The 71,930-nt window shown below is 48.8% G+C and overlaps 3 protein-coding genes and 1 pseudogene across 3 annotated transcripts in view; 2 read left to right on the top strand and 2 right to left on the bottom strand.

The window, feature by feature from the left end:
- LOC123444764 (protein PSK SIMULATOR 1) overlaps window positions 1-818 on the bottom strand; it is an 11,134-nt gene extending 10,316 nt beyond the window's left edge. The window contains exons 1-2 of the mRNA XM_045121600.1: window positions 613-818; window positions 1-516 (exon numbers count right to left, since the gene is read on the bottom strand). The exon at window positions 1-516 is cut by the window's left edge and continues 80 nt beyond it. Of these exons, the coding sequence (XP_044977535.1) occupies window positions 1-310 (310 nt within the window). The 5' untranslated portion in view covers window positions 311-516; window positions 613-818. The remainder of the gene's footprint in view (window positions 517-612) is intronic.
- A 5,711-nt stretch (window positions 819-6,529) lies between these two features.
- Window positions 6,530-8,189, top strand: LOC123441988 (annotated as a pseudogene).
- Window positions 8,190-25,824: 17,635 nt separating this feature from the next.
- LOC123444763 lies at window positions 25,825-31,609 on the bottom strand. The gene is made up of 5 exons (XM_045121599.1): window positions 30,969-31,609; window positions 28,075-28,533; window positions 27,598-27,975; window positions 27,448-27,515; window positions 25,825-26,512 (listed from the first exon to the last, which is right to left on the bottom strand). Exons 1-5 carry the CDS (start codon window positions 31,422-31,424, stop codon window positions 26,299-26,301), a joined length of 1,575 nt encoding a protein of 524 aa, XP_044977534.1. The 5' UTR covers window positions 31,425-31,609; the 3' UTR covers window positions 25,825-26,298.
- Window positions 31,610-47,192: 15,583 nt separating this feature from the next.
- On the top strand, window positions 47,193-48,424 carry LOC123440451 (myb-related protein 308-like). Its single transcript, XM_045117014.1, has 2 exons — window positions 47,193-47,593; window positions 47,724-48,424. The coding sequence occupies exons 1-2, from the start codon at window positions 47,331-47,333 to the stop codon at window positions 48,271-48,273; spliced, it is 813 nt and encodes a 270-aa protein (XP_044972949.1). The 5' UTR covers window positions 47,193-47,330; the 3' UTR covers window positions 48,274-48,424.
- Window positions 48,425-71,930: the final 23,506 nt, after the last annotated feature.

The following is a 71,930-nucleotide window of genomic DNA, read 5'->3' as shown; positions in this document are numbered from 1 at the left end:
CCGAGCCAGCGCCCACGCTGGCACCAGAAGCGGCAGTTTCCGGGACAGAGATAAGCTGTTGTTGCTGCTGCTGCTGCTGTTGTGGTGGTGGTTGTGGTTGTTGATGCTGTGGTGGTTGTTGATGTTGGGGAGGTTGCTGTGGCGGCTGCTGCTGCTCGTGCGTCCTCTTGGCAGCAGCCTCCTCCACCACCGTCTTCCTCTCCTCCTTCACCGCGCCACGCTCGTGGTGGTGGATCACGCGGTCGGGGCCAAGCGTGGTGTCGCTGGGCGACTTGTCCACCGCCGATCCCTTGGAGCAGAAGCTCCCCATTCCCTCCGCCCCTCCGGAGCAAACGAACCCCTAGTCCCCCCAACCAGCGGCCTCACCGCTCACACCAGTCACCACCTCCCACGCGCAGAGGCGGTACAGCCTCCGGTCGATCTCCGCGCCGCCTCCCGATCCACGCGGGGGGGCGAATCGGCCGGGAACCGCGCTGCGGCACGATCCCGGGCGGCCGGCTCCAACGGACGAGCCGCCTGCAGACGCCAGAGCAGCAGCGGCAGGTCAGGAGAGAGAAATCACGCGAAAAAAAAAAAAACACTCCCCTCTCCGCCTGGAAACCCGGGCCTTACCGGAATCCCAGCGGATAACGCGCCTTCGGCGGGTGGATCGGCGGGCCGGGGTGGCCTCGGAGGGGAATTGGCGGATTTCGGCGGGGGGGGGGCGGAGGGGAAATGGGGGCGGAAGCTGGGTAGGCTTCAGCTTGGAGGAGGAGTAGAACGCCAGAACGGGACGGGACGGCACGGGGGGGGAGTAGCCGAGGGAGCGAGCGAGCGAGCGTCCACTCGAGCAGCGGCACGGCAGGAGGGGTAGGGGGTGGGGGTGGGGGGGGGGGGGGACTGGAGACTGGTGGAGGGTCCGGGGCTGCTGGCTGGCCAACTGCTTGCTGCTACTGCTACTGCCACACGCGCACGCAGCCCATCATAACGCGGGGTGGGTCGCACCGCGCAGCGCCCGTGTCGCCGTCCGGGCCGTGTGCGCGCAGTTAATAGGAGGAGGCGAGGGCGCAGCTGTAGCCGCATACAGTACGTCCGTGGCATTCATTCTTCTCCCTAAACAAACCCGTGTCATTCACTTTGCGAGGCCGGATATCATTTTTGCTGTGCATTTTTACTGTATGGAAACCTATAATCCAGCGTTCTATTATACTCCCTCCGTTCCTAAATATAAGACCTTTTAGAGATTGCACTATAAACTACATACGGATGTACTTAGACATATTTTAGAGTGTAGATTCATTCATTTTGCTCCGTATGTAGTCTTCTAGTGAAATATCTAAAAGGTCTTATATTTTGAAACGGAGGGAGTATTATATTAGCGAGGGACCGACGCCGAATCGACGTCGGGGGAGGCGGGATCTTGGAGGAGAAGTAACGCTTGAGAGAGGGGAGGCGGATCAAGGAGGAGAAGTAACGCCGGTAAACCGTGCGAAGGGGGTGTGGGAGGAGGAGTAACGCAAGCGAGGTTGGGCACCAATGGCAACCGACGGCCATCGTCGACGCGGGTTCACCATGCCACACGGTTGACACTGGAGTCCGTCGACCTAAATGAGTGCATGTTGTAGGACATAGAGAACATGTCTAGGCATCACTAGCAGTAGATGGTTATGGACGGATCGAATGAGGCGTCAACGCAAAACTTCTTTTTTACCATGTCGTTAACTCGCTCGATCGCCACTTCATCCTTGTGTGTGTTGATCGTGTTGCATCCTCATCTCCATGTGATGGCAGGCCATGGAGCGAGGCAACACTGCAAACGTCAATTCAATGTCGGATAAACAACATTTTGCATTCGATGAGGGTACTGCTATGATAGTGCAAGGCAATGGTAGTGCTACTATTTGAAGGTGAAACAACATTTTGCATTCGATGAGGGTACATGAGCGATATGAAGGGGTATTGAAATCTTTGTATCCAAAAGTGGCAGAACAAGAGATGTGGTATGGAATTGGATGGGAAGAAGATGGTGTGTTGACGATTAATGCACCAACGATCTTAAGGTCCACTAAAGGTCGAAGACAATAGAGGGGGCTCATGAAGGGATCTCAATAATGAAAAAGACGGTGTGGTGATTTTATCCAGGGTTCAGGCCCTCAAATGGCTAAAAGATAGATATCATGCTTGTTGTATTGTATTGATCAATGAGAAGATTACAATTGTATAGATCTAATCTACATAGAGCAAGGTTGCGAGCTTCTTGCTCCCAGAGTCAAATGATCCTCAACGGAGGGTCGGTTGCACTTATATGAGTTGATGTGTGGTGGTAATTAGGTAGCTACCTTTGGAGGGGGTGTGATGCCATTGGGTGATCCCACTATTACATGAATGTATCTCCCGTAACAGTTGAATCCAAAATTTAGCACACATGCTCTTATCCAGAGTGAGTGCCTACTCGACTACAACAAGGTGCATGACTTAGGAGCACATAGACACTCCTTAGTTGATTCGGTCGATATACTACCATATAGCATCTTCCTCTAACTAGGTATCTCACCTAAATGCTGCCACAGGAAGATGAGGGGAGACACATGAACACTTAAAAACTGGGACGAGTGGCTCGGTGTTATCAACATAATGCTAGTGAAAAATTTGATCCCTTATACAACCATTGACGCGTAAGACGAATAGGTACCTCGTCATTTAGATTATATAGTACATACTTTTGACATCATAGAAAACTACTTAGCATCCATAGGACTCACCACATAGTGTCAAGCTTGTGAAAATACCAACAAATAGATACACGCAATTTGGATTCTTTTCTACCCATTTCATCCAATTTCACCCTCGACTTACACCATCTGCTTTGTACTAACGTTGTGTAGTAGGGTTTGGAGAGGCTCTCGCCCTTGGAGCTCAGACAGAAGAATTATTATTCCAGTTCTTTCTTGCTTTATTTCTTGCATGAGTTCCTCATTATATAAGGATCTAAATCAGATAATAAATTGTAGCTCTTTATTCTAATTACATAAGAACTAAGTTAAAAGGTACCTTCCTAATTTGAATGATAGAATACCTAACATGGAGATTGGAGATCTCATCTCATATTTGAGAAATTTGAAGGTAGGGCCATGCCCGCACGATAACATCACACTCCTCCTTAGCACACAACTTGTCTTCGAGCTGCTAGGGGTGCCAATGATTGTAGCCCAAGGAAAACCCAAATTCCATACATGGCACGACATCACTGCACCTCATGGTCCAGAGCAGCTCATTGGCCTTGTGTCCAAAGTGGTGTCCCTCCTAGATTAGGGAAAAGGCAACGTCTTGATCCATTCAAGCACCAACAAACACATCGCTACCGCATGTTTGAGTATTGGTGCTATCATTAAAGGGTGTGGTGTCATCGCCCCTAGAAAACAGAAGGCCACTACTGCACCATCTCCCGAGCTGAAGCTAGCCTCAACACCTCACACCCTATGTACCTTGATGTGCAACTCATCTTCAAACTAAGTTGGTGAAGGTCATTGCAGGTTGCGGGAGTAAAGGCAACAAGGTCACATGGCTCCATTGTAAGTCGCATAAGCACCCTAGTGACCTGCAACTACTATGTCACGGTTGGCCTTGGTGGTATCACTCATATAGATGGCAACGATAAGAACCATGATGGGGTCGATGTTGTCAATGCACTAACTAATGGCACCACCTTTAGCCACAACGGAATTTCATAAGATGACGACAACGAGTCTAGTGCCACCCATGGTGCTGTTTGCACACACTACAGGGGGGGGTCACAGTTGATGCCAATGGCAACACTCACAGTCTCATAGAAATGGTGCCATTGAGGCCAACCGTGTCATTGGGTTTGATGGCTCGGGAAAAAGCGACATGGCAGTTAGCTCCGTATTGCAAGCATGAAATATAAAGAGGAGGTGACCCACACATTGCTTAAAGTATGTGTAGTGATATGGGCATTGGATCTACGAGTTGTCACATGGTGAAAATTGTGACAAAATATGGTCAGATATGACAAAAAAACAATTGTGTTCTAAGTTTGGGACATGACTCTCTTCCCTAAAGCAAGATACAAGATTCAAACCCGAGTACCCCTTTGTCTCACGTTTCTAGGCGAGAAGGATATTACGTTTCTCTGTCTCTCGTCGGCGCCGCCGGTCTACCTAGTCTCTGGAGTCCTTAGGGCCATGAAGTCACGGTGAACCCTTTTCGATGGGAGGGCTCCAGCTTCGTTTCTAGCTACATTTTCACTTGAGTTAGGGTGCATTTACTGCTCGGGGAGACGAGGTGCCAGTGGTTCCCTAGTGATGGAATAAGAACCTTCCTACCCAAACTTCGGTCCAAGTGGTTCATCTAGCGTCACGAGAGGGCGTGTGGAGGTCTGTCTGTGACTGAACTTATGGGATTCAAATAGTGATGGTCATCTGTGGACCTGTTTGGGTCGAATCATCATTCATGTAGTGTCATGTTGGACCGTTCCGATCTAAGCTTATCTTCATTGGTGATATTTTTTTCTGGTGCGGTGGTGCTTTGGGACCTTAGCATGACGATTTTTCGATTGTTTACTACAACAAGGTTTACCCGACTTTGATGAGGGAGGGGCGATAGCGACAGCAAGCCTTCCACTCGTTCAAGTACTTGTAATCATCGCTAAGTGGTCTATGGATCTCGTTGTAATTGTTGTTACTTCTGGTGTTCTTTGTACTACCATGACAGATGGTTGAATAGACAGAAAGTTTTTCCCACAAAAAAGAAAAAGAAAAATAAAGCAAGATAGACCAATTATTGTGTAAACTCTTGTCGGGGTCCTTATTATGTATAGGCCTAACAATCCAGTCTAAGTAAACAATCATGGATCTTATTTCCAACTGCCTAAGAACCTAGCTTAAAGATGAACTTATATTTTAAAGGGTGGAGTTCCAAAGCAAACACTCGGGTTCACATCCCATAACTGCGAGATGCCATGATGGAGCCATTTACTTGTGCTTGAAATAAATATTAGATCACATCTCGTGGTCATAAGCAAAATATCCAACATTACTGTTTTTGCTGTTTTAGGGCGAATATGTGAGTTTCTTATTCATACACTGACTTTTAATCGTTGTTGGAATGTTTAACACTGGACATATATATAAGTTATGTAGTTTGTGATAATCCGTAGGTATCATTGTTTGCTGTCGCAAGAAGCGATTCCCTGTATGACCCCTTTATTTCATTATATGTTGGTCTTTGCTGAACTTTTTCAGTAGTGGGATATAATCATTTAAACAGCCCAAAGCAGTAGCAGTATATATAGTAGTATCACTACTAAATTGCATGTGGTATTTAATTCCTCATAAAGCATGTGGGATGATAATGATTTAGATTGCCCCTCATTGATGTGCTTGACTAGGTAACCATTGTCTTAAAATAGAGCTGCCTACGTAACCATGTGACTCCACCACAAGCATGTCTGCATTTCTAGTCTAGGATTCATTGCAATCTTTTTCAATTCCAGTGAGATTATCTTACAGTATCCAGCACATCTACTTGCATGGCTTGCCGATTATTGAAGGGAGCGTACGTGACCTGCTAACCTAAACGCCTAGCGCAGTTTAAGGTTCAACGAACCAAAGTTTCATCGCTAATTTAAGAGGAGGAACCCGTACAGGTAGGGGGGAACCGGTCAAAACCTAAACCGAAAACGAACTCGTGGACGAAGATCAGGACAGGCAAAACTCCAAGCGAGTCTTGTGTGGATCATGGGCAGCCAAAAGGATACCAGGAGCCCGATCTATGGCTCAGCTCAAACCATGCAAGATTTTAAGGCAAGCTAGCTAGGTAGCTAGTAGCTAGTAGTATGAATTTCCCCTGGTACTGGCAAGTTAATTTATATTTTGGCTGTCCTTTTCTTGCACCAGGTCAACTTCCACGTCGCCTCATTTGTCCCTGTAGGAACAGGAGATGAGAGAGGAAGCGAGAGCGTCTCGACTGTTTGCATCCTCTTGTCCACTTACGCTACTTGACAGCCGTAGGATTGCGCTTGCCGCACAGCACAAAATGGTTAAACTTTCTGTTAAGTTCCGGTCGTTGCTACGAAGATCCGGCCGCGGGAAGGGCTTTTCCACGCGACGCAGACGTGTTACTTTCGTGATTCTAATCTTAGACCCCGTTTGCAGCCAGGACTGAAGATTTCTTGCAACTTTATGTAGTATCACTCTGCCAAATCAACTGTTGCATGTGAGCATATCTAACCCTTTCCGGCACGGTGATCCGGAGGTAGACTCATCTGCCTGCTTAGTCTATGCCATGCCCGCTTAGTCCATGGCATGCATGCCATATATACCGGTGCTACTTTGGATAGACAAGGGAAGAAAAATGGAAAAAGGTTTATTAAAGAATGCTCTCCTTGTGAAGAAGACTGACGAAAATTACAGTGATCTGAACGCTCGATCACACGGTCAGTGATTCCAAGCTTTAGGCCGAAGCCTCTTCCCCGCGATGTCCCGGCAACGAGAGTGATGGATACTGACCGACGCGAGCAACAAAGTCCCAAATGGCAGGGCCGTCTTTCCGCCAAACCGCCGGTGGCCACTCGACGGCCGGTAAAAGCCTCAGGCCGGCCGGTAAAAAGCTTAAAGTTCACATCGATCAGCACCTAATTTCTATCACCAGAGTGAGTAAATTGCCAAAATCTACCACATTTTGCGCAACCGTGTCCAGTAGCTACCACTTTATGATTTTATGCGGAAAACTATCAAAATTTTCCTAATTTGTGGCAAAAAACTACCAAACTTCATAATTGCCCGATTTAGCTCTTTTAACCGTTTTTCTGTCAAGGCTGACCCACACGTCAGGTGCCAGCACGGTCCCGTGCATTTCATTGAACAGCTTCAGCGCTCACCGCGTTGGCGCTCACCGCGCTGCTCGCGGACGCGGCCGGCGGCGGAGCCGTAGTACTCCCTCTCCGGCAGAGCCAAACCAGCCGACACCTCGTCCGGGGGTGCTGTGCCCGTGCCCGTGCACGTGCCCATGAGCACAAGCATGAGCACCACGCCCGTCCCCGTTGCCGTCGTGGGCCTCCCGAGCAAGCCGGTGTGCTACGAGTCGGGCCGGCGGTCGGACATGTGCGAGGCCGCTGGCGACGTGCGCGTGCACGGCCGCAACCAGACCATTCAGGTCCGCCCACTGGACCGGGAATGGAAGGTGGTCGTACTGCCGGAAGCACGACGCCTACGCGTTGTCGCACATCAAGGAGTGGACCCTCCGACCGCTCTCCAGCGGCGCGGTGCCACATTGCACGGTCAACAGCTCCGCGACGGCCTTCGTGCTCTCCAACGGCGGGTTCACGAGCAACCTGTTCCACGACTACACGGACGTGTTCGTCCCGGCATTCATCACGGCGCGCCGGTTCGGCGGCGAGGTCCAGTTCCTGGTGAGCAGCTTCAAGTCGTGGTGGACCAACCGGTACCTGGAGATCTTCCAGCAGCTGAGCAAGTATGAGGTGATCGACATCGACAACGACGACGAGGTCCGGTGCTACCCGAGCGTGGTGGTCGGGCCGACGTTCCACAAGGAGTTGGGCGTGGACGCGTTCAACACGAATAATGCTACATCTACGGGCTGGTTTTTACGGAATTGTTTTACGGATAGACGTGGAGCAAGGTGAAGCAATTTTTGCCCTGAAATCACGGGAGGTGGAAAGATTTGCACCAGTCCGCAACTAACATGGCGTTCCGTAAGGCTTATCCGTAAGAAACATCCCGTAAGTGTAGCATTATTCGTCCAACACGCCCGCAGGATACTCGATGGTGGACTTCCGCACGATGCTGCGGGGCGCGTTCGGGCTGTCACGCGCGGCGGCCGAGCCCAGCGGCGACCGGTGGGACATCCGGCGCCGGCCGCGGCTCCTCCTCATCTCCCGCAAGAACTCGCGCGCCTTCCTCAACGAGCGCGCCATGGCAGACATGGCCATGAGCCTCGGGTACGACGTGCGCGTGGGCGAGCCGGACAGCAACACGGGCGTGTCCAAGTTCGCCCGGCTGGTGAACTCGGCGGACGTTATGGTGGGCGTGCACGGCGCGGGGCTGACCAACATGCTCTTCCTGCCCGCCGACGCCGTGTTGATCCAGGTCGTGCCCTACGGCGGGCTGGAGTGGCTCGCCCGCGGCACCTCCATCTTGGCGAACCCATCGATGCCGTTGTCGTGGGTATAAGTCTGACAGTAGATGTGTAGGGTACGAATGAGATGGGCAGAGTCCTAGCTACGACGAGGTTGTATGAGTTCAGGCCCCTCTGCGGGGGAGGTAACAGCCCTACGTCTCAGTGCTCTCGGTGCTTGTTGCCGAGTGTAATATGGAATACAATGATTTGCTAACCCTTCTACCAGTGGGGGAGGGCGGCTTATATAGAGTGCGCTGCCCTCCACAATGGTTCCGGTATAAGGGCGGAGTAGTGGGGATTGAATGCATACGTTACAGATAACGTATGCTCTAAATGCTAATAAATGCACCCGGAAACGTACGACCGTTTCCCTCCAGGGAGGTTACGATGTACCGAGTTTATCCAGTCGGTTAGCTTGGTATTCTCCGAATGCTAGTATCCGATTGGATGATATAGGACCTGTTGCCGACTGGATAATGGGGATTCCTTAATTCAGTCGGGGTAGACTTAGGGTCTTGTCCTTTGTGTGGGGTAGTCCTTGGGTAGGACCTGTATGGCAGGCCTATGACCCTACCCTAGGACTATGACCCCATCATTAGTCCCCGAATGGATTGGGGTTGAAACGACGAAGCGGTGCTTGAAGTTCGGATCCGACCGGATTAGATTCGGCTTGGGCGTTGCTTGCCTCTATCCATTTTACCTTTTCTGACCAACGATCCGAGTGGAAGTGCTTGCGAAACCGACAGTCGGGAGCCGAGTGTTTCTGCGACATCTTTTGACGCGACCGGTCAACTGACAGCGGCGGATTTTCCAGGATCTCAAATTTCGGGTTCCGCGCGCTCAGCGGGGACGATGTCAGCGCACTCGAGTAGCGCCTGACGCCTCGATTCTCGCGCCTTCAAGTCCTCCACTGATATCGCCGCGGCCGGTCGGGCGGATAAGGTTTCGGGGCCACCCGCCAGTGACCCAGTCGGAACCCTATTTAAATCTGGGCGGCGAGGCTTCTTCGTTACGCTCGCCGAATCTTTCGCTCTCGCCTGCTCCGTCTTCCTCGCCACCTCCAGCGCTCCAACACTCCCTCCTTCTCCTTCCTCCCGAGAGTTCGCCGTCGCCTCCATGACCAAGGGTCAGACCAGCAAGATGGAGGCGAGGAAGAAGAAGGGCAAGGCGGCGGCGCCTGCTCAGCGGCGGCAGCGGGCGCTGCCGGCGGGGTGGATCCAAGGAGACTTCCTACCCTCCACGGTGACGGAGGGAGATCTGCTGCAGCTGGTGGAGCATGGAGTGCTCGTGCACAAGTCCTGGAGACTGCCGGCGGAGGACGAGGTCGAGCCAGTGCCCCGGGAGGGGGAGCGCGTCCTGCTCCTCAGCCATGTCCACCGAGGTTTTTCTTTGCCCCCGCATCCTTTCTTCAAGGGCATCATGAATCACTTCGGTGCCCAACTTCACCATTTCCCTCCGAATGCCATCGCGCACCTTTCTGCCTTCATAGTCTTATGTGAGTGTTTTATCGGCTGCCCTCCCCATTGGGGTTTGTTCAAACACATCTTCTCCGCCCGATCCCAAACCATCAAACGACTTAGCCAGTCGGATGATAAGACGCACCTCCTCCAGCTCTGTGGGGGTTTAGGATTCCAGAAGAAGAGTCGGAGTAGCTATCCTGCTCTCCAGTTAAGTGAGTCGGTTAGGAACTGGCAGTCGACGTGGTTCTACTGCCAGGATATCGCCTGTCCGAATGCGTCGACTGGTCTGCCTCCTTTTAGTCTAGACCGGCCCGCCCCGCCTAAGCAGCTCGCGCTCTCGAAGGCGGAGAAGAACGACGTCCAACCCTTGGTTGAGGCGCTCGTGGACGTCGTCAGGAGGGGGGTCACCGGTATAGACCTGCTGGAAGTCTTCCTTGGTCGGCGGATCCAGCCTCTGCAGGCTCGCGACCATGCCATGTGGCATTACACGGGGCCCGAGGATTCCACTCGGACCAATGTTGTGGGCGTGACTAAGGAGAGGGTGACCTCGTGGGTGCTCCAGATCACGGGCCCCTGTGAGAATCCCAAAGGATCACGGCGAGTGAAGCCCTTCTGCGCGGATAATCCTCCGCCGAATGAGGTGAGAGACTCTTGTCGAGTGCTCCTAACTGTCTTAATCTTGTCGTTTGCTTGAATCTCTGTGTGATGTTTGATGTCGCCGACTGAATTTTATGTAGGAGTGGACCAACTGGTTTTCTTCCGTCTCGAACGGGAATTCGGCCGAGGAGGAGGAGGGCAGCCAGGAGGGCAGTGTGGAGAGCGCTGAATATGTCTCCGTCGGTGGGGAGTCGGAGGAAGAGTCCAGCGAGGAGGAGGAAGAAGACGAGGAGCAGGACTCGCCACCCCCACAAGTGGAGCATCGGACCAAGCGCCGACACGAGCCCGCTATCCCCTTAGCGCCTCCCGCGTCTTCGAGTGCCCCGCCTACTGCTCCAGTGGTCCCGAGTGTTCGAAGCGCTAAGAGGACCAGGGATGCCGCCGTTGAGCCTGCGGGCCAATCTTCTAAGGCGCCCAAGCCGAGTGGGCCTAAACCTCGGAAGGCTCTGCCGCGCATGAGGGTCGTTGTCCCCGTCACCTCCACGTAAGTGACTCAGCTTTCAGTTTTTTCTGATATCCGAGTGAACTTCTGTTTACTGACCGACTGGATCTCACTCGACAGGGTCGCTACTTCTGCCACCTCCCCAGCGCGTCAGGAATACGACCCCATGGACACGGACAACTTCGTCTCGTCTCAGCCAGGTGCGTTGTAGGAACGTCGAGTGTTTTATACCATCGCTTCTTTCTTTTTCTGAGACCTCGTGTCATTCGGCCTGTCAGGGGCGATCTGCCTGGATGAGGGCGACCAGGGGAGAGCCGACCCAGCTGTGGAGCCTGTTCTTGAGGCTGCTCCTCCCGCTGCTGCTCTCGCCGCTGACGTGCTGCCGACAGAGGCACCGCCGCCGACTGAACCAGTGTTGGTGGAGGAGGAGCCGACTGGGGCGGGCCTTGGGATGCCTCAGGAATCTCTGACGATTCCAGGTTCATCGCATGCTGAATTCAGCATCCAGCGCCTTCCGGAGGAGCAGGTGGGAGCGGCCAAGGGGGCTATGGTGCAGGCGGAGCTGATGACTGGAGAAGCCAAGAGGGCCTATGACTCCATTGCGGCCTTGTACCAGCGGAGCTTGGAGCTGCGCGATGATATCCGAGTAAGTGGTCTAGTAAGTATTTACTTTCCCCCTGTAACCCACTGAGTATTATTGAATATCAGCTGTTGTTTGCAATGGGTTCACTCTGAGTGAACCCAGTGGGTGTAGTCCCCGAGACTTCTGTCGAGTGCTTGCACCGACAGTTGTCTTTATACACTTTGCCTTGAGTTTGGTTGTGTCTGTAAATAGGATTACCGAGTGCGAGTAATTGTTGCAGTCGGAGTGCACTTACGGTAAGAGTCCCCGAGAGTAAGTTGTACTCAGGTCGGGTAGTATTAGCCTCGGAGGCGTAGGTGATAACATGCATTCCAATAGGGCAGGCCTGCTTGAGGTGCATGCCAGTGGGGTCACTCTTAGTGAACCCACTGGGTGTAGTCCCCGAGACCGCTGTCGATTGCTTGCGTCGGCAGGGGTCTGAAGAACTTAGACTGTTAACTGTTGAACTTTCTGATTGTCCCTTGTTTCTTGTTGGCAGAAAACTTGTGAAATGGGGACGGCCTATGAGGCTCTCAAGGCGGAGAGGAATCAGTTCGTTGGTGAACTTGATGCGGCCATGCTTGCAATGGTCGGCATGAAGGAAGCTCTGGCAGAACGGGAGAAGTCATTGGAGCAGGCGCGTGAAGTGAACAAGGTGTTGACTGAGGAAGTGGAAAGGATGGGGAAGCAGAGGACTGCGCTGATGAGTCAGATGGACGTGCTGAACAAACGATGCAGAGCACAAGAGAAATATGTGAGCGACTGGGCTTGGCAGATGATGACGCGTCTGGCTGGTAAGTCCTTATTTTTCCGAGTGGTTGTGCTATGCGCGTAGCACTCGGTGCTTATTGTCTGTTTGTCCTATTGTCGCAGATTTTTGCTTTGACGCCGAAGCTGAAGCGGCTAACGTGGAGCGTTCGATTCTTGAGAACGTTCCACTCGGCGACGACGCCAATCGGGATCTGCTCCGTGCGCACATCCGCGTGGGCAAAGTTGGTCCTTTCATCGGTCGACTGAGAGAAGTCGTCGGCCGAATCGACAAGGAGCTTTGGCCAGAAGATGAGTCGCGGCAGGAGATGGAGAACCTGATGACCCGACTGGCGGAGATTCCCAACAGAGTGCAGTCGTGGAAGAAATCTGCAGCTCGTTGCGGTGTTGCTCTCTCCCTGGTCCGAGTCCATTGCAAGGAGGTGCGTGAGGAAAAACTGAAGACGTTGAAGGTCGCCAACATGAAGAAGCTTCGATTCGAAGACTTCATGGAGATGTTCCTTGAGAGTGCTACCCGCATCGCCGACGGAATCGACTTGGACACTTTCGTGGAGCCCTCCAGTCCTGGTGCCGGCCCAGCTGACGCGTAAGAAACTTTATCCTCGGTATGCCAAGTGTTTATCTGTAAGGTACTTTGGCCACTTCTGTTGGCCGTCACACTTTTAAATCGGTGCGGGTAAACTTGATCCGCACCGAGTTAGCTATCTTTGCGAGGATTTTGGAATCCGATTTTTGCTCTTCTGTTGCAATGCTAATTCGAGTTTTTGTTTGGCGTTTCTTGGTGAAGCCAAAGGCAAACAGTCGATGCTGGATCGCTGCTAAGCCCCCCGAGTGTGACGTGAAGTGCACACTCGGAGAAGGTTAATACTTAGGCAATGCTGGATCGCAGCTAAGCCCCCGAGTGTGACGTGAAGTGCACACTCGGAGAAGGTTAATACTTAGGTGATGCTGAATCGCAGCTAAGCCCCGAGTGTGACGTGTAGTGCACACTCGGAGAAGTTTAGTACTTAGGCGATGTTGAATCGCAGCTAAGCCCCCGAGTGTGACGTGTAGTGCACACGCGGAGAAGTTTAGTACTTAGGCGATGCTGGATCGCAGCTAAGCCCCCGAGTGTGACGTGTAGTGCACACTCGGAGGAAGTTAATACTTAGGCGATGCAGGATCGCAGCTAAGTCCCCGAGTGCGACGTTTAGTGCACACTCGGAGAAAGTTAATACTTAGGCGATTCAGGATCGCAGCTAAGTCCCCGAGTGCGACGTTTAGTGCACACTCGGAGAAAGTTAATACTTAGGCGATTCAGGGTCGCAGCTAAGTCCCCGAGTGCGACGTTTAGTGCACACTCGGAGGAAGTTATTACTTAGGCGATTCAGGGTCGCAGCTAAGTCCCCGAGTGCGACGTTTAGTGCACACTCGGAGGAAGTTATTACTTAGGCGATTCAGGGTCGCAGCTAAGTCCCCGAGTGCGACATTTAGTGCACACTCGGAGAAAGTTAATACTTAGGCGATTCAGGGTCGCGGCTAAGTCCCCGAGTGTGACGTGAAGTGCACACTCGGAGAAAGTTAATACTTAGGCGATTCAGGATCGCAGCTAAGTCCCCGAGTGCGACGTTTAGTGCACACTCGGAGGAAGTTATTACTTAGGCGATTCAGGGTCGCAGCTAAGTCCCCGAGTGCGACGTTTAGTGCACACTCGGAGAAAGTTAATACTTAGGCGATTCAGGGTCGGAGCTAAGTCCCCGAGTGTGACGTGAAGTGCACACTCGGAGAAAGTTAATACTTAGGTGATTCAGGATCGCAGCTAAGTCCCCGAGTGCGACGTTTAGTGCACACTCGAAGAAAGTTAATACTTAGGCGATTCAGGATCGCAGCTAAGTCCTCGAGTGCGACGTTTAGTGGACACTCGGAGGAAGTTATTACTTAGGCGATTCAGGGTCGCAGCTAAGTCCCCGAGTGCGACGTTTAGTGCACACTCGGAGGAAGTTATTACTTAGGCGATTCAGGGTCGCAGCTAAGTCCCCGAGTGCGACGTTTAGTGCACACTCGGAGAAAGTTAATACTTAGGCGATTTAGGGTCGCAGCTAAATCCCCGAGTGTGACGTGAAGTGCACACTCGGAGAAAGTTAATACTTAGGCGATTCAGGATCGCAGCTAAGTCCCCGAGTGCGACGTTTAGTGCACACTCGGAGAAAGTTAATACTTAGGCGATGCAGGATCGCAGCTAAGTCCCCGAGTCCGACGTTTAGTGCACACTCGGAGAAAGTTAATACTTAGGCGATTCAGGGTCGCAGCTAAGTCCTCGAGTGTGACGTGAAGTGCACACTCGGAGAAAGTTAATACTTAGGCGATTCAGGATCGCAGCGAAGTCCCCGAGTGCGACATTTAGTGCACACTCGGAGAAAGTTAATACTTAGGCGATTCAGGGTCGCAGCTAAGTTTTTTTTGTGTGTGTGACCGGAGTCTGCGACCGTGGAAAAACTCTGAATCTGTTGTATATTATTTCATCAATGCTTGTCCGTTACACTGCTTCAGTCGACGATCACGTATAGAAGCGTTTGAGGAGGTCTCCGTTCCATGCGCGCGGCTCGTCTGTCTCCCTCTGAATGTTGTAGAGTCTGTATGCTCCGTTGTTCAGCACCTTGGAGATGATGAAAGGCCCTTCCCAGGACGGAGCCAACTTGTGGGGTCTTTGCTGATCCACTCGGAGCACTAAGTCGCCTGCTTGGAATGTGCGACTCCTGACGTGACGCGCATGAAAGCGTCGCAGATCTTGCTGGTAAATTGTTGAGCGAGTTAGAGCCATCTCGCGTTCCTCCTCTAGAAGATCTACTCCATCTTGCCTTGCTTGCTCTGCTTCAGCTTCGGAGAAGAGTTCGACTCGTGGGGCATTATGAAGCAGGTCACTCGGAAGGACCGCTTCTGCTCCATAAACGAGGAAGAACGGTGATCGTCCCGTTGATCTGTTCGGAGTGGTGCGGAGGCCCCAAAGCACTGAAGGTAACTCGGTAACCCAAGCGCCAGCGGCATGTCCTATCTCTCGCAGGAGTCGGGGCTTCAAACCTTGCAAAATAAGTCCGTTTGCCCGCTCTGCTTGTCCATTGGACTGGGGATGTGCTACGGAAGCAAAATCCACTCGGATGCCTTGTCTTGAACAGAAGCCTTTGAATCTGTCCGAGTCAAAGTTTGTCCCATTGTCCGTGATTATGCTGTGAGGTACACCGAATCTGAAGATGATGTCCCTAACAAACTTGACGGCTGTTGAGGCGTCGAGCTTCTTGATGGGCTTCGCTTCGATCCATTTCGTGAACTTGTCGACTGCCACCAAGAGATGTGTGAATCCACCTTGGCCTGTCTTGAACGGGCCGACTGTATCTAATCCCCACACTGCAAACGGCCACACAAGAGGGATAGTCTTCAACGCAGACGTCGGCTTGTGGGACTTGTTGGAGTAGAACTGACATCCTTCACATCGGTCGACCATATCTTTAGCCATCTCGCTTGCCTGCAGCCAGAAGAAACCGGCTCTGAACGCTTTGGCGACGATTGCTCTCGAAGAAGCGTGATGACCGCAGGTTCCCGAGTGAATATCCTCTAGGATCAGCTGCCCTTCTTCTGGGGAGATGCATCATTGAAGAACACCCGAAACGCTTTCCTTGTATAATTGGCCATCGATGACAGTGAATGACTTCGACCTGCGGACTATCTGCCTGGCTTGGACTTCGTCATCTGGAAGTTCTTGCCTCAAGATATACGCAATGATCGGCACAGTCCAATCGGGAATGACAGCCAGAATCTCCATGACCAGATCAACCACAGCAGGTACATCGACTTCAGTCGGGTCTGTTGAACTCTTTGGTTGTACTGGTTCTTCTGTGAAAGGATCTTCTTTGACTGAAGGGAGGTGGAGGTGCTCGAGGCAAACGTCACTCGGGACTGGTCTCCGAGTGGATCCGAGTTTTGCTAACTCGTCAGCTGCTTGGTTCTTCAGTCTTGGAACGTGGTGAAGTTCTAGACCTTCAAACTTCTTCTCAAGCTTCCTCACTACATTGCAGTATGTGGTCATGGTGGGGTTCCTGACGTCCCACTCTTTCATCACTTGATTGACCACCAAATCTGAGTCGCCCTAGACCATCAGGCGACGGACGCCGAGTGAGATGGCCATACGCAACCCGTAGAGGAGAGCTTCATACTCTGCCTCATTGTTGGAGGAATCGATGTGTATCTGCAGTACGTACTTGAGCTTGTCGCCCTTAGGTGAAATGATCACAACACCAGCGCCGGAGCCATTCAACATCTTAGACCCATCGAAGAACATTGTCTAATGAGCCGAGTAGATGTGGGTCGGTTGCTATTGTTCTACCCATTCTGCTATAAAGTTAGCCAGGGCTTGAGACTTAATAGCTTTCTTGGCCTCGAACTTGATGTCACAGTACAGCATCTCCATTGCCCACTTCGCCACTCGGCCTGATGCGTCTCGATTGTGGAGAATTTCCGACAACGGAGCATCAGAAACGACAGATACCGAGTGGTCTTGGAAATAATGAGCCACCTTCTTCGCAGTCATATAGATCCCATAGATAAGTTTTTGATAATGGGGATACCTCTGCTTGGAAGGAGTCAGGACTTCAGAGACGTAGTACACTGGCCGCTGAACTTTGTAGGCTTTGCCTTCTTCTTCTCGCTCGACTGTAAGAACAGTACTGACGACTTGATTTGTAGCCGCGATATATAGAAGAAGGGGCTCTTTACTGAGCGGAACAGTAAGAACCGGCTGGGTGGAAAGTAGGACTTTGAGGTCGTCGAATGCGACTTGGGCTTCGTCTGTCCACTCGAAGGTATCTGATTTCTTCATGAGTCGGTACATAGGAAGTGCTTTTTCGCCGAGTCGACTGATGAACCTGCTCAAAGCCGCTAGGCAACCTGTGAGCCGCTGAACATCGTGTATTCTGACCGGCCTCTCCATTCGGACGATGGTCCCGATCTTTTCGGGGTTGACGTCGATTCCTCGTTCGGAAACGAAGAAACCGAGTAACTTTCCGCTGGGAACACCGAATGAACATTTGGCTGGGTTGAGCTTGATATCGTACCTACGAAGGTTGGCGAATGTTTCTGCCAAGTCAGTCAGCAGGTCGGAACCATTGCGTGTCTTGACTACGATATCATCCATATATGCCTCCACATTGCGACCGATCTGGTCGAGGAGACATGTTTGGATCATGCGCATAAAGGTAGCTCCTGCATTCTTCAGACCGAAAGGCATAGTGATGTAGCAGAAGCACCCGAATGGGGTGATGAAGGCTGTTTTTAATTCATCGGGACCATACAGACGGATCTGATGATAGCCCGAGTAGGCATCGAGAAACGACAGACGCTCGCAACCCGCAGTCGAATCGACAATTTGATCTATGCGGGGGAGCGGAAAATGGTCTTTCGGGCAGACCTTATTGAGGTGCTTGAAGTCGATGCATATTCGGAGCGACTTGTCCTTCTTGGGCACCATGACAACATTGGCGAGCCACTCGGAGTGGTGAACCTCGCGAATGAAGTTGGCTGCCAGCAGCTTGGCCACCTCTTCCCCGATTGCCTTCCTCTTGTGCGCGGCGGACCGGCGCAGGCGCTCTTGGACAGGCCGAGCCGTAGAATCCACGTGCAGTCGGTGCTCAGCCAACTCCCTGGTACACCTGGCATGTCAGAGGGTTTCCATGCGAAGATGCCCCAGTTCTCTCGGAGGAATTGGGTGAGCTCGGCTTCCTATTTAGGATCGAGGGTGGTGGAGATGTTTGTCGGGGCAGCAGAGTCGTCCGTCGGGTGGATGCTGACCTTCTTCGTCTCTCCTGCCGACTGGAACGCGGACTCAGAAGCTGGTTCCTTCGAGCGCATCAGGTCGGCGGGGTCGACTGTTTTCTTGTACTCGTCCAGCTCGAGGACGGCCATCTGCTGGTCGGCGATTCTTGATCCCTGCTGCAGACACTCTTCAGCCCGCTGCCGATTGCCTGTGATGGTGATCACGCCCTTCGGGCCGGGCATCTTCAGCTTCAGGTATACGTAACATGGACGGGCCATGAAGTGCGCATACGCTGGGCGACCCAAAATTGCATGATAAGCGCTCTGGAAGTCAACCACTTCGAACGTCAGCTTTTCCTTACGGAAGTTCTTGTCGGAGCCGAAAACGACGTCCAACGCGATCTGGCCGAGTGATTTGGCCTTTCATCCTGGGACGACTCCGTGGAACTGCATGCTGCTCTCGCTGAGTCTGGACATCGGGATGCCCATCCCCTTGAGGGTGTCGGCGTACATGATGTTCAAGCCGCTGCCGCCATCCATGAGGACTTTGCGCAGTCGGACTCCTTCTACCACCGGGTCGACGACTAGGGCGTGTCTTCCCGGGGTGGGTACATGTGCCGGATGATCCGACTGGTCGAAGGTGATCGCAGTCTGGGACCATTTGAGGAACTTGGGGTTGGAAGGGGTGGCCATGTTCACCTCTCTGTTCACCAGCTTCAATCGGCTCTTGTTCTCGACGTCAGCAAAGATCATCAGGGTTGCATGGACTTGGGGAACCGGATCCTCCTTATCCTCTTCATCCTGTTCATGGTCCTTCTCACTCGGTTGCCCTTCGCTGAATCCTTGGATCAGGAGGCGACACTGTCGAGTGGTATGCTTCGCATATATGGGGTTGCCTTCTTCGTCCATCTTCGTGTGAACTGGACAAGGCTGGTCCAGGATGGGGTTGTTGAACTGCTTCTTCTTGGGGGTAAACTGCGCTTTCCCTTTGCCCTTGAACTTGGCATTGGTCACGGCTGCAGCTTCTGCTTGCGGTGTGGGCGGAGCTTTCTGTTTCTGCTTCCGAGTGTTACCTCCGTCAACATCGCCGACTGTCTTGTGCTTGCCGCTCCGGATGCGGTCCTCTTCTTCGTCATTTGCATAGCGAGCCGCTATCTCCATCATCTTACTCATGGAGATGTCGCCTGTTCGACCGAACTTTAGGTACAGCTCTCTGTACCGTACGCCTGCCTTGAAGGCGCAGACTACTTGATGCTCGGTGACGTTCTCCACCGTGTGGTAGAGAGTTGTCCATCGCTGGATGAAGTCGCGCAGGGGCTCATTCGGCTTCTGGACACAGTGCTGGAGCTCCACAAGGCCTGCAGGGCGTTTGCACGTCCCTTCGAAGGTCCTGACGAACACTCGGGCCAGATCCGCCCAACTGTAAATGCTCGAGGGGGCCAACTGGTTCAGCCACGCTCGCGCCGAGCCGTCGAGCATCAGAGGGAGGTGTTTCATAGCGACATGGTCGTCCCCTCCTCCGATCTGGACTGCCACTCGGTAGTCATCCAGCCATGTTTCCGGCTTGGACTCTCCTGTAAACTTACTGATTCCCGCTGCCAATCGGAAGTTGGGCGGGATGTCAGCCGAGCGGATGGCTTGACTAAAACACTCGGGACCGGACACGATGGCCCTGCTTCCACTCGGACGGTCGATATCGCGACCATCGCGGTGGGCTCGACCTCTGTCGACTCTTTGCTGGGCGATACGTCCTCTTGCGTCGGGTCTTGGGTCGTAAGTGTCGCCGACTGAACGCCGATCATCATGATGTCGGGACCCATAGGGCCCACCCCGTGGAGGGGTGCATGAGCGGCGGCGATCTTCATGGATCACGGAACGGCTGCCTCCCCTGTGGCGCTGATGGGATCCAGGGCTGTGAACCGACCGATGCGTGTTCGCGTGGACGGAGTTGTTATAGATCCGGTTGTGCGACTCGGAGACTGCCGAATTCTGCTGTTGCGCCGTGTGCAACAGGGCTCGGATCTGCTCGATCCCTCTGCCAGCTTCTGAATCAGTCGGCTGGAGGGAATAGACTATTTTGGTAGCTGCAGCCAAGTTGAGGAGAGGTGTGCGGAACTGCTCCACGTTGCTCCGCCGAGTGTGCCGACTAGCAGAACGGCGAGGTGGACGACGTGCGCCAGACGTTTCGCCGATCTCGCGCTCGTTCCGGCCAGCCTGACGGGGATCTTCATGGGAGTTGGCCATGTGTACTTGTGCTGCAGGCCCGCGACCCGCATACTCGGAAGGAAACTCAGTCGGAACTGAGCCCGAGCGCTGGGAACGCAGGGCAACCACAACAGACTTCAGAACTGCCACTTGAGAAGACGCGATCTGACGCGCTCGGGCATGCTGCACCCAACGTTGGAGACGCGGACGGCGGGACCGCTTGTTGCGGCGCATGACAGAGGTGCAGGTGACAACGGAGCCGATTGTTGGAGAAGAAGAACGCCGCGGGCGCCGGCACGGAAGTGCGTGGCCCCCGACGGGGAAGCGCCTCGACGTCGAGAGGCGCCTCCCGAAGCCACGCCGAATCGTCGACGGTGAAGGAGAGAGCGCCGAAGAAGATCTGATGACCCATGCTCGAATCTCCACCGGACGACATGACGAAAATAAGTAGTCGCAAACTCGCCGGAAGTCGCTTAGACGCCTGCCCCACGGTGGGCGCCAACTGTCGTGGGTATAAGCCTGATAGTAGATGTGTAGGGTACGAATGAGATGGACAGAGTCCTAGCTACGGCGAGGTTGTATGAGTTCAGGCCCCTCTGCGGTGGAGGTAACAACCCTACGTCTCAGTGCTCTCGGAGCTTGTTGCCGAGTGTAATATGGAATACAATGATTTGCTAACCCTTCTACCAGTGGGGGAGGGCGGCTTATATAGAGTGCGCTGCCCTCCACAACGGTTCCGGTATAAGGGCGGAGTAGTGGGAATTGAATGCATACGTTACAGATAACGTATGCTCTAAATGCTAATAAATGCACCCGGAGACGTACGACCGTTTCCCTCCAGGGAGGTTACGATGTACCGAGTGTATCCAGTCGGTTAGCTTGGTATTCTCCGAATGCTAGTATCCGACTGGATGATATAGGACCTGTTGCCGACTGGATAATGGGGATTCCTTAATTCAGTCGGGGTAGACTTAGGGTCTTGTCCTTTGTGTGTGGTAGTCCTTGGGTAGGACCTGTATGGCAGGCCTATGACCCTACCCTAGGACTATGACCCCATCAGCCGTCCTCTGGCATCGCCTCGCCACCGCGGAAGTTCTTGGTGAGCACGAGGCTCGTCAGGTTGGGCAAGTGTTGTACTCCCTCCGTTCCATAATATAAGTCTTTTTAGAGATTTCACTAGAGGACTACATACGGATGTATATAGACATATTTTAGAATGTATAGACATATTTTAGAATGTAGATTCATTCATTTTGCTCCGTATGTAGTCCTTTAGTGAAATCGCTTAAAAGACTTATATTTAGGAACGGAGGGAGTAGTATATTCAACGCCGACGTGACGTTGGAGAAGCCGTTGCCGGTGAGGGACATGAAGGAGAGCGACGGGAAGGCTCGCCGGGAGCGTTTCCACCAGCGTTGCCCTCGCGCTGAAGCTGTTCGATGAAATGCGCGGGGCCATGCTGACACCTGACATGTGGGCCAGCCTTGTCAGAAAAACGGTTAAAAGAGCTAAATCGGGCCGTTATGAAAATTTTTGATAGTTTTTCGCATAAAATTGTATTGTGATATTTGCTGGATACGGTTGCGCGAAATATGGTAGTTTTTGGCAATTTACTCCACGAGAGGAGAAGGTACGTACTCCAGTAAGCTCGACCGCAGCTCGAGCCTCCGTCTACCAAGAAGAATCTACACTACACTCATGGAAATACGTTGGCTCCAGTCGGTCAGTCTCGCACGTACGAATTTCACTACTAGTCTTTTAAGTGATTTCACTAGGAGTCTACATATGAAGTAAAATGAGTGAATCTACACTCTAAAGTATGTCTATATACATCCGTATATAGTCTACTAGTGGAATCTCTAGAAAGACTTATATTTAGGAACGGAGGGAGTAGTACTGTAGTAGAAGCCAAGGGGCCAAACATCTCCGTCCTTGACGTTTGATGGCAACCGCCCATGGCCATTGAACCGGTCCGCCACCCTCGAGCTAGCTAGCGCTTTTGAACCGGTCTAACTGAAGACCTGCATGCGGCCGGGAGAGGGAGACAGCAGCGACTCGGCGAAGGCTCCGATCCGGCCGGCCGGCCCCAGCGACAAATAACCGGACGATCCGTCGTCCATGATCCAACCACATGCGCGTGCGCTTGCCTCTGCGGTCGCGTCGTGGAACGACGGCGCCGCCCGCCCACGCGACCGGGCCTCCCTTCGCTTTCCTTTGAACCGGTCGCGGCGTTTTGCCGCGTGATTTTGTTTGATCGATCGATCGGTTGACGCGACAACCGAGGGTCTGGGAGGCCGGGAATTGGCGGGCGCCCGGCCTTGGATCGATCGTCGTCGCCGGGATCCCGGGGGCGACGGCGACGGCGACGGCGACGTGCCTGTTCCGATCCGGTGTGTCTCTGTGTGTGCGCGCGCGTGTTACGTAGTGCATGGGAGGATTATTGTCTCGCGGGTCTTTTTCTGCGCATGTCGTGGCGGTTGAGCCGGTTGAGAACTGAGTGCGAATGTTTATGCTACCAGCGAGTGACTGGCAGTGCGTCGCCGGTGGGCGGGCGACCAAGGCGGACGGACGGGCAGGATTCGCGTGACATGAGAGGTTTGTGGAGGAGCGCTCGCCTCCTCCACACCAAATGGAACCGCTTGGCTCACTCGGATACGTGTGTTGTTTATTATCCCAATCCGTTCCATAATGCAGCGCGTACCTGTTTTTCTAAAATTTAAGTTTAATCTTATATTTAACCATCATGAGCAACTGTCACGAAAGCAAAAACTATACCATTGAATTCGTATTTAAAAGAATTTTTTTAATGATATAATTATTGCTGCCGCCGCAGTCGCCCATGTTAGTTAAATTTATAATCAAACTTAAATCTCAAAAAGCATAGACGCGCTATATTTTGGAATGGAAGAAGTATTATTAGTTTCGAAAGCAAAACATACTGCTCGTGTATTTCTTTGAGAGACTTTCAATATATTCATTTTCAATCATAGTAATACGAAGAACATCAGAGAAGCGATCCACGAAATCATTAATTATCATTAATTGAGGTATACATCTTTCAAAGACCACTTCCACCTTTCAGGTTGCGGCAAGTGATGCATAATATGTATGTCACTTGTTGTAACATGGAAGTTTTTCCTTTTTTTCTCATACATTTGTTTATTTAGAATGTTTTATCTTTTAAACTATGTGTTCAAATCTTAAATCATTTTCATCATTAGATTCTCCGCATCGAGATCTTTATAACTAGATATCATATTGATAAGTTTTGGTAAATCTTTTTTTCACAAAAAATGTGCCTATCGCGGAAAGAAAAAAACACATTTCTTTTTTGTTTTCGATAGGCACGAACGAAAGCAAATATGTGACTCTTGTGAAAGCAAAACCATACCCCTCATAAGAAAAACATATATTTTCGTTTTCGAAAGGTACGGTCATGTCTCTCGTGAAAGCAAATCCATAAAGAAGTGAGCCTAGCTCATTTGGTTAGTGGAGTGGATGTACAACCCAGCCACCTAAGTTCAAGTTCTCACAGGAACGAATTTTGGTTCTTATTATTTCCAAAAAGAAACTCGCTGCGTGGGATTCCCTTACAGTTTTCCTTAAAAAACAAAGCAAATCCGTATCTCTAAAAAAACTGAGTTTTTTGCGAAAAAATATCATTTTTTACTAATAGGTAAGAAAGACTGCGGATCAATCTATAGTTGGATGAATAGAAGAACAATGATATCCTCAGCCCACCAGAATTCAAATGCTGGTGCTTGCATTTATCCTAAATTTATTTTAGAATTTTCAACGATGTCTGTTTAATGAAAGGAGACGTTTCCGTCAACTAAGAGATGCCTACACGGTGACTTTGTAAAATCACAAAATGATATGCTAACCCAGTCTATCGAAAGTGCTCATAAGAGCATCTACAACCGTTTAACTTGCAAATCCGGCCCCTCAAAAGTCCGCGGACACGACCGATCAGTGACCGAGCATGTCCATTTTAAACACCTACTTTTTCATCTGCGCAGTTGCATCTCTCAGATTTTTTCTTATATGTTCGATCCCTCGCACGTGATTGGTGGAAAAGGAAAGAAACAAAGAAAATAATGAATAAATAAAAAGATAAGATGGTCTGAGGCGGGGTCACGTCCTACGTGAATGACTGGCCGGGCGTGCCCGGACGCGTTCGCAAACCCTCGTACCGTCTTCACATTTGAAATAAATATAAGGAGTGAAGATCAGTCCGGACCTTTAAGATTGGTATGATGGGTCCGGCCGGGTCGACTTTTTATGACCGGTCAGTGACCAAACATGTTGTCCGGACATTTGAGACAGATTTGAAAAGCCCGGTTGTAGATGCTCTAAAAATATGATGTGTGTATACGTTTATAGAGATGAATGCATGCGTATGTATACGAGGACTAGTGTCTGTACTAAAAATATAATAAAAATAATAAAAATTATAACCAAATCCAAGGATCATCCAACGTCGACTACAAACAGACGGACGGGCGGCGCCAACGGGAGGAGGAGGAAGGCCTTTGGATCTTTTGCACTTCTAGTTCACTCCCACGAACGTGTAGTAGCTGACATACGAGCTAGTAGTAGTAGCTAGAAGTGGAACCAGGACGCTTCTAGTTCAAGCTACGTGGAATTCCACCTCCTCCGGCCAGGCGCAAGCGCGTACGACCACCGCCCCTGGGAAAACCGGTGCCCGGCGGATGGGACACGCCGATCCGTTCCACTGTCCATGTCCATGTCCATGTCCATGCACGGGACGTGGAGATGGAAATTCCACGGCTCCGTCCGCCAGCAACCGATCGCCCTCGCTCCGTAAGCAGCCGAAGCCACCTACGGAGGAATAATTCAATTCTCCGTGGCAACCGGGGGCGGTACACGGTATAGCTTTGTAGACAGGGTACCTTTCATCAGCGTCCCCTTGAGAGGGACGGCCGCCCAGTCCTCCCTGCCACTACGTACATCTGTACAAGCTACTGGGCATAGACGTGGGACTGTTCTGGCTTCTGGGATGGTGACACCTGCGTCTGTATCTCGGTGTCTGTACGTGTAGGCGCGGTACCAAGGCAACACCCAACCACTAACCGATATACTCCTACCTAGGAGCAGTATTATCATCACACATTAACTTCAATGGATGTATACAACAAACAACAAAGCGAAGCCTTTATCCCAAACAAGTTGGGGTAGGCTAGAGCTATTTCAGTAGATATACTGACAAGAAGATGTATACTGCTACTTTTGTTAGGTGCCGGAAAATTGTACTCCCTCCCACCCACATATTAATCGTCACCAAATTTAGCGACAACACTAAATCAGCAACAATTAGTAGGACTCTTGGTCTCACCGTATAACAACACTTAGAAAACTGTTAAGCTGTCCGTTTTAAAAAGAGAAAAGGCGGACAAGGAAACCGTTCTCTGCTGTTTGCTCTTCTAACATGTTCTTTCTGGAACAGCTGATTTTTTTTTTCTTTTTCGAATTTCATAATGAAATTGGGGGCCCTTTGGGAGCTCCTTTTCCTCTGAGGAAAGAGGAGTAATCGGGCATTCAGGAGGGAAAGCATGATGCTGGAGTAGACAGCATCATTGGCGATGGCAGCAGCATCAAACAAGGAAGAAAAGGAAACACCATTCAAGCTATACTTCACAACATATGTCTCTCTTTCCTGTACACAACAGATGTGTCGTCCAAAGCATTACTCGACATCAAGCCGGAGGGCAAGCAAGCAACAAGGCCAACAGTAGACAGAAACAGCATATGGTTCCATACTTTTCGGTAGTAATATACTACTCCCTCTGTTCCTAAATATAAGTCTTTCTAACGATTTTACTAATGAACTACGTACGGATGTATATAGACATATTTTAAAATGTAGATTCACTCATTTTGATCCGTATGTAGACCATTAGTGAAATCTCTTAAAAGACTTATATTTAGGAACGGAGGGAGTAATAGGCGCCGACACCAAGCAAGTAGTAGCCAGACGTCATTTACAGGAACACGAAGTCAGACACTATCATACAGCATTGCCTAGCACTACAGATAGAAAAGAGTACCTAGGTTTCGAGATTATACAGCATTCAGAAGGTCGTCGCCAGTTAGGGGTGGTGCTTCTCAGGCTCGGATGTGATGATTGATCAAGTGACCATCCAGATTTTACAATATACCACCATGTCATGGCCACAAAATGATGGTTGCATCAGTGATGTTTGCCCCTACTTTGGGAGCAAGGACGACATCGCCCGTCTGAATTCAAGAGACCCTAGAGCAGATTTTGGTAAAGGGCTGCCTCCAGGGAACCACAAATCACCTCTGCCAGGAAGCATAACCTGTGGGCTTATACTCTTGTCACCATCACTTGTCTCAGCAGGAAGAGCTTCGTTCTTTTTCTTCACAAATTCAAAGAACTCCGCAACTTGCCGAGCATATCTTCATGGGCAACATTGGAATATCAAACGGGTGCAGAAATTTGAAGGAATTTAAGAGCACATGGGCTATTCAGGACTTTGGTATATTATTAAAATAACATTGCAGGTTGCTGGGAACTATCGTTACGAGGAAATTCGATAAAATGCCAGTGTCTTAGTTTGTTCTTTGATTAAATGACATGCCATGTGTCACTGACAGGCAGGTCCTGGCGTGGCATTTTATAAAGGCCAAACTAGGATGTGGCATTTTATCAAATCTCCACGAAATATGCTACTGCCAATAAGCGTATATCTGGAATTACTACATAAATAATTGAAGAGAAAAATAGCAAATCCCATCACCCTTGACACAAGGATAACAAATTGGAAGTGTGATGACTTTTTCTTACAAGTGTCGAAGTGTATAAATACAGACCTAGCAAGGTTGGACTGTCTCCAAAGCATTTCACAGGAATTAGAAAGTTGTATGCTTAAACAATCCAGATTGTTTACAAGTATATGTGTTGTCCATTCATATCTAACCAGACCTAGACTTCAGATAATTACTTATAACAATTTAGCAGGCATGATATATAGTACGGAACTAGTGTCACATAGGTGAAAACAAACAGTAAACTGAAGATGTATCAAAAGCACATAGAAGTAACTGAATATTTTACTTTTATAGATAGACTTTTTTCATGTTGAGATTTACACTGAACTTACTGAGCAAGTCAGTTTACACATCACAGCTTAACCTTTTCTATTTGGATTCAGTTGGCAACAATTCCAGCAACACTAGTGAGTTCAGTTTTGGAACATGCAGATCAATACACTAATTTCAATGCTTTCAGCTCAAAGTATATCATATTCTTAAGTAATGCCTGCTTAACAATAAAAGAATATAAATAGAAACTGAAACAATGCTCTGAGGAATACAAGGTTCTGAACACTTACTGTTGTTTAGCTTCAATGTCCTTGTTAAAATCGATGTCATTTTCACAGTCCAGGATCAGAGCAGGAACCTAATTCGGAAGAAGCATCAATATGTGACGAAATAACTCCTTACAGATCACACTTGGACAAATAAAGGTAGGAGAAAGTTACCTTCTGGATACTAGAATGCATATGATCTCCTTCCAGGAAGAACACTCGATCTCGTATTTCTGGATGTAGTGAGCCCTCCATGTGAATTGGAAGCTGACTGACTGACAACAAACCAGAGCCTTGTCCTTTGGAAGGAAGTAGCCAGCTTTCATGTTTCTCATGCAAACCTTGAAGGTAATCAAGGCTGACACCACCCTCCTCTGACCTTTTCCGAACCATCATTCTTTTGTGGCAGGTATCAGGGCTAGCTCTTAGATAAATAAAACCATCAGGGATAAGACCCGGGAGAGATGACACAACTGGGTCGAACCAGGAGTCGTAAATGCTGATTTCCATCTCGTTCATCCACTTAGCTTCATGAACAGCACGGACAAAAACCTGAAAATCAACAAGAGTTTACTCATTAAATAGGAAAAGATGTTTACAGTGGGATAGATCAAAAGTGAAAACTAGTGTTTTCGGCAAAGATAGACCTACCATTCTATCACTGAAAACACTTCTTTCCATCAGCCGGAGAGGCTTTATTCCACTTGAAGACTCCCTTTCTTGCATCACCCTTGTCACAAAGACGTAATTCTGGAAAGTGTATGCATACCTCTGTGGTTCAGCATAGAAAGCATCAAGTATGTTAAAGTGATCAGGCCCAATATCCTGCCATTTTGCAACAGGTTCAGGTACTATTTCCACAAGGTCACGTAGTTCGATAGTCTCGTTGGCAATTCTTTGAAGGAATGTAGACTTCCCGACACTGATATTCCCTTCAACACAGAAGGTGAGCCTCTTTTTTCTGCAAGGCTTAGATGTGTTAGTGTCTTTCACCTCCTCATCAACGCTCTCTTTAATGAACAAAGTTATACTCTCAGCATGGTTCTTGTGTATGATGCCAACTGAACTTTGCAAGAACTCAACCATCTTATCATCAGACTTGCCAAAGAACTGCAAAACTCAGGAAGTGTTAGCAGGGGGAGCGTTGAAATTAGAATGAACCAGCAAAATTTCAAGTGAGGAAATGACCATCATATTCATATGGCAGGACTGTGACAAGGAACTAAAGAGAATAAAGCAAACCCGTAACATAACAGAAAGGTATTTGTTCTTCTTTCCTTCAAACTTAAGAATTTCATGGTGATAATCCTCCAATGATATATTTTCTTGCACATAATGGGAATCAAATTAACCTATTCTATGCGATGCTACAAACGATACGATTTTGACGGCATATCTGAAGTTTGTGAGATGCAGCGTATGCATAGGCAATTAGGCATAAACTTTAGGACTGAATCGTTGCTGCTGTAGATTTTGGAGCCAATGTGCATTTACCAGTGCTGCCTCAATTACTAAAACAGAGGAGTGACCACCAGATTCTAATGCCGAGTTGGTCGTCAAGGACGGAGCAATTGCTTGCAATCACAGTACACCAACTCTAGTATACCAGAATGCAGGTCTAAGCATATCAGTTGCCTGCGCTAACAATAAATGGTGGTATGTGCCGACATTGTCTCAGGCAACATATGTCAACAGAAATGTATTTTCCATGTGACCATGTCAAGTTGTCAACTCTGGCAATTCTGGAACCGGTGAGGCCAACTCCACCGCACGACCCCATTCTGTCCGGCCCCGTCAGTTTGGGGTAAAAGGGACAAACAGATCGGCCCAGCGCGAGACGGCCCGGACCCATCCTGTTCGTTTTGTATCCGGCACGACCCATTTCGAGCGCAAACTTGCGCGGGATTTGGGTCACGGCGGACAACAAATGGACGCGCGCTCGTTCGCGTCGGGGACGCGTGGCAGGCGGCCACCAACCTCCCACCCACCCGCATCAATGCGCACGAGCGGCCGGGCCCGCCTGTCATCCGCCCAGGGAACGGTCGCGGTCCTTCTTAAATGAGGAAGCCGTGGACCGGTTGTCCACAGTTCCCATCGCCACCCCGCAGCCTCCTCGAAACCCGACAGCCGCGAACCCTAGCCTCCTCCTCGAACTCGCCGGCCGCCGCAGCCATGGGCCTGTGGAACTACGGCCGCAAGGGCACCCAAGACCGCGAGGCTGGCTCCTCGTCGGGACGCCGCTGCGGCTCCATGAAGGAGGAGGCCGCATCGCCACCACGAAGGCCGCGGCTCCCTTCACCATCGCTCCTAGGCCCGCCGGCCATCGCGACCGGCAGTACCTCAGCGTTGAGGTATGCCGGCGCTACTGGGAGACGAGGACGCTGGTCCCGTGGAGCGATGTCCACCTCCCCAACGCGTGGCATCTCTCCGCCGACCGGGTCCCTATCCCGCCGGTGCCGACGAGCGGTCGTACGCGCCGCCTCCTCCCCGACGACCTCTACTACGACCCAAGGTACGCCGCCGACTCCACCCTCTAGGACAACGTGCGGCGTACCTCCTACTTCACCGGGACGGTCGTGGGGCCGCGGCGGGCACGGGAGGTTCGCGGGCGTACACGGGTGCGTGGTCTCACGCCCACGCCGTCGCCTTCCCCGTCTCCGTCACCACCTCCACCTCCACCTCCTCGCATGACGGAGGAGGAGGAGGCCCGGCTCATGCAGCGCGTCATGGAGGACTCCATGATGACGCATGATGAGCGCCAATGGCCGGGCCTGGACCGCGCCATGGCCCTCTCTGCGGCCGGCGACGTCGCCATCACCGAACCGATGGAGGAGGAGGTGGCGGCCACGTTCCCTCCGGAACTGGTGGGCGCGTCGTGGGGCTGGTCGTGCACCGCCCCGGAGATGGCACAGGCAGTGGGGGCCGTGAACTGGTGCCCCACGCCGCCGCGGTCATCGGAGCGGGAGGCCTCGCCACGGGAGGAGGTGCTGCAGACCAGCTTCTAGCCCACCCCCGCGCACCAGGGACCGCCGGCCCACCTCTGGACGCCGCCGCCCTACGTCGACCTCGTCAACGACGGCGACGACGACGGCGACCAGTGAAGACGGCGACGGCGACAGCGACGGCAACGACGGGCTACTTTTTTTATGTTAATTATGTCAAACTGGGCCGTTTTGTGGCCGTGAAAACTGGGCCTTTTTTTAATGTTAATCTTATTATGTTTTAAGTTTTTAAACTTTGTTTATTTATTTTTAGTTGAGTTTTTCTTTTTTTTAATCAAGTCCACCACGGACATGATTTGGGATGCGGCCGCACCCGCACGGTGGGCACACACACGACCCAACGGACAACGGACAGAGGCGGACATGGGCGAACCCATTGTTGTCCCAAACGGACAAAATCCGGCCAAACCGGACGTCCGTTTGGGGTCGTGCGGTGGAGTTAGCCTGAAGACTCCAAGCATATGTGTTGCTTACATACTTTGCAAACTACAATAAAACAAAGACAAACAGTAGGAAACAATCCAGAACTGCCCACGCACGCACCTTATCCCGATAGAGCTGCTTGAGCGGCGCAACGCCATCGAATCCCTTCTCAACGAGCTTCCTCTGGTTCCGCGGCCCTACTCCAGGAATGGCAAGCAGCTCCCCACTCCCCGTCGCCGCATCGCCCCGGCCTCTCTGCCTCCTCTCCGGCGAATTACGACCCCCACCTCCTCTGGAGCCGCTCCCCTCCTCATCTTCCTCCCCCTCTCCCGCAGCAACATCCCCGCGCCTCGCCGCCTCGGCGGAGCAGCAGAGCCCCCTCCTCGCGACCGCGCCGCCACCGCCGCAGCGCAGCCACGGCAGGAGGCGGACGCGCGCGGTGCTTGGTACCGAGCAAGTGGAGAGGGACGGGCCTGCCAGGCGGAGCGCGGGCATGCGGGAGGAGGGCAGCAGCGGCCGGGCCGGGGCCGCGGCCGCGTCGAGGAAGGAGGCGGCTCGGGGGAGAATCCTGTGCATCGCTGGCTGAGGCGACGGGGGCAACGGAGGCCGGTCTCCGGCAGGCCACCGGCCGACGTGGCGGTGGCGGGCGGGCGGCCGGAAGGGATTGGGTTGCGGTGCGGTGGGGTTTAGGGTTTTGGCGTTATCATCTCGCGGGGCTGCCGGGATGAGGATGGGGAGCTGATTGCTGGTGGAAGGAAAACTGGAGCGGCGCACACGAGTGGTCCACGGGGACTAGTGCCTGTGCTGGGTCCACGAGAATTTAAAATGCGTAAAATAAGACGGGCCCGGTGCATGGACCGAACTATTTGGGCTGTGCAGGCCTGACTGACTTAGCACACACAGAAATGGACTGAAATGCAGACGCATATGCGTTATTGGGCCTGAATCCGTTTGGTTGGTCCATGAAACATGATCAGTTCGCATTGTTTCTTTCCTGAAAAAAAAAGTTCAAATTTTTTCAACTTCAACAGCCGCCATTGATATGCCACTGGCAAACATGTCCGTACGTTGTAACGGAACAATAAATCGCCCTTCATACACACGCTCAACGACATTGGAATCCATTAAAATCTTTTACGATATAACACAACGAACAACATGACAAGTGGTGTTGTGCAAAAACATAAAGGTGAGATGATTTTCGAGTGTACTCAAGGTGTTCCTAAAATCTTTATGGTCACAAATTCAAACCGAGAGGTCCTAAGATTGAGAGGGTCCTAAGAATATATCTCCATCATTGAAGGAGCAAATCCCAGTTTCGCCATATCATTTCATGTGTCCTACTTTGGTGATGCACGTGAAAGTTGTCATTCTAATCACCATGTTATGATTGACGTTTGACGAACCCCAAAGTACATCATCTGATACAAAGGTACTCGATATTCTCATGGCCTGGGGAATTATGCATATGTTAACATGTGTATGTTTATACTAATAACTTGTGATGATATGATCTCGTAGTAAAACAATCAATTGGGTTAGTTCAACACAAGTGTACTCCTAACTCTATTCTCAAAATTGCGGGCATCCTCATTGCGTTAACTATTCACATGATGAAGAAAACATAACCATAATGAAAAACTTGAGCTAGTCTTAGGGCCAGACTAGAAATATATTTACTACGTATTATTCCACACATAAGATGAGTTTTCTGTGAATCTAAGTTTGTTACAAACATGGGAACCATTGCAATTATATCACAAAACATAAATATTAATTACAAACTTGGAAATAAACAATAACATTTATTATTTCCTCTCGGGTGTATCTCCAATATGAAGGATTACATGCGTGTGCTTCATCGTATAACATAAATGCGATCCACCACAGGTTTAAGCGTACCTCGACAGGTGGAGACGGGTATGCCCCAAAAAGGATAAAAAGTGAACCACGTATGTGCTCCACCGGCAATCACCTGTGGGCTTCGTCACACGGCGCATATGTGCTTCACGGCGAAAGCGTGGGTGTGCTCCAGCGGGTGGAGCACATGTATGCCTCGCAGCGAGCAGAACATATGGTTCACGGTAAAGAACACTCGACCTTCTTGGCAAAGCACACCTATGTTCCTTGGTTGATCCAAATAAAATGGGGGGAGGACAAGGAAAAATCGACGTGACCCCCTTTTTTTTACCAAGTGTCGAGTGCACAGGACATAAAAAAGAGTATCTCTTAACGAGTGATTTTGAACAGGAATCTTTCCTAGGGCACACATCCGTGTGGGCCTCGGCCCAATAGTGCTCGTTCGTGCGTGCGCTAGGTCATTCGTCTTCTTTTTTCACTTGATTTTTCTCCTCTTTCTTTGTTGTCTAAGGAAAAACCAGCCATCGTTTTTTTGTAATTTTAAATTCTGGTTAACTAAAATAATTGTTTGTTATTTAATAAAATATTGAAAAATTATTAAAAAAAGAATATTAAAAATATTCGTGGGTTCTAAAAATGTAACAAATTTTAAAAACTGTTTACGAGTTTAATAATACATTCACTAATCTAGAATAATTTACTACATTGAAAAATATCCACGAACTTTTGAAAAACAATATAAGTTTAAAAGGTTGAAAAGCTTAAAAAATCATGAAGGAAAAAATAAGAAGTTAAAAGTGCATGGATTTGAATAAAAATATTCACAAGTATTAAAATGTTCATGAATTTGAAACAATCATAATTTTTATTATAGTTTATTTATTTTTAAAAACAGCCATGTTTGAAAGAAAGTAGAAAAATGAAGGTGAAAAACAAACCAAAAAAGAAAAAGGAATTATGAAATTTTAAAAGCCGATCAAATCAAGGTAAATAAAGTACAAAAACGAACAGAAATAAAATAATAAGTCATCCCAAAGAACACCAAGAAACTTTCTAGAACCGGAAGTCTCAGCATCGTGACTATTTCTTGGGCCGGTCCGTTAGCAAAGGCACGCGCTCGATAGGTATGTGCACATATTAGCCGTATCAAACTATTTGACTCGTTAAGCGCGAAAGAGAATAATAGGAAATTCCCGTTTTTGTAGGGTTGATGGACATTCCGCAAAACAAACAAGATGGCCAGTTCACAAAACAAACAAACAAGATGGACATTTCGCAAAACTTTTTCCCTTAGAAACTCAGTACAAACACAATTCCAGAACTTCAACAAGGAAAAACTCCAGGAACGAGGATTAGCCGTACAAGACTACAAGGTGATGTAATTCTGGAGGCCGTGATAGCGTCAGAGCAACACTTAAGGTGTCAACAGCAAGCAATGAGGTCACTTAATGAACTGTATAGGACCAATGCAGGCAATAGCGAATGAAGGTGGGCAAATACACTTTGGTTTCTCGTTGTATATGCATTTAATATAGAAATTTTCAAACAATTAATTGGAAAGTCAAAATGATTCAGAATTTATTTCATTTTTTTTACATTTTTGTCAAATTATTATTTTATTTTATTTTTACATATAAGGTGTATACACATCCAGGTTATAAAAGTTTCCATCCATGACGGTGAACATATTATGTGCATGCTTAAAAAAGAGCAGAGGTAGGATACGAAGGACTGCAGAAAACAGATCACACGGAACAACGTGATTTGACTGGTGGATCATGCGTAATCTGCGGCTGTCTTGGAGAGCCTCCCTGAAAGGGTCAGTCGTGTTAGGCTAGCTCTGACTGTTATCTCTTCTCCTTGGGCAAATCCTAAGGAACTCTGTGATAACTGGAACCAAAGTCATGGTCGAGTAAGACAAGCAGTACGGTTTCAGATGGGAATGAGAGATTCTTGAGCACCACCTGTTGAACGTAGAAGAGTCGGCCAGGACTTGTTCAGTTGCTCCTGATATGAAGACAAGGGTGATTGGTACCGGAGATGGTAAGCCTGGCCGACCTGATTTACGCAGGAAAATACGTACAAAATGACACTGACCGGCCAGGGTGAGCGAGTCCCCGGTCTTCCGTTTCCGTTCTGTACAACTTGCAGGGGGGGTTGGTAGGACCTCCGGCTCTCCTCTAGTTCACCTCAGTTATAAGCAAATTCCCACCACTACTTATTACGTACGTGCATTCTTCCAGGATCTAAACACACGTCCTGCAATCCAGTTGGCGATATCAAATACTAGTGGATTATCTGGACATGTACAGGACATTGATAACTCTCATTTTTTCTAAAGTAGGTAGCGCTAGCATCTGATAAATCTGGTAGAGATGAGCTATCACACTTCCTGCTCCTGCATACATGCATACGGCTGCTCTACAGCTCAACCTGCAACAACCAACCCAATGATACAGTGCCACCAGGAAACACCAACGAGCAACCACCGCCAATGATTTCACCGGAAAAACTTCCTCCGCGGTATATGAAACGACATCGCCGACGCGCTACCGGTGCAGAAAGAATACACAGATTCCCGGAAGTACAGATAAAAATGCATCGACGCTATCCTCGGCAGGACGCCAAACGTGCAGTGCAGAAGGCACTGCCCGTGTGTGTCCTATATATTATTCAGTCAAGACTCTGAGAGCGGTTGCAGTCTCAGATGGCAATCTTGATTGGGCAGAAAGCGTGATTAACTAGCTACGGATGATTCCTGAAGAGGCAGGTTGTGATGGCGCCATCAGTTGGGTAGGTTTGGGGCGGGCTGCGCTGCCGATTCGGATCGTAAACAATGGGGGTGGCCGGCTGCCATATGCAGCCAGGGTTCGGTAGGCCGTATGGATCCATGGAATGTAGGGTAGCGGCTCCGTGTATGTGCATTTGGCAAGTTGACGGAGACGCCAGACATGGTGCGGTTGCGACTTGCCATTCGCTATGATTGACAAGTACTAATTCCAGCGAGTGCTTATAAATGTATTGTGGTCAGGGTGGGGAGTGGTACTACAGCCTAGAGTAGTAGTAGTACTGTATGTATCAAGAGTTTGGTGCTGTCCCCAACCCCAACCACTGTATCGTCATGCTTTACTGTGGTGTGAATTGCATCCGGCTTCAGGTAACAAGTCCATTTCAGGGTCAAGGGGAAAATAGTTGTTACTGCGATTGCAGTATCGTGCACGCAGGACCTTTTTACTACTGCTGCTGTTGGGTCTATTGGGCTTGCAGGCGCTCTGACCACGGCAGTAATGGATGTACAGTTAGGCACAGGAGTAAACCACATTGCCACTGATAGTATAGCCAGTTGGCGGTCTTATAGCCCATCTTATAGCTAGATTGTACAATAGTTATCTATAAAAGAATATTATTTTTATCATATATGACCCATCTTTCATTCTCACAAAGAATTTAGCAGCGCTAGAGCTGGCTCTTCACGAAGAGTCAACTTCACTTCTCTCTCATCTTCTTTCTTATTCAATTCAGTAAAAAAATAATATTTTAATCCTTACAACCTTCTTATTGTATCTTATTGTACCTGCTCTCAGTGAACAAGTAGGAATATCTCTCTCTGGCCATTGGTCTTTAATGGCTAGCTAGCCTGCGCTGCACTGTTCAGAAAAGAAGAGGCAGAAGAGAAGCTTTGCGTACCGGGTCGACACGGCGCAGGCGCCACGCCCATCAGCCTATTGTAGTTGTAGCATAGCATGTATCGTTTTTTGACTTGGCCACAGTGTTTTGCCCTGTCATGGCCATCTAACAGGGAACAAAGCGAAGGAAACCAGACGGCTGCACGACTTTCTTCAGGCATTGTTTGTTTCTGAATTCAGGACTTTTTTTTTTAATCCTAACTAAAAATTTCTTAGTCTTTATCCATTTGTTTTTATGAAATAAACAGGTATTAGAGGTAATTAAATGACATGTAAAAAGACCATGTTATCCCTTTTAATGTACTAAAAATTATTAAATGACATGCTAAAAATAAGGGCATTGTTGGAAAAATGTATTAAAAAGTCTCAAAAAGACCCTTTCATAGGGACTTCTTTCTTTGGTCCCAAATACGTCCTTAGAGCATCTCCAACAGGCGCGCTTCGCGCCGCGCCTAAAAAACGAGTTTGCCGCGTGCTGGTCGCCTGGTTTTGCGCGTCGCGCAGCGCTGGCTCCAGCAGTAGCTATAAAATGCAGCGCGCGCGCTCCGCTCCAGCAGCGCGCAAAAATGCAGCGCGCGCGCCGCTGAAGCAGCACCCAAAATGCAATGTGAAACATTCATCAAAATGCAATAACATGCGAAATTTAACACAAACAAGTAGATGAATAAAAGTCATCCCCACAAGTTCATCCAACCAAGTTCAAAATACAAGTTCATCCAACAAAGTTGAAGACATATAACACATCAATCATCTTCCTCGTCGTCTTCCTCTTCTTCCGAAGACGATTCTTCCGCCTTCGAAGATGAATCTTCCTCTTCTTCGCGGATGTTTTTCCTTTCTTCCGCTCCAACGGTGCGGCGGCGGCACGGGACGGCGCCGGCGCGACGCCACCCGCCGGCGTGGTCATCCGCGGCGGCAAGAAGAGGCTGCGCGCGAGGCCGACGGTCGGCGGAGCTCCGGCGGCGGCGCCAGCGCCAACGGCGGCCGCGCTAGGGTTTTCGGCGGAGGCGGCGGCGGCGGGGGGTCGCGATTGTACAGCGGGGTCAGCGGGGCGCCGGTGTGCGCGTCCATGGTGGCAGGGGCGCTGGCGCCGGCGCGCGCGGGAGAAAGGAGGAAGAAAGGGAGAGTTCGCGCGCGCGCTCGAGTCTGCCGCGCGCCGAAGTGAACGCCCGAAATACGCAGCGCGGGATGGGGCTATGACCAGCGCGCCCAAATCGTTTTAGCGCGCGCGCGGTTTTAGCGCGCCCGCTGGATCTGTCCGCCGCGTTGCGCGCGCGCTATATTAGCCTTTTTTTGCCGCGCGGCGCTAGTATAGCGCGGCTGTTGGAGATGCTCTTAGTCCCTAAAAGTCTCTCCTGTTTGTTTCACATAAACTAAAAAAACTTTTTAAGTTCCTACACAAAAAATGCTTGAAAACAAACATCCCCTTAACCTCCGTTCTCCTGTTGGCTGATCTTGATCCATGCACGCAAGGCAGCCACGAAGAACCTTGAAGAGAGATTTTTTTTTAAGAAGTGTTAATGGTGTAGTATGAGGTATCGCCATTACCACCACCCTCCGTGGACTTTTCGCACATACTACCACAGATTAAGACCCATACCTACTACTACTACCAATTACGCCATCCAACTTCCAACACCGCGTTTGCATCTCGAGCTCCCACAGGTTCAGCCGTCTCCTGCATTGATTCCGCGGCAGGACCGCAGGTTAGAATGCGATCTAGCAGCAGCAGCAGCACATACATTGATACATACTCAACCATCAATGGCGCTCCGTGCACGCCGCCGGCGAACCCTCCCGGCTCCGCGCGCCATCGGCGGTGACCGGCGAGACGAACTGACGTCCTACGATGTCCTCTGAGAACACGGTGCACGTGCTGCCGACCGTCGTCGTGCTGCATGCAGGAGCCATCGCCGTCGGCGCACAGTGATCGATCCAGCGGCGCACACATTTTGTTGTTTACCTGTGTGTGTGTGTGGGGGGGGGGGGGGATGCCGTCCCGTCGCCGCGCTGCCGATGGTCACGGCCGGCCACGCTGTTTGACCCCGTACGAAACCCGCGTGGCCACGAGGGGACGAGCAACGCCTCACCTACCTGCCTAGCTACCCGGAATACACATCGTAGCTGGATGGAACGGCTACGTTGCACTTGCGCTGCTGCTGCATGGGAGCTGTCCACTCGTGGGTCAGTCAGGACGAGGACGAGGGCGACGCGCCGGATCTGCTGCATGGGGGCCTACGGGAAACGGGAGAGGCACGACGGACGGATGGACGCAATCGGAGCGCACAGGCACAGCCCCCGGCCGGCATCATTGCGTCCTTTTGGACTGCACTTGGCTAAAAGCCACCGCCGACCCGTTGGCGCTGGACCCGGATCCGGATCCGATGCGTAACAGCGCGTCGGTTGGTTTGGGTCGCTCGTCGCACCCGGACCGTAGCCGTTCACGTACGGCCGGGGCCGGGATTCAACCAACGCCCATCGATCGAAGGAGCATGTGTTGAGGTAGGTACGGCCGGTGTTCGTTTTATTCACCGCCTAGCGTTTTTAACCAATCACAGACCAACGCTTGTGACACATATCGTACTGTAGTAGTCAACATTGTTACTGTTGCTTCTGACGTACTCCGCCTGCACGAATGAGTACAAGCGTAATGGAGTCGGACGGAGTAGTAGTAGTAGTACAAGACGGAGTACTGTAGCCTCGTTTTCCACTGCCATTGCGGTCAAACTAGCGGTGCAAAAGGTTCCGTGGGTTCGTGTCGGTTCCGCGGGACCGAGAGCGATCTGGCACGCCGATGGAAAGAGAGGTGACGGCAATTAATCAGAGCAGTGACCGGAAAGACGGCAAAGGCGCGGCGCCCTGGACCGCAGATGATCTAGCCCGCGAAAGGCAACGCGTCGCAGAATCTGGCCGCGACTCCGACCGCTCGTCTCGCCATTGTTGATCGAGACGGACACACACTGCACGTACGGTCGATCTGCACCGCGTCCACCACGCCTAGCACCGCACGCGCTGACTTGTACTGCAAGCACGTATGCTGCCACTAGCATGCGCCGGCACGCGGAGCAGGACTTGGGGTGCACGGCGGCCCGACTTTTTGACTCGTGACGCGGTCGATCTCACTCTCTCTGATGGCCAACTGGGCTGCTACGTTGATTGTCCATAACATGTCCACTCTGGCTAGCGGCTACCAGCAACTGGTTCGATGATCGGGGCATGCGCCACGACGACTCCTGCAACTAGTTACAACTTACAACTAGTTCCAACGCTACATCGCGCGCACGCGCAGGCCTGCGCGCCCAAAGATCTTGGGTTTCTTCTTGACGTCGATACTCGATTTAGTTAGTAAAATACATGGTGGCTAGCCTAGCCAGTTGCGCAGGTACAGCCTCTCGTCTACTCCACTTGTTGCAGCCCCTCCCCAAAACGCCCGACTCGATCAGGGAATCGACGGCCTCCGCCGATATACATATACTACTCTGTTCAAAAATAACTGTCTTAACTTTGTACTAGTAGCTCTAGTATAAATTGTACTAAGGCCCTGTTTGGATTCATCCAGTTTATATAATCTGGTTTTTATAAGCTATTATGTTTCCAAACAGGACAGTTTATACTATAGATTATAAAAACTAGATGATCAGATTATTAAAAACTCATAAGCTACTCTAACCCAGCTAAAACTAGATTATGGATTAATAAAGACATGTTACCCTTATTAACTTTGAGCTATTTACAAGGTACTGCCACCGCACCGTTTTCCCATCGCATCTTCCTGTCAGCGCGGCCCAGTCTTTCTTCCCCATCGAGCCCGTCTTTCTTCCCCCGTCGCGCCAGTCTTTCTTCCCCATCGCGCCCTAGGCTGCCGCCACCGCCGCCAGTATCCCCTCAGACCTGCGGCCGGAGACCACCGCCGCCACTACTGCCACTACCGCCGCCACTACCACCGCACGGAGATGGCGTCGCAGCGAGAGGACGAGGCGGAGCAACAATACCAGCGGGATTCAATCCCAGCGAGGAGGAGTGAGCAGGTCTGTGTCCAAGCAAACCAAATGGCAAGATGAATTAAAAAAATGACCGTTGCAAAAAAAAAACAGAGGGCAAACATGTCATTGCACAGTTTAAAAGCTGGTTTACAGTTTATATAATCTGGCCTCCAAACATGCCCACCTAAATTATTTTTATAAACCAGTTTATATAATCTATGTTCATAAACCAGATTATTATAATCTATTATGATTCCAAACAGGGCCTAAGCTTAAGACATTTATTTTAAAACGGAGAGAGTATATCGGACGCACGACATCCTCTCGTAAGTGCAATATCAACGAAACCCCGGGTAACTTTTGCTCCGTCGCGGTCGATCGGCATCGACGCTCGATCCACGGTGCGCGCGGTTGGCTGCCAAACACGCCTAGCAACCAACATAGAGTATCGATCTCACATCGCCGTCGGCGTTGGTGTACAGAAATGCAGCCCTGCTCCTGCTCGCCATCTTGCACCTATTCGTGCAGGCGGTTGAGTGAGTGTAACGGGCAAGCAAATGGGAAAAAGGTTTTCCAGCACAAGGCAAGGCAAGGCAGCAATTAAGCCTTGAAAACGCCGTGTAACTCTTTCTTCTCCGTCGAATCAGGATGCGCGCGGTGTCGTCACTTTCCTAACCACCCCTACCCCCTCGCCCCAGGCAAGTGAAAGCAGCTCCATCGGCCCCGTTCCATCCGAGTACGTTAGCTTTGACATTTTTGCAGCTCAAGCGAAGCGTCGCTTTTACTGGCGGCGGATCCACCGAGCGGCGCAGCCAGCCCGCAGCGCCCAACGGAGAACGGCCGGACGGCGGCGCGGCAGTTCTTGACCACCGGGGATCACGTAATTATCTTAAGCTGAGTGACCTCACCAGCCGGGCTGCTCGGGCCGAGTGCTAGCTAGACACGAACTACCCAATCAAGGCTTAAATTATTGCATTGGCGCCAAGAGTGGGATGATAGGATCATGTAGAAAAATGGGGTTGGTCACGCGCGCACGCACGCAGGGATGACAAGCACTAGAGACACGGGCGCACAGCTAGCATGGTTTCGCTGGTTTGCGGCTGGTTAATTAGCTAGGCAATCGGTGGCGGTTGCTCCACCAATTTTTGGAACGTGTACCTAAATCATGATTGATTCCGTTCTCGTTACGACCAGCTCTATTTTTTATATAATTATTAAATTAGGCTGAGGAGCGACGCTGGAATTACGGTTGAGCTAACTAGCGTTGACCATGCAGTGCTAGCAGTAGAAAGAAGAAGGGGTACTCCAACACCAACACAGGTCACATGCATGACTTGCAAACTGTTTTCGAGCGTGTACTCCAACACCAACAAAAGTCTCCTTAGTACTCCAAATTTTGGAGCGTGTACCTAAATCATGATTCCACAAGAAGGAGTATCATTCTATAAAGGGGTTTACAAACTGTTTTGTGCAATATTTGAGTAAGGAAACTGTGCCCTCACGCAAGTCTTGGCTTTCTTATTTGGATGCGTCGACGACATATTCAGATGTGACATAGTTATTGCACATTTAAATGATTAAATCAAACATAAAAAAAAATATCCATACGAATCGTCACGTAAAATCAATAACATAAAATTTAAATTTGTGCAATACTTGTCACACATCTAGATATTTTTTTAGCAAAATCATTTTTATTTTTTATGCAAAAGTGCTACGAAATTAAGGGCTCGTTCGAAAATACTCCGGCTCCCAACTCCGTGGTGCAGCGGAGCGGAGTGCAGTTCATTCGTACGGAGCTGACATTTTGTCGCTCCTCATTTTCAGCTCCGAGGGAGCGGAGTGGCTGGAGCGGGCCGTTTCTGAACAGGCCCTTAGTAGTGACAAAGTCGCAAAGAGAAAAACAAAGCTCTGGGATCATTTGGACAGCTAGAGGAGGTGGATGCACCCAGCCAAATAATGACCCTATAAATGTCAACTAATGCGTCTGGTCAATGGTTATGCGTGTCATCTATTTATCGACTCATGCAATCATATTTTTTTCTCATACGTCTAATCACTTGCATGTGATTGATGAAGTGAAAAAAATGATAAAAAAGAATAAATAAATAAAAAGAAAAAAAATGGTTCGGGATATGATCGTGTCCTATGTGACAGACTCACTCGACGCGCCCGAACGCTTCCACAGTCCCTCGTATTTTCGGAGTGACGGGGCGTATGAAAATGATACACATTTTTTACCTTTTTGTGTTTGATCACTAACCGTCGCGTCTCCCGACACATGAAGGGTCGTTTGAGACGTCTGGTTGTAACAGCAACTTCAACGGGGCGACCCATTTCGTCCGTCGTTGTCCGTTTGAATCCACGCGTACAGAAAAGTCGGTCCAACACGCGAACCAGAACGGACGCGCGTCCGCTTTTCGTCCGCGTACCGATCCATTTCCGGCCCAATTTTGAGCCTGATTTGGGTCGATGCGAACACAAAGCGGACACGGACGACACGCGCGTACTCCATCCGCTCGCCCGTCAGTCGGTGACACATTGATCGTTCTCCACCCATACCGACAACGCCGACAGCTAGCCCTCGCCTCGCCCCCAGCCCGTCACCACCGCCGCCACCCAGTTCCGACGCCTCCTCCCGTACCTGCCCAATGCTGACCCACGTTGTCGGATGCATAGCCGCCGGGCCATCGTAGCTTCCCCGACCCCAGTCCGCCGTCGCCGGTCGGCTTCGTCGTCCACGCCCGCAAGTTGTTTGACAGTTTGCCTCAAGGTACAAATGGACTGCGCCGACGAGTTCTTTTTCCATAATGATCTGTGCGACTTCGACGATACCTCATTCGACGGTAAGGAGATGTTGCTTGCCGTGTTGGTTCATGACCACCTTAATAGACATCGACCGTTGTTCCGGGGCTTGATTCCGGGGCATGTTTCAGCGTTGAATCGCAACCGAGAGAGCGGTCATTTCTTTTATGGAAGGACTACTTTGATACAAGCAATCCGCTGTTCAAACATCAGAAATTCCGGCGTCATTTCCGTATGGCTAGGCATGTTTTCAACCGGATTCGAAAGGGGGTGGTCGAATACGATGACTACCTCGAGTGCAAAGAGGATGTCATTGGAAAGATTGGCTTCTCATCTTATGAGAAATGCATTACAGCTATTCGGATGCTTGCTTACGGAGTATCCGGTGATCTTATCGATGAGTACGTCCGTATGAGTGAGTCTACGTGCCTAGAGTCATTGTACAGATTCTGGAAGGTTGTGGTTGAAGTGTTTGGCCTTGAGTACTTGAGAGAGTCGACTGCTGCACACACAGCCCGCTTGTTGGCGACCAATGCCAGCGGGGGCTTCCGAGGGATGCCTGGCAGCATAGACTGCATGCACTAGGAGTGGAATAACTTCCCTTCTACTTGGCAAGGCCAATACAACGACCATGTCAAAGTTTTCATTGTCATACTTGAGGCCTTGGACTCTTAAGTTTTGTGGATCTCGCACTCTTTCTTTGACATGGCCGGATCACACAATGAAATCAACGTGCTTCAACGATCGTCGGTGTTTTCAAGGCTTGCCGAAGGCAACAACCCGCCAGTCAATGTTAACATCAACAGTCACAACTACAATAAAGATTACTATCTGGGTGACGGAATCTATCCACACTGGACTATATTATGGAGACAATTTCCAATTGTGTCGTAGAGAAGAGGAAAATATTCGACCAAGAGCAAGAGAATGCTAGGAAGGATGTCGAGTGTGTCTTTAGTGTTCTGCAATCTCGATGGGACATAATTCTGTATCCTACTAGAACTTGAAGCACCAAGAAGTTGTGGGTAGTGACGACTGCTTGTGTGATCATGCACAATATGATCATAGAGGATAAGTGCCAGGAACGTCTCCAAGTTCAAGGGTTTGGATTTGAGTTTTAGGGTGAGAATGTGGTGCCCCACCATGACGGAGAAGCGGCATTGTTTGCATAGGTAATCCAATTTCATCATGAAATACGTGATTGGAAAAGTCATATTCAGTTGCAAGATGATTTGGTTGAGCATTTTTGAGATAATGTTGGCAACCAATAGGTGTATCTTTTAGACAATTTTAATTTTTGTAGGTTTGTAAAACTTTGCTATATTTCATTTCGGTTTTGAAACTATGATATTTCGTTTGATTTTGAAAAAATAAATATAAATTGTTTGTATTTAAAAATCATCGGCTAGCCGGCCATGCAGACAGATATGGGACGACGCGTTGCCGACCCAAATCATAGACCGGACGAACACAAAATCGACGAACGACTCAAACAGACAAAAAACAAAAAAAAATTCCCGTCCGCTTTTGGTCAGGTGGTTGGAGTTGCTAAGGCCAACTCCACCGCGCGACCCCAAACAAACGTTGGTTTTGACCGGATTCTGTCCGTTTGGGTAGGGCGATGGGGTCATGTCCGGGCCTGTCCTCGGATGCGGTGGTAGTGCGCCCAACGCGCGGCCGCATCCTTTTGCCCCATCCTCACCGCCAGGGCCTAAAATGCCCATATTTTTGTATCAAAACAAGTTTGCACATCAACCCAATCAAAATTGTCTCTAAATAAAATAGTTTTACAACCAATTCGAAATTGTCTTGAATGAACATAAAATGAACCAATACATCTATTGGTTGCCAATATGTTCCCACATGTGCTCAACCAAGTCATTTTGAAAATTCAAATGTGTGTGCCAATCACGCATCTCATGATGGAACTAGAGAAATTGTTGAAACGTGGTCGTTTCTTGATGCAGGGGCTCAACCTTTTCACCTTGATAATCAAATCCTTAGTTGAAGATATTGTCATCACGCTCGTCCTCGACGATCATGTTGTACATGATCACACAAGCAGTCATCACCTCCCAAAGCTTCCTTTCATCCCATGACAATGCAGGGTTTTGAACGATACCCCATCGAGATTGAAGCACACCAAAAGCACGTTCCACATCCTTTCTAGCACTCTCTTGCATTTGGGCAAATTTCTTTCTCGTCTCATCTTGGGGGTCCGAGATTGTCTTCACAAAAGTTGACCACTGAGGATATATACCATCAGCTAGATAGTATCCCTTGTTGTACTAGTGCCCGTTAATCTCAAAGTTGACAGGGGGAGTGGCCTTCTGCAAGCCTCGCGAAGACTGGAGAACGTTGCAGCACGTTGATATCATTGTGAGAACCTGCCATGTCAAAGAAAGAATGCCATATCCAAAGATCCCGCGGAGCCACCGCTTCTAATATGACAGTGCACGCTTTGACATGCCCCTTGTACTGGTCCTACCAAGCAAATGGATAGTTCTTCCATTAGAGTGCATACAATCTATGCTGCCAAGCATGCGTGGAAAGCCTCTGGCTGCGTTGGTCGCCAACAATCTCTCTGTATCAAGTACTCAGGGCCAAACACCTCGACCACAGCCTGGCAGAACTTATACATTGACACCAGACATGTTGTCTCACTCATACGCACATACTCATCCACTAGATCGCGTGGAATTCCATATGCAAGCATGCGGATGGCCGCGGTGCATTTCTGGTAAGAGGAGAATCCTAGCTTGCCAAGGGCATCCGTCTTGCACTAGAAGTATGGGTCATGAGCAACCACCCCCTCTCGGATACGATTGAACACATGCCTTGCTATACGAAAACGGTGACGGAATTTATTTGACTTGAAGAGGGTGTGTTCGCAAAGTAATCGGCATAGAGCAGGGCCTCGCCTCTCTCCCTGTTGCGGTTCAGGTTCGAAGCACGGCCAGAGAGTGACCCCTTGTACCGAGGAAGCTGCCGTTGAATGTGGTCGTGAACCATCACTGCAGCTACCACAATATCTTCATCTTCGGACGACGAATCATCTGATGAATAAATGAAGTGGTGGAAGAAAAACTCATTACCACTCTCCATACCTTTGCGGGCAAAGTGTCGAACAACTTGCGCTAGTGGGGGCAAAGAGGCCGCAATGATCACCTCGATGCAGGGGTGGTTGGTGGCCGGCTACTGGCCGCCCTGGAGCACTCGTCGGAAGCTGTCGTGGCCGCCGTGGTACGTCGCCTACGGTCGTATCCACTCTGCCGCCGGCTACGACGGCGATGGCCAAACCTCCTACGATCGACGCCCAAACTACGGTGAAAGCGCGGGCGTGGTGGTGGCCATGTTGAGACGGGGTTTGCTATGGACGACCGGGGGATGAGGTGGCCGGAAAATAGCGCGGCACCGTCGGCGGGGCGGGGCGGGAGAGGGGGTGGAGGCGTTGGAATTTCTGGGAGTACTTGTATCCCCGACACGCGGGCCACGGGCGGGCAAGGGCGTGCGGCGAGCGCTTCCGCGCGATGTCCGTTTCTCCCAAACTGGACGCAAGTTTGGGCCGGGAATGGGTCGAAAACGGATAAAATCCGGACATTTGTCCGTTTGGGTCCGCGTCTTATCCCGCGGTATTCGTTCGTTCTATCCCAAACAAACGCGCACGGATAAGATGGGGTCGTGCAATGGAGTTGGCCTAATGCTCTCACTTTGAAAGGCAGACCCGTTGTGCAGCCACCGAACCAAAGCTACTCCAGTCAAGCAAGTACAACAAGGAATCAAACACGTTAGCTGCGCCGCGCCCACATCTTTACTTTCTCGCTCACTGATCACAAGCATCCTGCGACGCCCACCCAAACCCAACCCAACCCAAACCCAAACCCGCACGCACCTCGCGCCCGCGCAGGCAGTCAAACCCCAAACCAGGAGGATCGGGTCAATGGAGCGAGAAACCACCACCAACACCCAGCAAAAGAATCACCAAAAAGCTCCCACCCCCTCTGCTCTCGCCGTCACGCCCCCCATATATACGCACGCCTCTGCCCTCCACGGCGCGGCCACCACACCTCTCCTCACCCCTCCCCTGCCGCACACAACCGCGAGCTCAAACTCCGAGCAGGGCCGCCATAGCCGGCGTCGTCATCGGCATGGGGAGGTCGCCGTGCTGCGAGAAGGCGCACACCAACAAGGGGGCTTGGACCAAGGAGGAGGACCAGCGCCTGATCGGCTACATCAAGGCCCACGGCGAGGGCTGCTGGCGCTCGCTGCCCAAGGCCGCCGGCCTCCTCCGCTGCGGCAAGAGCTGCCGCCTCCGCTGGATGAACTACCTCCGCCCTGACCTCAAGCGCGGCAACTTCACCGACGACGACGACGAGCTCATCATCAAGCTCCACGCCCTCCTCGGCAACAAGTAAGCACCCGACCCGATCGATCGTAGGGTTTCCAATGCGCGTCGGCTCCTCCTCCGCCGCTCTCCTTTCCTGGTTTCTTGGAGGCGACGGGCAAGTTATTGACCGGGGCAAGCGGTCGCCGTCGTGCAGGTGGTCGTTGATAGCGGGGCAGCTCCCCGGCCGGACGGACAACGAGATCAAGAACTACTGGAACACGCACATCAAGCGCAAGCTCCTCAACCGCGGCATGGACCCGCACACGCACCGCCCCATCAGCGCCGCCGCCGCCAGCGGGCTCACCGCGTCGACCACCGCCCCCGTCTTCCCTTCCTCCCCGGCGCCGGCGTCCAGGCTCGCCAGCGCGCCTTTCGCCTCCTACCCGGGCAGCACCGTGAGCTTCGCCAGGCCCTCGCCGTCGGACGACGGGCACAGCAGCAGCGGCGGGAGCAGCGACGCGCCACGGTGCCCGGACCTGAACCTGGACCTCGACCTCGACCTGTCCATGAGTCTGCCGTGCTCGCCGCCCAAGGCTGCGCCACCCGCCAGGTCCACGCTCACGTCGCACCAGCAGCAGGGCATCTGCCTGTGCTACCACCTCGGCGTCCGCAACGGGGAGGCATGCACCTGCAAGACGGCGTCGCCGGCGGGCCCGCGCGTGTTCCGGTTTCTCCGGCCACTGGAGGAGGGTCAATACATATAGCACACTAGGCAGCCCCCAAAAAACTCTGTACAAAGCACAAAAATGGAGGAAAGAGAGAGAAAAAAGTTTCTAATTGAGATTAGCTGATGTGGATTATGATTTCTCAAGTTTGGCCTCATCCCAAATACTATGATTCATTTCTTCTTGGATATAGTACTTCCTTCATTTCAAAATAAGTGACTCAAAAATTACTCAATCTTATATTAAAGTTAGTATAAAATTAAATTATTTTTGAATTATTTATTTTGGGACAGAAGTAATAGAATTTTGAATTTCATGCGGCGGCAAAAACAAATATTCAAAAAGAAATCTTGGGTGCTAAAAAATGAGTATTAAATTAGTGTAAGAACACAGAGAGACACAGGTGAGAAAAGAGTGGCAGATAGAATTGTTTGATTGCGGATCCGATTCGGGCGTCTGTTTGTGTCATGTGGGATATAGTGCGAGAACAGAGCATGTGGCGTGTTTTGGGTAGGTAGAGAACTTATGCTATTTAGGCCCTCGAGGAAATCAACCCAACACATTATTCCTTCATCTATTTTGTGTAGTCACCAGTGCTGGAATCAATAATTTTCATTACAATATGTTACAAAATATTAAAAGACGCACACATGAATTGTTTTTGTTCATATTGTATCAGCGGCGGAGGCAGGGGACTGCTGACAGGGGCCTTGGCCTCCCTATGCTCTCATAAATAAACCTATATGTATTCTTAATCTTTTATTGTCAGACAAAATTACTTAGATTTAGGTGATTTGGTCCCATTAACATTATATAACATGTTTTGTCCCCCTTTATATTCAGTTTCATTTTCATGAAAAATACAAAATTAAGATTTGTTAGTTATCTACAAGTAGTTAGAAATGGAAAGAGTATTTTTTTTTTGTAAATGGATACACGCTCTTCATGACAATCCATCGGTTGATAGAGACACACATGAAAAATAATATATAGTTGGCTATATATTTTTTATGTGAAAACAAAATATTTGTTCATCTATTTTTTAGTCAACCAGGAATCAATAATTTTCATCACAACATCTTTCAAAATATTAAAATATGCATACATGAATGTACTTGTTTATATTGTATATCTCCAAGCATATGCATAATATGGTTAACTGAAAAAACACTTTGACGGCACACATCTTACAAACATGTATTTCTAGATATGAAGATATTAACATTACTCGGTAATCAATTGGCTGTTAGCCACAAGAGATTTACTATACTTCTTGGAGGTTGACTCCAACAATGGGAGGGGGAGGAAATCTCATGGCTTCGGTTTGATGGTGGTATGCAAGAGTAAGACCACTTCGGCACCCCTAAGGGTTCGAATGTATGTTCAATGACTGTAAGAATATTTTTACATGGGTATGTGCTACTTAATATCTTTTGGACTCTTGGTAAAAAAGGTATGGAATTAAGAAAATCATTATTTTTTTACAAACTTTCGATGTATTCATAATCAATCATGATAGTACAAAGAACACAGGAGATAATAATAATTACCACCATGTCCACGAACCACCTAGTGACGACCACAATCATTGAAGCGATCCTGAAGGCACCCTGCCGTCATCGACCCTTCGTCGTTGGAGTGAGGAAAATTTGTTATAGTAGACACTGGAAAAGTCATCATCCTAAGGCCCTATAGGACCATCCCAGCAGTGTAATAACCATCGCCAATGAAGAGAGTTAGATTAGAAGGATCAAACCTATAAACACATGAATGAAGATGAAGGAGGATCGGATCCAAACGGGTTCCCAAAAGACTAACACCGACTATATCCCGCTAGTCCGACGAAGACAAACCTCCACATGCCATATGGCGATGCTAGACAAGTCAACGGGACGTGGATCGAACGTGGGAAACATTATTCCTACTAAGGGGCACTGTAGACACCACATTGCCCAACCAAAGATGTTGAAACTCTTAAGAAGGAGAGCGAGATATCTCCCACTTACCTCGAAGAGGGGGGAGGGTCGGACCAAAGGTTGTTGGAGGCATGGCAAACATATGACGTCGCCGATAGAAAAAGAGGAAAACCTAATCATTTCGGGGTCTTTTCTTGGGAGAAACAAATGTCTTCAAAGAAAATCATTAGTTACCTTTGGTAGTTGTAAATGAAAAAATAATATGCTTTTTAAAAATAGACAGACGCTCTTCAAAACCATCTATCGGTTGATAGAGGGAGGCATGAAAAATAATATAGTTGGCCATCTCATTTTTATGTGAAAATGACATGAGGTAGCAAATGTGCCGTCGTGTGGGTTATGGTAGTAAGTTAGCCTACCAACCTAGCTGGGTTCAAAAGCGGCCAAAGGACAAGTGGAAATGACACTTGGAGTAGTTCCAGAAAACTTTGTGGATTTAACTTATAGCTTCATGGTGGTCCAGCCCTCATCGTACAAATTGCGTAATTGGAAGCTAATTTGGACTCTGGTGCAAGTGGATATATCTAACAATGCTTATAATTTGTATTGTTGATTATGTCATTGGCAAGTAGAATGCCATTTTCGTTTTACACCTGGAGGGAGTTAACTATCATTGGAACCTTCCTCCTCCTTTTGTCTAATGACACTTGTTGCACAAAAACAATCACCGTCTGTCAAACCACGAAAGGCGTTTCTTGCAGGTAAGTTGGACGTGGACATTATGTTTTATTATGACTTAATATAAATGTCAATAAATAATCTCTGGTTTGATATGCCTGTCATCGAGTGCGTTCTTCTACGCTTTCCACATTTTTGCATGCACTACGTACCTCATTTCTTCTCACAATTTGAAGTATTTTACTGAAGTTTCGCGTGAGAGGTTTCCGGTGTGTGGCACCTGAACCAACGATGATTGGTGAAGGAGTCCTCGTCTTCACACTACTATTCAATTGCTGGCATATAAATAAGTTCAACGTTTGCTTCATCTGACATCATGGTTGAAACGATAAGATTTGAAGCCGGACGCCACTCAATCTGATCACCCCCAAAAACAAGAAGAAGGTCAGAGCACATATCACGAGTCATGGTTCGTGCCGACACGTCGGACATTTGAATCTGCCGGCCGACTTCACCAACCAGAACCACCAGGTGTACCATGCTCTCGTTCATTCATTTTGCTTTGCTTGCTGCCTGCAAACACGTACGTACGCGCGCGCACACGCACCCGATCGCCAATAATTTGACACAAGACGTGTCCGGATCATGATCAGCTAAAGGGGGGGGGGGGGGGGGAAATCGGGTATTTGCACCATGATTAGCCGATGACCATATACGGTCTTTGAATAATCGGGCCGACTAAGCGCACACGTGGCCCTCTAATCTGCACATGAACGATCAGTAGTACGTTACTACCTCCTTGCCCGTGTCCTGTAACGATCCTGTAGCTGTAGGCTGTAGCAGGCGGAATTTCCCTGTCAGACCAGTGCATTTTTTCTCTCTGCGATTTTTGGTTCCGTATCTCCTACTCCACAGCACATGCATCGTACACCGCTTATCATTGGTAGCTGAAACGAGGCGGCAGCCGTTGTTTTCGCAGGCGCTATTTTCCGCCATGCTATGCCGGTCTACTCTCCGTAGCGAGATACGTACGTACGTGCTCCCGAAAGCGACCGGTCGACACACACACACACACATATATATACCGTTACAAATGCTGGCACTGTTTTCCACGGACGGGTCCGGACCCGGCCCTGTGCCCGTATACCACGCCACAGTACGTCTTCACCCCATCCCCATGTGTCGTTGGCACGACGCGCGCTCACGGTCGTAGTCCTCGCCCGTATTTGGGAACTTCCACCGGTTGCTTGCGCGCCTTGCGTTGCCCCTGCGGTCGATCCACCAACGCATGCAAAACTTGCAAGCTTCTGCATCCGTTGTACAGTAGCAGCTTGTAAGTGGCTCGTAGCTCGACGCATGTCGAGGAGGCGGCCGTCATGCATCGTCACGGCGATGATTACCCGTGTGGACACGCCGGCGGTGACATGGTTGGACCGGCCGGCCGGGGCGGCGGCGGCGGCGATGCAGATCGCTTCCCGGCCTCCTGGGCGTGACACATGCGGGAGCTAGTAGCGGATAACGATCAACGAGGTTTCACAAGGCTTTATGTTGTTGTCGGGCACGTCGTAGGTGACGTACGTCAGCCCGGATGATTCGTGTCACTTTACCGGATCGAAGTTGGCCACGTCTCCCGTGGGAGGGAGGGAGGGAACCTGCTGCTCATTGGCCCCTGCTTTGCACGAGTGAACGGGAAGGGAATCTCCGGCCCCTTGGCTTGTGGAGGCACTTATCATCAGTTATCGACTCCCTCGAGTCGTGTCGTGGGATGAAACCCATGTCACGTAACCGCGTGTTTTGGCAAAGCGGGAGGCAGAAACAGCGACCGGTCCGGCCACCCGCGATCTAGTACTAGGGAATAGCGATCTCATTCCGATCATCGGTTGGGGTGGTAGATGCTGACCCAAAGCAAAGCAGTGTTCTTTCGGGCGTCGTGGCCCTGCGGATCCCCACAAACCATTCAATCAGCTGAGCTACTAGTACTCGTGTGTGTAGGGGCCCCCACTGACTCTATGAGTCGAGTGTGTGGTCTGATCTGAGGCGGAGGGCACTTGTTTTGACGGGAAAGATTTGGCTTAGGAAGAGTCTGTATTACTATCTTCATAATGAAAAGTGTCAAAGTTACAGTAACATATATTTATTGTTTTGTAGACTAATTTCACATTGAAAAGAGTTATGAAATAGTAATACATTACGTTACTTTATTTGTCCTTTTCCTTTTAAATTACATGACACATTATCTTTCTTTTTTTTTTGCTTATGTGATATGCATGTTACTCCCTCCGTTCCTAAATATAAGTCTTTTTAGAGATTCCATTAATGGACTATATACGGATGTATATAGACATACTTTAGAATATAGATTCACTCATTTTGCTTCGTATATAGACTACTAGTGAAATCTCTTAAAAAACTTATATTTAGAAACGGAGGGAGTACTACATAGTATGTTACTTCATCATGACTAGTCTTTTTTTCCTTTTTAATTACACGACACATTATTAAGCAGTAGAACAACGTGGGACGAGGAGGATGATGAGAGCGGATGTGGTTGTTGCTGGTTGGTAGGGGGATGACATCACCGACGACCGCGCCTCCCCGTCCCTGACGGATCGGGTTCCGACCCGACGCGGCTGCCACGGTATATTTCCTCCTCCTTTTTGGCCGCGCCCTTTTGGTCTGTTCGGCTCCCGTACCGGACGGACGGACGGACGGGATTTCCGGGTCGTGCTTCTCCTCCCTCCCTCCCACCCTCCCAGATTCTCCCCGACGCTGCGGCGGTGCAGCCGGATAAACCAACCACCACATGGCTTCGATCCGATGGGACGACGATGAACCAGTACGGCACATAATTCAACCTGATGCCACTACGTGCGAGCGCCAATTTTTCAACGGGAAATTATGCGTTGTGTCAGAGCTTGAGCTCGGATAATGATATTCTACCGCGGTTCGTCAACATGCCTACATATACCATGTCATGTCATCAAGTGAACCCGAGAGCCTGGCTGACCTAACCATAGATGCTTGACGCAGGGGCGTATTCTCATTTACCCATAACGCAGTCTGGCTAAGAAAGCCGCCTCCGTTCATAGCGCGCCACGCCACAACGGCTAGACATGCATCATGCTGCCCGAAAGGGGAAAAAGTCCATTTTAAACCTTGAATTGGTAGTGCCTCGGCGATTCGAACCCTGAACTCGAAATCCCTGTCGTTTGTGTCCTGAACTCTTAGATCCCGGTCTAAATCTAACCTCGGGAGCGTTTTCAAACGGGTATTGCCGACGTGGCAGGGATTGCCGGGATGGGTCCATTCGCCTGGGTTGATAATAGTGGGCCGGCCCAGTTCAGCCCCTGTCCCGTGCTTCGTTTCCTTCTCTCCCTGTCCCCTGCTCTTCCTCCACCTCTCGACGACGACAATGGTGACAGGCGGTTTCTCGGCGACGCAGCGACGGTTGTGACGACTTGAGGACGCGTCGCACAGGCAGGTACTCCTCTCGATGACCTCCTCCCCTGGTAGTAGTCGTGACTGGTTGTTCCCGCATTAGGGTTAGGGTTTTTAGGTTCGAGTTTGGGGGTTTTTAGGACGCAGAAAAGTTGCGATTTTTGTTGAAAGGAATAGGTTGATATGCTTGATTTTGACCGCATTGTGTGTTTATTTCAGTTTAATTATGGACCCGACAGAGATTTTGAACGTTCGATTTCATATTGGAGGGGAGTTCACGCGCATTGGTCCAAATATGGACTATGTTGGGGGAGAAGAAGCAATGTCAGAGATTGAGAGGGATAAATTGTCTCTGCAGGAAGTGAAAGGTTATTTGCAAGATCATATTCAATATAAGGAGTCGATGAAGTTATATTTTCTGCTTCGTGGGAAAGACCTTATCAATGGATTGGTGTTCCTGTATGATGATAGTGGCTGTGTTAAGATGGTTGATTATATTTGTGTTGGAGGAGTTGCAGATGTGTATGTGGAATATCATGGAGAGGAAGATGATGACAGCAGCAGTGGGAGTGATTATGAGGATGAAATTATAGAGGAGAGTGATAAACTGCAGTGGTGATGAACCTGATGAAGTGATAACTGCTGTTGAACCTGCTGAATCTGACACTGATGTTCTGATTCCAGATGAAACTGGTGTGATCACACAGAGGCTTTGTAGTCCTATGAAGCAGAGAAGAAGCAGTATAGGACAAGTAGGTGTTGATCATGATGCACTGGCAGTAATTGAAGGTTCTTTTTCTCAGGTTTTGGATCCTACTCAAGTTGATCATGATGAAATGGCATTAACTGAACATGCTGATAAACAGAATTCAGACTCTGATTCTGACAGTGACAGTGAATACATTGGTCACACTGATGACAGTGGGGAGGATTCAGAAGTTGTGGAACTGAGGAGACATGCTAGGAAGTTTAAGAAAAGGATGAGGGACACTAGAAGCTGGATTGGAAGAGATGCAACAGGTCCAGTGCCAACTGATCTGATAGCCAACTTGGAGGAACAAATTGAAAAAGAAGAAATGGACTGGAATTATGATTCATCTGATGAAGACTACAACTATGATGAAGATTCAGATGGTCATGTAAGGAGGAGGAAGACTACATTCCCAAGATACAACCCCAAAAGTGAAGTACCACATTTTGCTTTGACAATGGTCTTTAGAAGCAAGAACCAGTTGTGCAAAGCTCTGAGAAGATATGGACTAGTCACAAAGAGGAGCATCCTATTTATGAAATCTGAGTCTGACAGAGTAAAAGCAAAATGTGGATGGCCTGGCTGCCCATGGCTTATATATGCAGCCAAGAGATCAACTACTTCAAGGTTTTGAAGTGAAGCAAGTTAATGGCAGAGGAAGACAATATAGAGTGAACCTAGATAAGTGGACATGCTCTTATGGCTACTTCTAGCTGGCAGGGCTTCCATGCCACCATGCAATTAGTGCCATCTACAAGTGCCACAGAAGTATTGAGGATTTCATTGCTCCTTGCTATTTTGTTGAAGTGTTCAACAAAATTTATCAGCATTACTTGCAGCCAGTTGAGGGTGAGGAGATGTGGCCAGTGTCATCCAATCCTAGGCTAGTGCCTCCTGAATATGTTAGGTTGCCAGGAAAAGAAAAGAAAGGAAGGCCTAGCAGAAATGATAGGAGAAGAGAAGAAACTGAGCAACCTAAGGGAAAGAAAATGAGCAAACATGGCACAATTATCAAATGCTCATTGTGTGGTACTACTGGACACAACAAGTCAAGCTGTAAGCAGAATCGAGAGAGAGGGAAGAAGAAGAATGCACATCTTTCTAAGAAAAAGAATCAAGATGAGGTATTTTTTTGTTTATCTCTCCTTACTACATTTAAAGTGGTTTATTCACACTTATCCTAACTTGCAAAAAAATGGCAGCAAACCAAAGGAACATCTGCTGCTGCTGGCTCAACTGCTGTTGCTGGCTCATCTGCTGCTGCTGGCTCATCTGCTGCTGCTGGCTCATCTGGTGCTCCAAGAAACAGGTTTAAACCTCCAAGAAAGAGGTCTGCTGCTGGCTCATCTGCTGCTCCTGGCTCATCTGGAGCTAAAAGGGGCAGAAAAAGGGCTGCTGAGACATTTCCAACCTATCAGTACTTCACCTACAGTGGAAATTACTAGTGCAAATTACTAGTCATTGATCAAAGTTGATCATTTGCAGTGAGAATTCGTAGGCATTGATCAAAGTTGATCATTTGCAGTGGAAACTACTAGTGGAACTACTTTTGTTGATGTTGCAATGCTTGAAACATTTCTGATGTAATGTTCATGTTGCAAACTTATCTTTTGTTGAAGTGGTAGTGTTGAATGATAACTTCACTGCTATTTCATCAATGAAAGTGTTGAAGTGCTGAATGTTTAAGTGCTGAATGTTGCAAACTTATCTTTTCTTACTGCTAATTTCACTGCTATTTCATTCAGTACATACAACTGTCAGTACATACAACAGTACAATTTGCAGCATTTCCAGCTAGGGTTTGGGATAGACTTAACTTGCCAAAAGACAACTAATACATTGCATTCAACTGTCAGTAAACAATCTTACTGCAGTAGAATTTTCCCAGCCACTAAACCTAGCACAAAGAGAGCAAAAACAAAGACAACATTGTGATATTTCCTCTTCAGTGTGGCTATCTCTGCATTCTTCTCTTTCAGTTGATCTTGCAGAGACATAGCCAACACCTCTCTATCAATTTGAGCTTCAGGCACAGCCAGAATTGGAGTGGCATCTTCAAACTGAGGAATAAACTGAGAACCATTCCCTCCACATCTCAGCCTACGCACTTCATCTCGCAGATCTCCAATCAGATCCCGCAAAAACTTCGGCAATGGATCATCATGCCATTCAACAAATCCACAACCACCATGCTCTTCATTTGTAGTAATAGAAATGAATCAGTGGGGAGGGAAAAAAATAAGAGAAACACCATCAAAATAAAACTCACCATGGCATCAATGCATGCGTAGTACCTCCTTCCTGGGTTAGGAATGCTCCAGGAGATCCACCTAGGTGCCTTCCGACGAGGATTGCACCAGCAAAACTTTGCCGGCTCGTAAGCCATCGGGCTCTCCCTGTAGGGCACCGGCGACCTCGACTCCTCCCCTCTCCTTCCTGTGGCTCGACGGAAACCAGGAGCAGCAACAGCAGAATGACCCGATGACCACGACATCCCTGCGCCCTGCAATCTCCTCCGCCGCCGCGCAATCTCCTTCGCCGCCGCGCCGCTGAGGATCCGCCGCCGCGCCGCTGAGGATCCGCCACCGAGCCGCTCTGGATTCGCCGCAGCCGCCGCCGCCCCTAACCCTGTTTTCCTCTAGCCTCTATTATCTTCCTCTGCCTCGTCTCTCCCCGCGCGTCCCACCAGATATAAAGAAATCCTGGCCACGTCAGCATGTTTCCCACTAAAACGCTGTCAAGGTTAGATTTAGATCGGGATCTAAGAGTTCAGGACACAAACGACAGGGATTTCGAGTTCAGGGTTCGAATCGCCGAGGCACTACCAATTCAAAGTTTAAAATGGACTTTTTCCGCCCGAAAGGTCCCCTTTGGATTTCCCGACGCCTGCTCGTGGATCGGCAGCAGCACAAAGCATCCACAGAGCTTTCACACATACTCCTAGATAGATAGATAGATAGATACTCACCCGCCAAAAGAAGAAGAAGATAGATTGATACTAGATACCACTATCAAATTCTGTTTGTGCACGTAAAGACGGAGCTTCCTGATTAAGCATAACCCGCGTGTCGTGGCCAACCCCAATCATTGGCAGGAAATAGAAATGAAAAGCCCTGGCGTTACAGAAAAGCTTCGAGTCGATGTGAGCACGTAATAACGGAGAAAAAAACGACAGGGAGATGCTCTTCCGGTATAGAAGTACAGTAGGTTGGTTGGTTTGGCCACAAGCCCTAGTCATACGGTGCTGCTCCTACCTACCTCCCGTTTTGTCCAGCGGCGTGAGCTGTGCCGGGACACAATACTGTATTGCGGCAGCCTGTCCTGTTCCTCTGCCTTTTCCGGTGCATGTGACCCTGAGCCTCCCCGACCCCCCTCACTCGGAAGCTGCGGCCTTGTTTAATGGCAACCACCAGTGAGTTAATGGCACATAAGAGCAAACAGAATTTGGCCTAACTGCATCATGATCTTGGTGCAACCAGAGATCATTATCGGAGGCTCTATTAGTGGCCAAACACGTACTACTGCTGATTACTAAAACCGAGTTTGGCCTGCCATTTGGAAGAAGCATATTTGACATTCACTAACAAGTCCTATAATATATATCTTTTGTTGCTAAAAGTAAACGAAGGGTTGTGTATTCGGTCATTGCAAAACATAGAAAACATTCGGAAGGTGGAGGCCATAATTGCGAAGGGTGTAGCCGTTGAAACTTCCTCGAGTTAGTACTAAGTATATCTTCTTGTTATTCGTTGGGCATGCGGCTGTACTTGCCGTATTGCACTGGTGAAGGATTACGAGACGTAATGGTACGACAGCTTTGGCACCCATACAGGTGCAGCATTTGCGAAATACGGCATTGTATTGGTACAGGTACCGGTCTGCTTTCAGGGGGCAAAATGGATAAATATAACATGAGGACAGAAAAAATTCATGAAATAAACCGTGCCCAATTTTTTTTTCACTTGATGGACCTTTTAATGTGACGTTCGAGAGCAAGACGCACCGTATAACGCCTCACTACCATACGCCACACTACACGCGAGTGTCGCATCCTGTGTCATGGCCATCCCCACCCTCCACTGTGATGCGCGTGCAAGTGTGGCGCCTAGCTCTTAGACGCCACACTAGGGATGAGTAACCGTTGCGAGCCGTCTCTCCCACACTTGTCACGTTTTTTCTACAATAGAAAGTGTGCTGCGCCAGCTCTCTCTGCTCTATCCCTCGCTATCCCCTCTCCCAAATAATTAAGATTTGAGATAATCTCTACACGAAAAAGATGCACATTGTTGTTAGGGTTTTATTTTTACGATCGGTTCATAGCTTTGTCGATTGTAAATGCTTAATTTTGCGTTCATGTTCGGAGCTATTTTGGATGAATTTTGTCAAATTTTTGTTTGAAATTTTCTTTGACCGGCAGCTTCGTCACACAATTCCACACGACATTCATGTTGTGTTTTTCGTTTCGACGATCCCACTGCATTGATGTCGTAATTATGCTCACACTGTATTTCTTCTCCTCTCCCCCGTGTCTCAAAGCCCTTCTATTCGCCCCTTTCAACGTCGACGTCGATCCTCCTCCTTGTCGGCATCCTACTACACTCGAGTCGTTCCGACGACGGTCATCTTGGCCTCTTCTTTCTTATCCTACTGCACTAACACTGTCATGGCACGACCATTTCATTTCTCCTCTCTCCACTGTCTCCCTTGTAGACTTTTTATGCGGCCGCGAGGCTAGCAACTAGTTTGACATGCCGCCGACGAAGTCTCTCCGCATGACTCCGTGCACACCGTGTTGGACGCGGCGCCACGGTCGTGGTCTACGGCAGTCATCATGGTTCGACACACACTGCATTTGCGGGGACCTATTTAAGGGGTATTCTTTCCCAATGGTTCCCCAATTCCTGAGCTCGTTTCGCCCCAATGTTGATCTTCTTTGAGCTTGCTAACTCTCAATTCTTTCAATGATTTCTGCTCCTTTTAGAGGAAAAAGAGAGAGGAGATCTAGATCCACATTTACACCAATCACTTTCTCCTCTATGTGAGGGGAATCCCTTGGATCTAGTCTTGGAGTTCTTGGTGTTCTTCTTCGTTCTTTCTCTCATTTTCCACCATAGCATTAGTTGTTGTGGTGCGATTTAGAAGAGAAGGACTTGGGCACTTCATGTGCCCTTGCCATTGCATTTGGTGCATAGGTTTGGGTTCTCCACGGTGGCACGTGGAAGTGAAGTTTGAGAAGCTTATTACTCTTGGGTGCTTGGCACCCTAATACTCTTGTTCTTCTTGGGTGCTTTGACATCCTGGAAGCTTGGTGATGCTTTGGAGCTCAATTATTGTGGTGTAAAGATTTGGGCAAGCTTCAAGGTCTCCAATTAGGTTGTGGAGATTTCCCCGAGCATTTGCGGTTACCTCAAAGCTATGTTCCATTGCGGTGAAGCTTCGTGGTGTTGTTGGTAGCTTCAAATTAAGTTGTGGAGATTTCCCCAACCTTGTTTGTATGGGTTCGGTGACCACTCTCCGGGGTCTCTTAGTGCAATCACGACATATTTGTCGGAATTATGCCCTAGAGGCAATGATAAATAAGTTATTACTATAATTCCTGTATCAAGATAATCGTTTATTATCCATGCTATAATTGTATTGAATGAAGACTTAGATACATGTGTGGATACATAGACAAAACACTGTCCCTAGCAAGCTTCTAGTTTGCTAGCCAGTTGATCAAGGATAGTCATGGTCTTCTGACTATGTACAAGGTGTTGTTGCTTGATAACTGGATCACATCATTGGAAGAATCATGTGATGGACTAGACCCAAACTAATAGACGTAGCATGTTGATCGTGTCATTTTGTTGCTACTGTTTTCTGCGTGTCAAGTATTTATTCCTATGACCATGAGATCATATAACTCACTTGCACCGGAGGAACGCTTTGTGTGTATTAAACGTCACAACGTAACTGGGTGACTATAAAGATGCTCTAGAGGTATCTCCGAAGGTGTCCATTGAGTTAGTATGGATCAAGACTGGGATTTGTCACTCCGTGTGACGGAGAGGTATCTCGGGGCCCACTCGGTAATACAACATCACACACAAGCCTTGCAAGCAATGTGACTTAATGTAAGTCACGGGATCTTGTATTACGGAACGAGTAAAAAGACTTGCCGGTAAAAGAGATTGAAATAGGTATGCGGATACTGACGATCGAATCTCGGGCAAGTAACATACCGAAGGACAAACGGAATGACATACGGGATTATATGAATCCTTGGCACTGAGGTTCAAATGATAAGATCTTCGTAGAATATGTAGGATCCAATATGGGCATCCAGGTCCCGCGATTGGATATTGACCGAGGAGTCCCTCGGGTCGTGTCTACATAGTTCTCGAACCCGCAGGGTCTGCACACTTAAGGTTCGGCGTTGTTTTATGCGTATTTGAGTTATATGCTTGGTTACCGAATGTTGTTCGGAGTCCCGGATGAGATCACGGACGTCACGAGGGTTTTCGGAATGGTCCGGAAACAAAGATTGGATGACCTCATTTGATTACCGGAAAGTTTTCGGCATTACCGGAAATGTACCGGGAGTGACGAATGGGTTTCAGATGTTCACCGGGGGGGGGGGGGCAGCCCACCCCGGGGAAGCCCGTAGGCCTTAGGGGTGCCGCACCAGCCCTTAGTGGGCTGGTGGGCAAGCCCAAGAAAGCCCCTGCGCAGGATAAGAGAAAATCAAAGAGAAAAAAAGGGGGAAGTGGGAAGGAAGGGAAGGACTCCACCTTCCAATCCTAGTTGGACTAGGATTGGAGGAGGATTCCTCCTCCCCCCTTCGGCCGACCCCCTTGGGGCTCCTTGAGCCTCAAGGCAAGGCCCCTCCCCTCCCTCCTACATATACGGAGGTATTAGGGCAGATTTAAGACAACTTTGCCACGGCAGCCCGACCACATACCTCCACGTTTTTTCCTCTAGATCGCGTTTCTCCGGAGCTCGGGCGGAGCCCTGCTGAGATTAGATCACCACCAACCTCCGGAGCGCCGTCACGCTACCGGAGAACTCATCTACCTCTCCGTCTCTCTTGCTGGATCAAGAAGGCCGAGATCATCGTCAAGCTGTACGTGTGCTGAACGCGGAGGTGCCGTCCGTTCGGCACTAGATCGGAGCGGATCATGGGACGAATCACGGGACTGTTCGCGGGGCGGATCGAGGGACGTGAGGACGTTCCACTACATCAACCGTGTTTATTAACGCTTCTGCTGTGTGATTGTTCTGCTATGTATCCCTTGCAACGGCGCGAGAAATACTTCTGCTACCTCAAAAAAATCCCCGGCAACGGTGCTAGGAAGTAGTTGTGTCGACGGCACCAGGAATCCTTCAGCTATGGCTATGCCTTAAGGGACTTCCTAGGCAAGTATGCAAAGGATTTCCCTCGTGGCCTTGGAGCCTTGCGTTGGTGCTTCCTCGATGCGGAAAGGGTGATGTAGCATAGCGACGTTAAGTATTTCCCTGAGTTTGAGAACCAAGGTCTCAATCCGGCGGAAGAGTATCTCAAAATCCTGCACAAACACAAAAGCTTGCACCCAACGCTATGAAGGGGTTGTCAATCCCTTATAGATTGTTTGCCAAGTGAGAACTGAAAGCAACAAAGTAACAAAGCAAAGTAAAAGCAGAGTTGTAAACGATGGATGTGAATAGGCCCGGGGGCCGTAGTGTTTACTAGTGGCTTCTCTCATGAAAGCAAGTGGACGGTGGGTGAACAAATTACTGTCGAGCAATTGATAGAACTGCGCAGAGTCGTGACGATATCTATGCAATGATTATTTCTATAGCATCACGTCCGAAACAAGTAGACCGATACTTTCTGCATCTACTACTATTACTCCACACGTCGACCGCTATCCAGCATGCATCTAGTGTATTAAGTCCATAAGAACAGAGTAACGACTTAAGAAAGATGACATGATGTAGAGGGATAATCTCAAACCAATGATAAACCCCCCATCTTTTTACCCTTGATGGCAACTGCTTGATGTGTGCCTTGCTGCCCCTACTGTCAGTCGGAAAGGTCACCACATGACAGAACCCAAAACCAAGCACTTCTCCCATTGCAAGAATCATAGATCTAGTTGGCCAAACAAAACCCAAGACTCAGAGAGACTTACAAGGATATCAAATCATGCATAAAAGAAATACGCAAAGACTCAAATATATATCATAGATAATCTGATCACAAGTCCACAATTCATCGGATCTCGACAAACACACCGCCAAAGAAGATTACATCGGATAGATCTCCATGAAGATCATGGAGAACTTTGTATTGAAGATCCAAGAGAGAGAAGAAGCCATCTAGCTACTAACTACGGACCCGTAGGTCTGAAGTGAACTAGTCACGAGTCATTGGAGGGGCGATGATGATGATGAAGAAGCCCTCCAGCTCCAAAGTCCCCTCCGGCAGGGTGCCGGGAAGGGTCTCCAGATGAGATCTCGCGGAAACGGAAGCTTGCGGCGGCGGAAAAGTATTTTCGAGGCTCCCCTGAATTTTTGTGGAATATTTGGGAATATATAGGTGCCAGGGTGGCCACAAGCTTGCCCACCGCTGCCTCCCCCTGGTGGCGTGGTCGGAGCTTGTGGGCTCCCTGGGGCCCACCTGGCTTGGCCCAAAGGCTACCTGGTCTTCTTTCGTTCGGGAAAAAACCATTTCGGGGTTTTTATTCCGTTTGGACTCCGTTCCAAAATCAGATCTGAAAAAAGTCAAAAACACGGAAAAACAGGAACTCGCACTTGGCACTGAATTAATAAGTTAGTCCCAAAAAGATATAAAAAGATACATAAACATACAAAGAAGGCAAGATAACAGCGTGAAACCATCAAAAATTATAGATACGTTTGAGACGTATCAAGCATCCCCAAGCTTAACTCCTGCTCGTCCTCGAGTAGGGAAGTGATAAGAATGAATTTTTGATGCTTTCATGCTACCTAGCATAGGTGTCCTTTGTAATTCCTCTTATGTGACGTGAATGTTCAGATCCATTAGATTCAAAATAATAGTTTGCTATTGACGTGGAAACAATAATAATTCAAGCAAACTAGCAAAGTAATCATGAACTTTCAAAATAACAAGGCCAAAAGAAAGTTATCCCTACAAAAGCATATAATGTGGCTATGCTCTATCATCATTGCACAACGAATTTAAATCATGCACAACCCCGGTATTGGCCAAGTAATTGTTTCACACCTTTACTTTCTCAAACGTTTTCAACTCTCACGCAATACATGAGCGTGAGCCATGGTTATAGTGGTGGGGGTTGGAAGACACAAAGGAGAAGATAGTCACATTAACTAGGCATATCAATGAGTTGTGGAGATGCTCATCAATAGATATCAATGTGAATCAGTAGGGCTTGCCATACAAATGATGCACTAGAGCTACAAGTATGTGAAAGCTCTTAAAGAAAACTAGTGGGTGTGCATCCAACTTGCTTACTCACGAAGACCTAAGGCAATTTTGAGGAAGCCTATCATTGGAATATACAAGCCAAGTTATATAATGAGAATTTCCCACTAGCTATATGGTGGTGACAAAATGAGAGACTCTCAATCATGAAGATCATGGTGCTCAAAATGCACAAGTGTGGAAAAAGTGGTAGCATTGTCCCTTCTCTCCTTTTCTCCCATATATATATTTGGTGGGCTCTTTGGCCTCTTTTTTATGGGGGCTTCTTTGGCCTCTTTTATTTCCTCACATGGGACAATGCTCCAATAATGATGATCATCACACTTTCAACTCAAAACTTAGAGCAACTATGACTCTATATGGAATCCCTTCGGTAGTGTACCGTGGCAACAATCTAGCATGGCATAGACATCAATGGAAACATCATGCTAGCTATCATATGATCATGCAAAGGCAATGTAGACGTGGTGGCACATATCATGGTGGTAGTTGCATGGCAATATATCTCGGAATGACTTTGAAAAAGCCATAGTAGGTAGGTATGGTGGCTGTTTTGAGGGAGGCTAATGGTGGGTTTTGTGTACCGGCGAAAGTTGCACGACACTAAGAAGATAGTGATGGTGGAAGGTGAAAGTGCATCTAAACCATGGACTCAACATTAGTCATGAAGAACTCATATACTTGTTGCAAAAAATTTATTAGTAATCGAAACAAAGCATTCAACGCATACTCCTAGGGGAAGGGTTGGTAGGTATAAACCATCGCGCGATCCCGACCGCCACACAAAGGATGACAATCAATATACTAATCATGCTCAGATTTCATCACATAGCGGTTCACCATACGTGCATGCTACGGGAATCACTAACTTCAACACAAGTATTTCTAGATCCAGAACACCTTACTAGCATGGCTTCAATATTACCATAACCACAACTCAAAACTTATGGAGATGAATCAAACTTCTCTAACTATTCAATGCACATGAAGGTGGAAGTTTTCGTATCCCTTTGGATAACTACCCCTTTTGAGACTACTTTCAAAGCATAGATCAACTACCAAGCCACACACCACTGCGCTCTAAAAGAGATAAGTGAAGCACATAGAGCAAAAGTATCTAGCTCAAAAGATATAAGTGAAGCACATGTGAGGTGAATTGTCTACCAAAGATATAAGTGAAGCTCGACAAAATCATGATGTGTGCATGTATATCTCTATAGGTGTGCAGCAAGGATGATTGTGATACAACAAAAATAAAAGACTCCTACGATACAAGACGCTCCAAGCAAAAACACATAACATGTGGTGAATAAAAATATAGCCCCAAGTAACGTTACCGATGGATTGAAGACGAGATAGGGGATGCCTTCCTGGGGCATCCCCAAGCTTAAGCTTTTACGACATCCTTGAATCTCTTGGGGTGCCTTGAGCATCCCCAAGCTTGAGCTCTTGCCACTCTTTATCTTTTTCTCCATAAGAACTTCACCCAAAACTTGAAAACTTCACAACACGAAACTTAAACAGAAACTCGTGATAACATTAGTACAAGACAGCAAACCACCACTTCCTTAGGTACTGTAGCAAACTCAAATTCTACTTGTGCTGATGTTGGGTTACTGTACTTTCAATCTTCCATGGCTAATACCCCCGATACTATCCATAGTTTCATCGAAATAAAAACCAACACAACAAAAACAGAATGTGTCAACAGAAGACCAGTCTGTAGCAATATGTATGTTTCGTATACCTCTAATACTTCAAAAATTCTGAAAAATTACTACAGTCTGAAGACTTTGCGTAGCAATCAGCAGCAAAAATAATCAACTCAAAAGATCTTACAGAAAAAAAATGAAAATTCGTTTCGTGAGCAGAAAGTTTATGTCTTTCCTAGCATGACCAAACGATCATCCTCAAGACTAATCATAATGGTTTTGCTTGGCACAAACGCAAAAAGAAACACAAAAAACACAATCATAACAAAATTATGAAAGTGTGGAAAACACAAAGCAGAAAGAAAAAGGATAGATTCGTTGGGTTGCCTCCCAACAAGCACTTTTGTTTAACGCCCTTAGCTAGACGAAAGTGATGGAATCACGTATAGTCATCTTTGGTACTCAAACCATAGGTAGCCCTCATCATAGATTCATAAGGCAATATTATTTTATTTCTAGGAAAGTGCTCCATGCCTTTCTTTAAGGGAAATTGAAATCTAATATTCCCTTTCTTCATATCGATGATAGCACCAATAGTCTTTAGGAAAGGTCTACCAAGAATAATGGGACATGAAGGATTGCAATCTATGTCAAGTACAATGAAATCCACGGGTACATAGTTCTTATTTGCAACAATAAGAACATCATAGATCCTACCTATGGGCTTCTTAACGGTAGAATCTGCAAGATGCAAATTAAGAGAACACTCTTTAATCTCATGAAAACCAAGAATATCACATAAAAACTTTGGAATCGCGGAAACACTAGCATCCAAATCACAAGCATTGCACTCATAGTTTTTTATCTTGATTTTGATAGAAGGTTCCCACTCATCATGAAATTTTCTAGGTATAGAGACTTCTAGTTCGAGCTTCTCTTCAAGAGATTTCATCATAGCATCTACGATATGCGCGGTAAAGGCTTTGCTTTGGCTATAAGCATGTGGAGAGTTTGCAATGGATTGCATCAAAGAAACACATTCAAACAAGGAGCAATTATCATAATTGAGTTCCTTGAAATCCAAAGTGGGAGTTTCATTACTACCTGAAATTTTGACTTCTTCTACTCCACTCTCCACACCTTTATCATCAAGATAGGTGGAATCCGAATCATTGGGGCGTTTTTCAACCAAAGTGGATTCATATCCAGCCCCTCCATAAGTAGGTTTGACACACGAAAACTAAGATTCAAGAGGAGACACACCAAGCACTCTAAGATCTTCGTGATTTGCATCACTAGAACGCACCCTTTTAAGCCATTCATGTCTAGCGCGAATTTGGGCGGTTCTTTCTTTGCTCTCATTCATGGAGATACACATAGCTTTCAAAGTTTCATCTAAGTTGATCTTCGGAGGAGCGCATCAAACTTTCAAAAGCATCAATATCACAAGACATCCTATCAACGCTCTTAGCCAAAGCGTCTATTTTGAGTAGTTTTTCCTCTATGGACGCATTGAAAATCTTTTGAGAGTTGATGAACTCTTTGATATTACTCTCTAGATCAGAGGGTAATCTGTTATAATTTCCATAAGTGTTGCCGTAGGAATTGCCATAATTGTTAGAGGAGTTACTAGGAAAAGGCCTAGGAACATAGTTTCCTCTAAAAGAATTGTTGTTGCCAAAATTGTTCCTACCAACAAAATTCACGTCCAAACTAGCGTTGCTACTCTCAATCAAAGAAGATAATGGCATGTCATTAGGATCTACGATAGCATTTCTACTAGCAACCAAATTCATCAACTCGTCCATCTTAGCACTAACGGAGTTAATTTCTTCTATAGCGTGCACCTTTTTGCTAGCAGGCGACCTTTCAGTGTGCTAGTGAGAGTAGTGAGTCATGATATTGTCTAGGAGTTTTGTAGCGTCTCCTAACGTGATTTCCATGAACGTTCCACCTGTGGCGGAGTCTAAGATATTGCGAGAAGCGAAATTCAAGCCAGCGTAAAAGATTTGTATAATCATCCACAAACTCAAGCCATGAGCGGGACTATTTCTAATCATAAGCTTCATCCTCTCCCAAGATTGTGCAACGTGTTCATGATCAAGTCGCTTGAAATTCATGATATAGTTACGTAAGGAGATGATCTTAGCCGGCGGAAAATACTTGGATATGTAAGCATCTTTGCACCAATCCCAAGAATCAATACTATTTTTAGGCAAAGAAGAAAACCAAGTTTTTGCGCGATCTCGCAACGAGAAAGGAAAAAGTTTCAACTTAATCACGTCATTACCCACATCTATTTTCTTTTGCATATCACAAAGCTCAATGGAGGTATTGAGATGGGATGTGGCATCTTCACTAGAAACGCCAGAGAATTGCTCTTTCATAACAAGATTCAGCAAAGCTGCGTTGATTTCATACGATTCCGCACTAGTGGCGGGAGCAATCGGAGTACTAATAAAATCATTATTATTAGTGCTCGAGAAGTCGCAAAGTTCGGTGTTTTCAGACATGATGTCTTCAACAAACAAACAAGCACACAAGCAAGCAACAAACCAGCAAATGAAAACGGCAAGGGCAAGAGAAAACGGCGAAGGAGAAAGGCAAAAGGCGAATGAAAATGACAAATGTGAAGTGGGGGAGAGGAAAACGAGAGGCAACTGGCAACAAAAGTAAATGCAAGAGAAGAGTTTGTGAGACCTACTTGGATAGATCTTGATTTCTCCTCCCCGGCAACGGCGCCAGAAATAGGCACGTTGTCGGGAGAATATTCTTGATGATCCTCCTCCCCGGCAACGGCGCCACAAATACTTCTGATTGTTCTGATGTGTATCCCTTGCAACGGCGCCAGAAATACTTATCCTACCTCAAAAAGATCCCCGGCAACGGTGCCAGGAAGTAGTTGTCTCGACGGCACCAGGAATCCTTAAGCTACGGCTACGCCTTAAGGGACTTCCTAGGCAAGTATGCAAAGGATTTACCCCGTGGCCTTGGAGCCTTGCGTTGGTGTTCCCTCGAAGTGTTGGAAATATGCCCTAGAGGCAATAATAAAATGGTTATTATCATATTTCCTTGTTCATGATAATCGTCTATTGTTCATGCTATAATTGTATTAACAGGAAACAGTAATACATGTGTGGATAAATAGATCACAATGTGTCCCTAGCAAGCCTCTAGTTGGCTAGCTCGTTAGTCAATAGATGATCATGGTTTCCTGATCATGGGCATTAGATGTCATTGATAACGGGATCACATCATTGGGAGAATGATGTGATGGACAAGACCCAATCCTAAGCCTAGCACTAGATCGTATTGTTCGTCTGCTAATGCTTTTACAATGTCAAGTATCTTTTCCTTCGACCGTGAGATTGTGCAACTCCCGGATACCGTAGGAGTGATTTGGGTGTATCAAACGTCACAACGTAACTGGGTGACTATAAAGGTGCACTACGGGTACCTCCGAAAGTGTCTGTTGGGTTGGTACGAATCGAGATCGGGATTTGTCACTCCGTGTGACGGAGAGGTATCTCTGGGCCCACTAGGTAGAACATCGTCATGAGCTCAATGTGACTAAGGAGTTAGTCACACGATGACGTGCTACGGAACGAGTAAAGAGACTTACCGGTAACGAGATTGAACAAGGTATAGGTATACCGACGATCGAATCTCGGGCAAGTTCTATACCGACAAACAAAGGGAATCGTATACGGGATTGATTGAATCCTTGACATCGTGGTTCATCCCATGAGATCATCGTGGTGAAAGTGGGAGCCACCATGGGTATCCAGACCCCGCTGATGGTTATTGTCCAGAGAGGTGTCTCGGTCATGTCTGCGTGTCTCCCGAACCCGTAGGGTCTACACACTTAAGGTTCGATGACGCTAGGGTTATAGGGAATTGTTATACGAGGTTACCGAAAGTTGTTTGGAGTCCCGGATGAGATCCCGGACATCACGAGGAGCTCCGAAATGGTCCGGAGGTAAAGATTGATATATAGGACGGATGGTTTCGGATACCGGAAGTGTTTCGGGCATCACCGGTAACGTACCGGGACCACCGGAGGTGGCCCCGGGGGACCACCGAAGGGTGGCAACGACCCCGGGAGATAAGGTGGGCCAAGTGGGGGTGGGAACCAGCCCCTAGGTGGGCTGGTGCGCCTCCCCACTCAGCCCATTGCGCAAGGGAGAGAAAAGGGGGGGGGGGCAAACCCTAGGCCAGGTGGGCCTAAGGCCCACCAGATGGTGCGCCACCCCCTCCTCCCCCCTCTGGCCGCCGCACCTCCCATCTGGGGGGGCTTACGCACCCCCAAGGGTGGGAACCCTAGGGGTGGCACCCCCTCTCCCCTTCCCCTATATATAGCGGGCACTTTTGGCCACTAAGCACACGGTTTTTCCCTCTCTCTCGGCACAACCCTGCTCTTCTTCCTCCTCCTCTCGGCCGGTGCTTGGCGAAGCCCTGCCGGGAGACGTCGTCTCTCCATCGACACCACGCCGTCGTGTTGCTGGAGTTCTTCCCCAACCTCTCCCTCCTCCTTGCTGGATCAAGGTGCTGGAGACGTCACCGGGCTGCACGTGTGTTGAACGCGGAGGTGCCGTTGTTCGGCACTAGATCGGAATCGCTACGAGTACGACTCCATCAACCGCGTTCTAGCAACGCTTCCGCTTAGCGATCTTCAAAGGTATGAAGATGCTCTTACCCCTCTCTCGTTGCTGGTCTCTCCATAGGAAGATCTGAATATGCGTAGGAAAATTTTAAATTTATGCTACGTTACCCAACAGTGGCATCCGAGCCAGGTTTTCTATGCGTAGATTCTATGCACGAGTAGAACACAAAAGTTGTGGGCGATGATTTGTCAATTTGCTTGCCGTTACTAGTCTTATTCTTTTCCGGCGGTATTGTGGGATGAAGCGGCCCGGACCGACTTTACACGTACGCTTACGTGAGACTGGTTCCACCGACAAACATGCACAGCATGCATAAAGGTGGCTAGCGGGTGTTTGTCTCTCCTACTCTAGTCGGATTGGATTTGATGAAAAGGGTCCTTATGAAGGGTAAATATCTTTGGAATACCATCGTTGTGGCTGTCACGTAGGTAAGAAGGCGTTCTTGCTAGAAACCCAAATCAGCCACGTAAAACTTGCAACAACAATTAGAGGACGTCTAACTTGTTTTTGCAGGGTTTGACATGTGATGTGATATGGCCAAAGTTGTGATGTTGCATGTATGATGTATGAGATGATCATGTTATTGTAATAGGTTTCACGACTTGCATGTCGATGAGTATGACAACCGGCAGGAGCCATAGGAGTTGTCTTATTTTATTGTATGAGATGCAACGCCATGTGCTTACTACTTTTACTTCATTGCTAACGGTTAGCTATAGTAGTAGTGATAGTAGTAGTTGGCGTGACGACTTCACGGAGACACGATGATGGAGATCATGGTGTCACGCCGGTGACGATGATGATCATGCGATGCCTGAAGATGGAGACCGAAAGAGCAAAGATGATAATGGCCATATCATGTCACTATATGATTGCATTGTGATGTTTATCATGTTTTACATCTTATTGCTTAGAACGACGGTAGCATAATAAGATGATCCCTCTTCAAATTTCGAGAACGTATTCCCCTAAGTGTGCACCGTTGCGAAGGTTCGTTGTCTCGAAGCACCACGTGATGATCGGGTGTGATAGATTCTAACGTTCGCATACAACGGGTGTAAGCGAGATTTACACACGCGAAACACCTAGGTTGACTCGACGAGCTTAGCATGTACACACATGACCTCGAATACAAGAGACCGAAAGGTC

The sequence above is a fragment of the Hordeum vulgare genome, chromosome 3H (genome assembly GCF_904849725.1).
Source record: "Hordeum vulgare subsp. vulgare chromosome 3H, MorexV3_pseudomolecules_assembly, whole genome shotgun sequence".
Taxonomy (NCBI): Eukaryota; Viridiplantae; Streptophyta; class Magnoliopsida; order Poales; family Poaceae; genus Hordeum; species Hordeum vulgare.
The sequence above is the reverse complement of the archived record's forward strand: the minus strand, read 5'-3'. Positions and strand labels throughout refer to the sequence as shown.

Excerpts from the sequence above, each read along its gene's own strand:
- LOC123444763 (XM_045121599.1), bottom strand. The coding sequence starts at position 31,424 with ATGCACAGGATTCTCCCCCGAGCCGCCTCCTTCCTCGACGCGGCCGCG. Across the intron at positions 28,534-30,968 it reads AGCAGCTCTATCGGGATAAG|TTCTTTGGCAAGTCTGATGA; the intron begins GTGCGTGCGTGG and ends TGAGTTTTGCAG. Across the intron at positions 27,976-28,074 it reads GTGTTTTCAGTGATAGAATG|GTTTTTGTCCGTGCTGTTCA; the intron begins GTAGGTCTATCT and ends GTTGATTTTCAG.
- LOC123440451 (XM_045117014.1), top strand. The coding sequence starts at position 47,331 with ATGGGGAGGTCGCCGTGCTGCGAGAAGGCGCACACCAACAAGGGGGCT. Across the intron at positions 47,594-47,723 it reads CACGCCCTCCTCGGCAACAA|GTGGTCGTTGATAGCGGGGC; the intron begins GTAAGCACCCGA and ends GCCGTCGTGCAG.